Source organism: Rosa rugosa, chromosome 5, assembly GCF_958449725.1.
Source record: "Rosa rugosa chromosome 5, drRosRugo1.1, whole genome shotgun sequence".
Classification (NCBI taxonomy): Eukaryota; Viridiplantae; Streptophyta; class Magnoliopsida; order Rosales; family Rosaceae; genus Rosa; species Rosa rugosa.
The window spans coordinates 42,662,458-42,723,405 of record NC_084824.1 but is presented as its reverse complement, the minus strand read 5'-3'; the positions used below and the strand labels follow the sequence as shown (position 1 = coordinate 42,723,405).

Sequence of the window (60,948 nt, the reverse complement as noted above, 5' to 3'; positions counted from 1 at the left end):
GTTACATACATATACATGTACAGTATTTTTATTCAGACTATAAGAGCAACTGCAACAGCTTCCCTATATTTTGATTTTTCTCTACTTTAGGAAAAAATGAATCTCTTTTGCTCAAACAGATTCCCTATAACTATCCTTATTTTAGGGAAAATGAAGAAAGAGAAAACCAAATTCCCTATATTCACAGCAATCTCTAAAATTTAAGGAAGAATATGGAGATTTTAGAGATTGCTGTAAAATAGAGAATCTGTTGGGGTTGGAGAAGAAAAAGATGCTAAAGCTTTGACTTTTGCTTCCTTATTATACAGAAATTATAGGGAAGCTGTTGGAGTTGCTCTAAGAGGGAAATTGACTCCAATCAATTCTTATTTTTTATTTCCTTTCCCAGCTCTAATGACATCCAAAGATCGCAAATAATGATTTTAGGTAGACCTTTTACCAACAATTTCTCACATGTGATTGGATCTACTACACTTTTTTGTTCATTTGTTGCGGTTTCCTTGTATTCACTGTTTCACATAATGATGCCAGATAATTTGTACTAAAAAAAGACCAGAGGTTTGTCACTTAATTCATCAAAGCCAACTTATTCAGGTGGTGCCCCAAGAATCATGTCTTTCTGATTGTTGCCTGAATACCCCAAGATACAATTCCAAGAGAATTGTGCACAACAAGCATATTGTGTAAAGGTGGCAAACGGACCGCTAGGCATGAGCATGACACGGGCTCGACACGTTTAAAAGTGATCAGGCCCAAACCCGTTAATGGCCTGGCACGACCTGAGCACGTTAGAATAACGGGTCGGGATGGGCCTAGGAATATTGGCTCATTGGCCCAGCACGCCCTGAGCACGACTTATTGTGGGTGCCGTTAAAAACACAAAATTTCATTTTGTTTTTATAAATATTAAAAAATTACAATGATGAGATTTGAAAAATAGACCTCCTTATTCAAAATCTCATGACAATTCCATCAATGCTATTTAATTAATGTTGTCAAAGTAGTGAAACAAAACATTATATCTTTATTTTGATATAAATATGTTTTTTAACTATTAAATATATGTTAATTTTTTAATAGGCCCAACGGGCGAGATAATATATTCATCACAAGCCACAATAGGCCGTTACATACATTTCCGCTGTCATTTAAGGGAATAGACAGACAAGAAGATAGTGCTAGTACCCACAGTGGTACATAGAAGCAGATATAGACTGACTCTATAAGTAGACTAACTTAACTAAATTTCAAATTAGTATACTGTTCTATCGAACTAGTTTACCCGATATATTAATACATTAATTGAGTTGAGAATTTGTTGGCCTGGAAATAGGAAAAGACGGCCAACGAAGAAAGGGGTGGGTGACTACTCTTTAACATTACTAAGGTCTCTACAAGCTCTTAGGTCTTATTGGATCAATATAATGAAACATAACATTCAAATGATCAGCCATCTGTTCATTGTTAAGTATAGATCGGCCATATTTTTGGTTGGAAGTAGGTGTTTGTCAAATTATGACATACGCCGAGTACTGATTAGTCTAGTGTCATTACTGTTTATTTTGTTGTAAATTCTCAGTTATTGATTGATATTTCTACAAAAAATATGAAATCACGTAATAATATTGCAACCATGTATAGTAACTTTCTTCTCTCCAATCAAACTACAAACCAAAGTACTCATTTAATCAAGTTGCTGGCGTCTAAGAAGAAAAGAAAAATACTATTCTTTATGAAAAAATAAAAGATCGAGGTACAGCATGTACTCGTATTATTTTTATATTAACATGTCAATCAAGACATGCATGATCATGATACCAATAACCTTATTTATTCCAAGCAAAGCAATCATCTTTCTTTGTGCCCCAGTTATACCAGCATATGAAGGATTCCCGGCCAAGGAACCTTACCGAATATATACACTCACTACAATCGATTCCCTCAGTATACACGTCGTAGTAGTGAAAATTACCTTCCCACTGAAAACTACAGAAGTACTGTGTATTTTTTGGTAAGAATCTGGGTATAAAACTGAATTCATAGACTCCAGAAATGGGGAGGGTTTTCGCACCAATATCATCATCCCCGGATTTGCAGTGAACAGTAAGATCCTTGTCCAAACCATTTGAGATGGTGATATGTCTTTTATTGCGTCCGATCTGAAGTCCATCACTAGACATTGTCATTGACAACAGAAAAAGCAGCGTTAGCAGAACCACCTTTTTCATGAATGAAGCCATCCTAGCTTAGCGTACGTTTGAGACTTCTGTACAATAACAGTTTGTGGGAAGATGAATCTTTTATAGTGCAATTTGACACTGTTTACTATAGTGTACTTTTAATGTAAATCTAAATTAATTGTAGCATAATCTCTATAATTCTGGGATGATCTTAATAATACAAACATCTTGCCTCTTGTTAATAATTTGCTGAGGTCAATTTTCTAATTACGGGCATTCTTAGTTAATACATAATGCCTTTTGTTAATTATTTGCATGTCTAATTTCCCTGTCAATTCAATTATGTCTTTTCTTAGTAACCTATATGGCCCTATTTGGATGGCAGGAAATCATGGTATTAAATGTGATTTAATTTCATTTTTCATTTAGAGGTGCCGTTTGATTTTAATTAGAGATTGGAAATGAAATAAAAATGAGATCTGACTGAAAATTGGCTTTCTCATAAAGCCAGAATAGAATTACCTAGCATGAGTGGTATTCTAATTTCATTTCCCACTGTCAAAGGCAAAATTACATAAATTAACTCTCTAAAAAATTTATATTCTCCTGCCAACATTCCTTATAAGTTTTTTTTTTGAAACAGAAAGAGAAAAATTAAACTTAAATATTCCTTATAAGTTGGTGTCATATTTGTACATTAGTTTTGAAAATTATAATTTTATATTTCATTTTTATGACTTATCAATCTTTACAATAGTAATGAAAAATTAATTCCATAATTTAATTTCCATTCATGTTCCAAACACCCATATGGAAATATCAAAACCTATTCCATATCAGTCTAGAAAGAAAAATAAATCATTTTTCTATTTTGATATTCCCATCAACCAAACGGGCCTATGTATTCTAATTAAGTTACGTACATGTAATTTGGTAATTGAAATACATACCCACACCCCCCCCCCCCCCCCCCCCCCCCCCCCGCGGGCGGAAGTCGGAACCCTTTTTCTAAGAAACCTCTATAGCCCCATTTGAATGGCAGAAAATCATGGTATGAATTGTGAATTAATTTTATTTTCCATTTAGAGGTGTCGTTTGGTTGTAATTAGAGATTGAAAAGGAAATAAAAATGAGATCTAACTGGAAATTAACTTCCTCATAAAGTCATAATAGAATTACCTAGTCAGGGGCGGTATTCTAATTTCATTTCCCACTGTCAAAGGAAAAATTACATAAATTATCTCTCTAAAAAAATTTATATTTTTCTGCCAATATTTCTTAGAAGTTGATGTCATATTTGTACTTTAATTAGTAAAAAGATGCTATTGAAAATTATAATTTTATATTTCATTCTTATGACTTACAATCTCAACAATAGGAATTAATGGAAAATTAATTCCAGAATTTAATTTGCATTAGTGTTCCAAACACCCACATAGAAAATATCAAAACCTATTTCATTCCATATCGGTCTAGAAAGAAAAATAAATCATTTTCCTATTTTGACATTCCTACCAACCAAACGGGCCTATGTATTCTAATTAAGTTACATACATGTACATGTACAATATTTTTATGGGTTAATTACATATAATTGCATATTTGAATGTTTTTTTAGCCATAAGGGCACAAACTAGTTTTTTCCCTCATAAGGCCACTATATTAAAAATGGTGTTATATTTTGGATATTAAAAACTAACATATTTACATAAATACCACTAGAGTAAAAAGTCAACAATCATTCTCTCTCCTCTCCGGCGAGGCATCCGGTCAACTCCGACGGGTCTCCGGGCAACTTCCGGCGAACTCCGACAAGTTTCCGGCGACCAAAAAAGCTACTCTGATGAAATTTCCGGCAACCTCCGGCGATATCACAAAAGCTACTGTTACCAACAACAAAAGCTACTGTCTCCAACAAAAGCTACGCTCCCGAAAACCATAAGCTACTATCCCCACCAACAAAAGCTATTATCACCAACACCAAAAGCTACTCTCTCCAGTAACAAACACTACTGTCAACAACACCAGAAAGCTACTCTCACCAGTTTCACAAGCTACTCTCACCATCATCAAAAGTTACTATCAACAACGTCAACTGTAATAACCAAGCAAAACAAAAGCTACTCTAAGAGACTGAAAAAGCTATTCTCAAAGACTAACAAAGATATGAAAATGTAAAGAATACAACCAAAATAAAAATGCTACTGCAATTGAAAAATGAAAACATATTCAATGCTACAAAAAGTATGCAGAATTCAACAATGATATAATCATGTAAAAGCTACTTCCATAGTTGTGGAAGTCTATTACAATAGTTGTATAAAACTGCTGTCAATGTTGTAATATTGTCATTTTTCAAATGACCACCGTTGATGTTTCTTGTTGTCAAGCTCTACCACATTAGCTAACCATAGACATTATTTTGCCACCTTCAGCATCAGACTTCATTTCAACATTTCTTGGTTGGCTGGATGATCTCTTGGTCAATGGAGGCTTCAGTACTCAAATTCACATGATTTTCGGAATCTACTACTGCAAACGCAAAGGGAAAGAATTTTGCAAGAAGATACAACAAAATATTAGTATTTGAAATGCAAACTAAAAACAGCAGTGTGCCACCGCACTACAAAGTGGCACTCTTTATCAACCATATAATCAAAAACAAGCAATCTAAAATTCTACTAACATAGATACAGAAAGCTACTATGACACATGTACAAAGTTACTGAACCAGTAATAAAAAGCTACTGACATAGATATTGATTGCACAAAACCAACTGATTATCCATGTTGATAGTGTAACACAAATCCCAAACAAGAAATGCCAGAGATATGAAATCATAACAAAAAAAAATTAAATTTCATTTAGAATCATGTTTTTTTAATTTGATAAGCTACTAACAAAAGAGCACTTGAAATCAATCAAAATGAAAACAAAAAAGTTACTGACACCAGATTGAAAAGATACTAACATAGAGAGAGAAAGCTACTATCACTGTGTTAAAAAGCCACTAAAACAGTTATAGAAAGCTAATGACTTGAAATCAATAAAAATGAAAACAAAAAAGTTATGGACATCAGATTGAAAAGATACTAACATAGAAATAGAAAGCTACTATCACTGTGTTGAAAAGTCACTAGTTATAGAAAACTATTGACTTGAAATCAATTAAAATGAAAACAGAAGCGACTGACAATATCTTAAAAAGAGACTAACATAGACATAGAAACACTGCAGAATATAGTCTAGAAGAATCGCCTTCAAAGACAATAATCAAGCAGATGAATGGATTGGAGCAGAGTGTCACACCCATTTGTTGCAACATTTTTGAACCATATATTATCTAGATTTCAATAACAAAAATTAAAGGAAAGCCGTCCTTAGAGAAAAGAAATGAAAAGGAAAACGTAATAAGAAGAAGACATGTTTAGATCACCTTCACGCTGCTTCCGCTCTAATCTCGCCTTTTCTTGTTGCATCTTCAGTAGATCACTTCTATTACACTGCATATGAGGAAACAATATTCAGCGAATCAATGTTATAAGAGCAAAACAATATCCTAAGCAGTTAATCTAAAATGCTGCAAACCAATGCATCCAACAGAACTTGCATGATCTTTTATAAAAAGAGAAGCTTACTTGATCAAGTAGACTTTTCTGTTGAGCTTTCAGAATAGTATCCGCAAAGTACTTTTCAGCATTGCAGCACGGAGAGCCTTTTTTGGTGATAGTGGAACATTAAAAATAGAAGTGCTCCATTCTAGACAAAATTGACGACAATGAATTAATAATATTTAAAATGCCAAGTTGAAGGGTTAAAGGAAACAAGACTCAATCCAGGCATTGCTAAGGAAACTGACCTTCTCCAAAAGCAACATCTGTGACTGCGATTGTAAGCTCAGATCTGGGACATATGGTTTCCTCATCCAACGCCAACCAAACCAAAACCCAATCATATCAGACATTTAGAGTTACTCCAACTCAACAAAATAATGCAAATATATAATGTGATCTTCGAGACCAGCTTGAAATACCTCAACCACATAACCTAATCTACTCTAAGTTCAATTGTCCAAAATACAATGAAACCTTTCCATCACTAATTGCTATAATTGAAACTCCAAAGCTTACCGGAGGAGTGATCCGATACTCTGCCTCAATAGAAACTTGAATGCCCAATCCCGCTGCAATTTTGGCAACACAAATTTTACAAATTTTACAAATTAGAAACCCTAAATCAACACTAATTTCAATCAATTCAGAATAAACAAAAGAAGATTCAACTTACAGGAAAGGGACGGTGACGTCCACCGCCGTGAGACGGAGGAGTGACCAACATTTGATCGTGTTGACTTGGAGTACAACGACGACAACGGCTGCAGAGGTCCGTACATCAGCTGTGATGACGAGGACAGATGGTAGGGTGGGATCTTTGTGCCATAGGATGAGGTTTTCCGGTAGTCGTAATCCATTACTCGGAAATCGAAGATGAAATCACTAAGACGAAGGAGAGGGTTTTCGATTTCGCCGCGAACAGGCTCTGCTTGCCGTCGCCGGGGCCTCGCCACGGCCACTGGAGGATAAGAGGAGAGGTCGGGCTGAGGCTCCGGTTCCGGTTCCGGCGAGAGTCACCAAGGCATCGGCTCCTGAATCGCAGATGAGAGAGAGAGAGAGAGAGAGAGAGAGAGAGAGAGAGAGAGAAGACAGAGAGAGATCTGTAATGATGCAATTGGTTTTGTCAGTTGAAAGGGTAAAATTGTTTTGAACATCTAATTAAAGGTTAGGTAGCCTCTAATTAAAATTTTAAAATGACACTTATCAGTAATTTTCTATATTTTTATTTAGGCTATAAGAGGGAAATTGACTCCAGTCAATTTTTTTTTTTTTTTTCTCGGGTAGTTTGCTGTTAGTAACTCACACACCCATACAGTGGTATCCCAGCGCCAGGACACCTGCATCGACATTGCGGCGAAAGCCAGGCAAAGCCAGACTAATCCACTGCACCGCAAACGCACGAACCCAAAGGGTCCCTCAAATCTGCTGCCCTTATTTTTTATTTTAAGTAGACCTTTTACCAACAATTTCTCACATGTGATTGGATCTACTACACTTTTTTGTTCATTTATTGCGGTTTCCTTGCATTCACTGTCTCCCAGAGTGATGCAAGATAATTTGTACTCATAAAAGACCAGAGGTTTGTCACTTAATTCATCAAAGCCAACTTATTTAGGTGGTGCCCCAAGAATCATGACTTTCTCATTGTCGCCTGAATACCCCAAGATACAATTCCAAGAGAATTGTGCACAACAAGCATATCGTGTAAAGGTGGCAAACGGGCCGCTAGGCATGAGCATGACACGGGCTCAACACGTTTAAAAGTGATCCGGCCCAAACCCGTTAATGGCCTGGCACGACCTGAGCACGTTAGAATAACGAGTCAGGCTAGGCCTAGGAATATTGGCTCATTGGCCCAGCACGCCCCGAGCACGACTTATTGTGGGTCGGCCCGTTAAAAACACAAAATTTCTTTTGTTTTTATAAATATTAAAAAATTACAATGATGAGATTTGAAAAATAGACCTCCTTATTCAAAATTCAAAATCTCTTGACAATTCCATCAATGATATTTCATAAATGTTGTCAAAGTACTATTTTTTTTTTTTTGAAATAATATCATGTCGATATATCATTAACTCAGGCCAGAAAGGACCATTACATATCCTCCCTCTACCATCTATGGGTAGATAAAGAGTTTGTGGTAAACCACAACGATACATAGATTAGGTCCGATTATTTGACGGTACCCATGCTCACTTATTTAAGCAAGCCTACCCACTATGAAATAACATAGTAACTAAGCAAGCCCAAAGATAAAACTCATAGTTGCACAATAGAGTGCCTAGCTACCTAAAACAATAGGAAATAGTAAGAAAGTAAAAAAAAACTAAACAAATAGGAGCCCTAAGGGAACAACCCAAAGAAAGCCAACCCAAACCCAGCTAGGAAAGCTTGGCCCAAGCCCAGTTGTCATCTCCATCACGCCAAGGATGCGCGTACAGCCCCTTCACCCAACTAGGTCGCCATGACAACGCCACCGCATCCCGCGCTGCAACAACCTGTGGCTCCTTGACCTGCACCGCCAAGATCCAGCATCCCTGCAACCCATTCACCCACGAGACCTGCATCATTGACGGAGTGCCGCCGCTGCCCAACGCCCCATCGCGCCATGGAGACATCGCCCCAGACTGCCCTGCCAAAACCACCGCACCAGAGTCTCGATCAACAAATCCCGGGCATCCCTTCCAAGCAATAGCAACAAAACTCCCCGCCCGGCAGGACTACGCACCGCGGCGAGGCCGATGGCCTACCTCAGGCGGGAGCCGCCGGACGAGAACTGGTTCTAGGGTTTTCAAATATGAATATGGAATCTGTACTTTTTTAATGTTGTTGTCAAAGTAGTGAAACAAAACATTATATCTTTATTTTGATATAAGTATTTTTTTTTTTTAACTCTTAAATATATGTTAATTAATAAAGATTAATCTCACAATAATACAACTATAGAATGAAGAAGAAAAAAAATATGATATTAAATCTTCATTTTTTTTTAATCAAACCCAAATTTGGTGTCAATATATTCATCACAAATCAGAATATAGGCCGTTACATATTCTTCCGCTCTCATCTATAGACAGACAAGAAGATAGTGGTAGTACCCGCAGTGGTACATATAAATAGACCCACTCATTAGACATTCAAATACGTAGATATAGCAGGAATCCTCCTTTTGTACTATTCCAGAGGCGCTAGAGGTACATAGAGTGCGCGCAAGTGGTTAGCTTTCTAATAAAAGGAAATTATTGTAATTAGACAAACTAAAAAACATAGAGTTGGGCCAAAAGGCCAAAAAACCCAGCCCAAAATAATCAGTTCAAAGCATCTCCAAGAGAAGGCATGCTCAAAGCCTATCAGGCCCAGCTTCTATTTCTAACACCCCAAACCAGTGCAACAGCACCAGCACCGCTCCGCAAACCCACTCCTCCATGATCCTCGCCGCCATGACCCAAATCACCACGAACCATGCCGCTGCAACCCGCGTCGCCACGAACCTGTCCCGATCCTTGTCGTCGCAGCCCGCAGGTGTCGACCTTCAAAATCAGCAATGTTATTGATCCCCAGGAAGCTGCAAACGACTCTCGATACTGCACCGCATAGCCACCGCATCGAAGATTTCACACTCAAAACATGAAGCCCAAATCCAGCTTGCAACTCCAAGCAACACCCCTCAAGAGCCCCCTGAACGATAGCATCAATTCCCGTTCGACAGCAGACCACGCGACGTAGGCGAGGCCTATGCCAGGGCCGAGCTTGCAACTCCGAGCAACACCACTCCTGAGCTCCCTAAAAGATAACATCAATCCCCCGTCTAGCAGCAAACCACGTGGCGTAGGCAAGGCCTATGCCAAGGCCGCCGCCCGACGAGAGCGATCTCTTAGTTTGAAAACCGCCACCGACCTAGGGTTTCAGAGAGGACAAGAGCGATCTCCCGAAAATTCCTAATATTATCGGTACTATAGGAGCTTGGTTGTTAAGCCAATAGATATAAATCTCCATTTTATTAATAAAGATTAATCTCACAATAATATACTAAAAAATAATATATTTTTAAGTTATTTTTTTTCTTTCTTTCTTATAGTGGAACATAAAAAATTATTAGAAAACTAATCTAAAAAAACTAAGATTAAGAAAAATGTTGTAGAACTTCATTTATTTTAATTTCCTAAATAGTTAAATAAAATCAATTTTTATTTATTCAAATTAAAATTTTTAAATCATGCTTTATAATATGATGGCACGAGCGTGACCCATTTATATATTGATCTGGCACAAACACAGCCTAATACAATATGGGCTTCTGCCATGAGCCAGACCGAACTTAATGTTTAAGAAAATTAGCCGGCACGAGCCCACCACAATAATAAGGAAGAATTTCAAGAACAGTACATGAAGTATCGATCATTCTAACCTTTCGTGAATCAACTTTCGGAACTATCAAAACGGTACATGAATTTCAAATCTTGACCTAATTTTGGTGTATGTTGTTACATGCTTCGTTAATTAATATTTTTTCTGTCAAATTTTTTAAGGTAAATCCGTCTTTTCAAGGATGATGAAGAAAAAAAAAAACCAAGTAAACTGAGTACCCATCTCTCTCTCCCTCGTACTCATCGCATCCACCACACCACTTCAGTCGGACCGCCACCATCAACTTTCTGCCAGCCACATTACGCCTCGAGGAGGCAACAACCCTATAAATCATATCCATACCCAGATCGTAGGCAAACGAGCCAACCCAGATCGAAGCAATCTGATCCAAGCCACACCATGCCGCCCCGACCTCGTCCCTGCCTCCGAATCTACAACAGCACACCACCCCGCCAGCCGAGCCTGCAATTAGCGAACCAATACCAGCGAACCTCTGCAATCTCCCTCTCCCTCACCTCACCGACAGCCACCGCGATCTCCCCAATCCGATCTATCAAGGAGCTTGGTCTCACACCAGACCCCACACTGGGTCGACAAAGGCCCGTCCGACGACGGCAGAAAGGCTCGCTGCTAAACAGGGAACAAAACTCACTCTCTGTTCTCTAGGGGCGTGCACGCACGTTCAACTACAATAGGTATTTTGTGTTTTCCTTTCTGGTACTGTAAAAATACTATATTACCTTTTAACAAATAAATAATTACATAAACTTAACAGAATCTGTAACGACATGTAATCAAATTGAGTAGAAATTTAAATTTGATGTACCGTTTTGATTTTAACAAAACTTAATTCACGAAAGATTAGAATGACCAATACTTTATGTACTCTTCTTGAAATTTTCCTCAATAATAAATGAGCCGGCCAAAACACAGCACAAAACAAAAATAGACCTGCTTAAAATAGCCCGACCCGTTTGCCACCTCTATTATTGTGCAATAATAACATCATGAAGACTAATGTTAAACGGACCACCTTTATCAGCATCTAACAATTGATGTAATTGATATACGCTTACCCTTGATATACTTCATAAGGGGTTATAAAAAATTCCAACCCTGCCTACATAATCCCACAATATGGCCATATCCATACGGGTCCTGTATAATTTTCAATCAATACAGTAGTGTGATCTAGATTCAAAATGAATGCAAACTAGATTCAGAATCAAGATCTCACTCATGGCTCGAGTTAGCAAATCAAAGAGGCAGCAACATAATGTCACCTCAGACACCAAACGACACTGCCATTCCATTAGCTAGTCAGACCTCAAAATAGGAAGACTATGAGCAGGACAATGGAAACATCCAGTGAAATACATTTTGCATAAACCCTTCAAAAATAGGAAAACAGTGCATAGGATTAAAGTCCACCACACTAATTTAGGAGGCAGCACAATAGTTGAATGGAACAACAAAATCAGAAACAAAACAAATTAAATGACAAAAGGTTGCTTATTCCTGGTAACCGCCCATTTAATAGTCAAATTACAGAAGTCATTGGCATGATAACCAATGTCCAAGTGAATTTATTGTATCACAATGATACGATGAACTGCACCCAAACCGCCTCATTAACCTGCAAAATTTATAAGGGAACATTATTTTCAAGCATACAAGGGACAAACTAAACAAAGAGATAAAGAAAACAGAAGAATGCTTTTGAGTAGCACACTACAAAGGTATTACAGTCAACGAAAACCATAAATGTAGAGGGGTTTCAATCATAAAAAAGACATAATTTCTAGCATAATAAAACATTGTCATCAAATAGTAGGCCCAATATTTTTGGTGCAGCCATGTCTGTTCCACCTAACAAATTCAGTTCACTGATTGCAGTGTTCATGAAAACATGAGTAAAAGAGAAACCTTGCAAGCCACACACGCACTTGCATATATATTACACATTAGTGGAAAAAATAAATTTTTAGGAAACAGTGGATAGCATAATACTATAGGCTCAAAACACAATGTAATTCAAGGATCTGAAAGTGACTCTTTGGTACGCATTCAAATATTGCCTTTGCACAAAATCAGGTGAAAGAAACCATTCAGCCATCTAATTGTGATCAAATAAGCAGTCAATGACAAAAACAAAACTAATTTATGATGAAAAATGGCTAAACACTTTTTCCATTTTACTGAATTTTGCAAGGTGATTCATAAGAAAAGGTGTGGGGAAAAAAACTAAAAAATGACACATAGGTCGGCAGTTTCAGACTTTCGGGTCATTGTCCACTCATCTTAGAAAGTGGTCTCTCCACTTTTGATCTGCTCTCCCCCATAAACATCATTCTTGGGCATTAACAATGTCCATGCCATCAATTCTGTTGAGTTCTTCTTAATTTCAATCTTGTACTTACTAAGTAATATGTGAAAGGACTACTCTTTCTTCAAATTGGCATCAGAAGCAATGGAAAGGTTACAAAACTTAACACAAGAAAAGCTTCGCCTGCAGAATGGACTCCCATCACCTGACCATCCCTTAGATCTTAGGGATAGGATCATGCTAAATACTAAACCAAATGCAAGTTCAAAATCTTAGTGATTAAAGCTTGCTGTTCAAATAGCAGGCCAAACTTTGTCACCTGATGATCCCTTAGATCATAGCAGATGGACCATGCTAAAGGCTAACCCAAATGCAATTTTAAACAACAATGCAACCTACATTATATACAAAACGGATGGCTGCTGAACCAGGCAGTAAGCCTATGAAGGCTTACCCAATTAGGATATCAAGTAACCTAATACCTCTGATTCAACTCAAGGTAAACCTCAGTTAGATGCAAAACTAAAGCAACATCTTTACGAATTATAACATCAAATTATCAATCTTCTCCACAATGGGATTACATAACCTATTGTCAACACTTTTACGAGGCCAAAACAAAAAGCCTGATTCTGTTTCTACTTCCACTACTACCACCATCCATGATACACAAAATCATGTCCGCTGCATTATCTCCTACTTAACCAATACACAGAAGATCAAATGCAATGAAATCATAAACAAGTGATCCCGGGAATCAACGAAAACGCAAAATTTAACCAACTACAAAGAATTAGCACTCAATCACAGCAGAAACACACATCGAATTGTCCACAAACAAAAACCCCCAATTATAAATCTCATCCAATAGCCCTCTTCTACAAATACACTACCATAAATTTGCCAAAAAAAAAAGTATGAACATAGAAAGAAACAAGAATGGAAGAGTGAAATATACCAGTTTGAACGGATTAATGGCCGCCGTGTTCCTTGGCGTGCTGGGCGTGCTCGAGGTGGCGACGCTCCTCGGGAAGAGCGACGAGGTAAGAGAAGATCATGCCGCCGAAGCAGACATGGAGAAGAGGATCGATGGAGCTGGTCTGGATGTACTTGGCGTTGTAGTTGTCCAAGCCCTTCTGCAATGTCTTCTTCACGTAATCGAGGGACAGCATCGGCTTCACGTGGTTAGGCACCTCCGTCACCTTCAGCCCCTTGATCTCGTTGTAGAACCTCTTTGCCATTTTTTGCCCAGAGAAATCGGAAACCCTAACCCTAGAAAATGATGACCAGATTTGAGAGGAGGTGAGGGATTTGGGGGTGTGTGAGACGGAGCCGGTGAACCAGAGAGTTTTGTATGACCTTTTGTTTGGGTTCGGCTGCATTAGGATTTGGGCCTCCTCACCAAAACAAATTGGGCCACATCGATGCGGATCAGTGTTATGATTTCTACACCAAAGTTTAAAAAAACTATATCTTTCAGTTTCTCCGAAAATTCTTCTATGCACCAACAGTGTAAGTGACCTAACACCTAATATGTGATCTGAGCCCTTGACTTAACACCAAAATAACTAAAAACTACACTTGATATTATCTAGTCGTTTATTTCTATTAGTGCAAGTGCACGTCGGTGTTCTGAATCCCTTCTGGTTTCTGCGAAAATTCTTCTATGCACTGATAGTACAAATGAACCAACACCTCATATGTGATCTCAAGTTCTCAACTCTTGAACTAAAAACTTCACTTGATATTATACAGTCTTCCTTTCATGTTGGTGCAAGTGCATGTCGATGCTCTGAATTATTTCCGTAATTTTTGCCAATTTCAAAAGCAACCCAAAACAGAGTCATTGATTACAAGCATCTACAAAGTTTTAGAATGGCTGAATCATCTCTTTATGACTCATTATTCTTCCTTCAAGCCACTCTCTAGAATTACAAGCATCTTTCTGATCTCCTTCACTCTTACTGTTCTGCTTCAGGTCAACTGATTAATGTTGATAAATCTTCTCTCTCTCTCTGTTTTCCATCCCAAAAACGCTCCTTAGCAAATCATTCACCTTCTTAATTCAATTCTCCAAATGCAAGTTGTCTCTAGCCCTGGTAAATATCTTGGCCTCTCTTCTAGCTAAGCAAGTCAGGAGATTGCATTGTAACCCCTCCTTATTGTATGTATGTTCAAGTCCTTAAGCATAGATACTTTCCTCACACCACCATTCTTCAAACTAAGATGGGTGTCTCCTCAATCGCATCTTCCATCTCTTAAGCTTTGCTCTGTCATTGATTGGAACACAAACTCCTGAAATTTATCAAGCATAGCATCTCAGCTCACTCCTAATCAAGCTCGTACCATTGCTACCATCCATTTGATCAGTCTGCGGATCCTTTACAACCTCATCTTGCCTCACACAAAAAATGGTATGTTTTCGAAAAAGTCTTGTTACCATTTCAAAAATTCTCTCTATCTTCATCTCCCAGTCATAAACCTCCATTCCTGTCAATGCATTTCTCTTCCTCTTTGGAAATAGATCCTCAAGCTTAACACATTATCAAATATCAAAATCTTTTTGTGGAAGGCTTGTCATAACTTCCTTCCAACCAAAGAAAATCTCTTCCCAAGAGACATCACCCCTGTGCCCAATCTGTAATATCCATCCAAGGTCGATGGAACATGCTTTTTTCACATGTTCATGGTCAATTGCTTCTTGGTTTGCTTATGTCTCAAAGAGCCATTTACAACAAATTACATCTTTCCTTCCCCTTTTCTATTCATTCCCCCCTCCTGCCCCAACTCTCATTTTTCTTCCATGATTTTTTTTTTTTTTTTTGTCTTTGGCCTCTCTTGAGGTACTACAGAGTTTGTTTGTTTGTTGTTCTCTTTTTCTCTTAATGAAAGTTCACTTGCCAAAAAAGAATGTGGAAGCTCAACATTTCTCATAAAGGTCAAGATCTTCAACTGACTTTTCTAATATCATAGACTGCCATATAGCTTTCTAAACAGCCTAGCAATGAAATGCAAAGGACCTAAGGCCATCTCCAATAGGAGAAGGCTATATTGAGGTCAGGGCTATAAATTAGCGCTAAAAATATTATTCTTTATTAATGAACTAGTGAACTATCTCCAGTATGGCAGGGTTAAATTTTAGCCCTTTAAAATATTTTATGATTTTACATTATGTTTTTCAAATTTATGATTTTATTTGATTATTTTTTGAGGAGTTTTAAATACACACCCCTATTTTCTTAATACACACCCCACACTCAATACACCACCTATTTAATTTTTCATTCTAATATTAGACTAGATACACCACCCAAATGACCTAAAATACCCTTAATCTCTAAAACCATGAAATATCATATTATTTGACTTTATTAAGATTATTATTTAATATGATTATTATATATTAGTATATTGAGATTTCATAATTTTCTTTTACATATTTTCTTCTATTTTTTGCTGGAAATTTTGGCCTATCCCAACTCCATTACGACATCAATCAATTGGAATTTGAAAATATAAAATTTCGAACATTTGCAAGTCCTTCAAAATTTAAACTTTCAATATAGTCTGCAAAATTTACACTTTCATGCACTACATGTTCAATATGTTACACAAGATGAAAACTAAAAACTGATAGGAAAAAAAAAACCCAAATGCTTTGCTTTCTTACTCTACTCACTCTCACAACTTACTGGCTACTACCTCCAAAACGACGGTGGATCTCAATGAAATAGCTCTCGAGATTACGTTGAATTGTATTCAATACAAGATGAAGAATACATATCTCAATTGAAGATTGTTGAACGAGGTCTTCAAATTCATGTCCATAGTCGAAATTCAGGTGATGAAGTGCGGAGAAGAAAGATGTATTGCAACGTATAAGGTTTAGAAAAAGAGACATAGAAATGCGCGATTCAATTTTTTTTTCTTCTAATACATAGATGTCTATTTTGGTCATTTAACCTACTTATAAAATCTAATTTGAAATATAAAATAAAAGGGATGTGTATTAAGTAGTTAGGGGTGTGTATTTAAAATTTCTCTTATTTTTTTTAGAAAAAAATATATTTTAAGATGTACGTTTGGATGAGGTATTTATGTGTTACTGATACAAAATCATAGAATGAAATATAAAATAATATATTTTGGTCATTTAACCTATTTTAAGATGTACGTTTGGATGAGGTATATATGGCACTTCTTAGAGCAAATGCACCCCAAGAGTCAATAGGCAGAGGCAAAAGGCAAGGTTTTGCCTCCCATTTGTGCACTATTCACTAATATTGCCTCTGCCTCCCAATTTTTTCATGCACCCCAAATAGGCAAGGTCAATGCTTCTCAATCATTCACTATTTAATCCAATGGTTCTTTTTTTTTTAGATGTAATCCAATGGTTGGAACAAGAGCGCAACTGATTTAAATATATATGATCTCACCATGTTTAACTACAAGACAAAAATTATCAACAGCCATTATCTTACGTCAACTTCCATGTAAAGCCCATGTGCCCATATTGGTCGACCAAGTCAAAATCCAAGACTTGCCATGGGGCTTGGTCGGGAAGGCCTCTGGTCGTCCAACAAGTTTGGGGTGCATGCAGCTTTTTATATTATTTGCCATTTTGGCTGGTCTTGGACATTTGCCATTTTGGCTGGTCTTGGACGTCCAAGACCATTGGGATGCATTTGCTCTTATTGAAAGACGGCAAAATTCGATTTACACATGCAACTTAGAGGTCAATGTCCCTTAAATAAAAAAGAAGCATTCGTGCTAAAAGCAATACTATTCTGAGGATAATTGTTCGTCGTCACCTTAGCAAATTGATGTCATTCTACCTTCTAAGTGGACTTGGCTTTCCATTCCAGTTTGTTGGATCAGGTGATGATTCTAAACTTCCCTTAGAATTAGTTGCATGAATTGCATTTGTGGTTGGGCTCTCTTCTCTGAGCGAAGGTATAAAACGTGTGGATCGAAGTTGTTTCAATTGGGGGGAGGAGTTTTGTTCTCGTTCATATTTTTTGTGTTTTTCGAGGCTTATGCATCACGGGTAGTAGAGCATCTCCAGCAGATATGTTAAAAATTTTGGGTCAAATTTGAATTTGACAGATGATGTGGCATTTGACAATTTTACTATATTTACACTCCAACCCATTAGTTAAAATAAATGTATTTTTTATTAACTTTATGAATATTTTATTAATCACAAAATGCACCATCTCCATCTCCTTCTATTTCTCTTCTTCTCATCCACCTTTTTCTGCTTTGTCATCGAAAAAAAAAAATTCCTCCTTTTTCTGCTCCTGATCTCTATCTTTCTCATCCTTCATCATCTCTATCCAAAGCCCATGACTCATTATTCTACTCAAATCTAGCTGCTTAAGCTCAATACAATCACATAAACATCCAAATCTATGAAATCTGGCCCTTGAATTCTAAGATAGAGCAACAACCCCTTTCATCTTCTTCATCAGATAGATCACAGAGAGACTATTACAGAAAACCCAGAAGCCAAAAACGAAGAATTATAGGGAGAGGAGTGAAAAACAATTTTAAAAGAAGATCTGGGATTTTGATGTTGTAGAGGTTGTTCCTTTCTCTCTTTACCTGTTTTGATTAATTTGGGTTTTTGATGTTTTGTGAGATGTGGGAATTAGGAAGAGAGAGACCAAAAGGAAAGAGGGAGAAGAAGAGAGAGTTTTGCTTTGGTCGATCTAGGTAGGAAGAACAGAAGAGAGAGATGTGAAAGAAAGAGAGAGAAGGATAGAGAAACAATAAAAAAAGAAAAGACCGATGACCACAGGACTGTCAAATTTGACAGTTTGGTTTCAATATGTCATCCACCGTAGCAATGACATATGGGTTGGAGAGTATTTTCATAGGTCATTTATAGCTGTTGGGCTGCCATGTGGATTTTGACATATCCACTGGAGATGGTATAAGCAATCAAGTTAGCCTTACTTCAGCTAAGTGCAGTGGTGAAGTTCCCACTGATCATCTAATTTAGGACATGACAATTTTTCGGTTAGGAGATCTACTAGTGCTTAACGATGACGACTATGGATGGAAGTTTATTGCAAGTATTTTGGAATATTATATCTAGTGGTGCCTCCAAGCATGATATGGTGTTGTCAGTGGAAGGGATTGTCTCATTCCCCTTTCTTGTGTATGGATTGGCAGGTGGTAAAGTGGCGGCCTTCTCTAGGTGTTGCGATCAATGAAGTTTGGTCTCTCCATCCATGCTAGTTTGGTAAGTGGCGTCACGTTATCCAAGTCACTTGCTGGTTGTGGTGTCTTTGTGTATGCGTATAGGCTGATAATGAATCAGGTGTTAGATCTCATCCCTCTCACGGGCCTTGGTTGTTCCTACTAGGCTTCTTAGATTGGGTCCTTGGTTGGGCTAGCCCAACAATTAATATACGAGCTTTTCTCTGGTGGCTTCCTCACCATATGGGTTGCTTTGGCATCATCCGTTGACTATAAGAGCAAGTCCACCCATGGGTCACCAGGTCACCTACTCATCACTGTTTTTTATGTGTATTTTTATTCTTTGGGTCACAGGCACAGTGTATTTCATGCCCTGGGTCACTTTCCGGGTCACCCTGGTGACCTGCAAGTTGACCGGGTGACCCAGGTCTTATTGAAAACTGTGCCCATGACCCAGAGAGTGAAAATAAACACTAAAATGCAATGAATAGTAGGTGACCTGATGACCTAACGGGTGAACTTGCTCTAATAGATTACATCATTTCATTATGAGTTTCCAACTAGTATTTGAGATTCTTTGCCAAAAAAAAAAAAAAAACTAGTATTTGAGATTTCATGAAATTGGGCCAAGAATTCGGGTCATTACTAACAGAGCCTATGTTCCCCTTAAGATTGTATGATTATATTTTCAGTAAATCTTAGGCCTCTTAGGAATAGTTTTTTTTGTAATGGTCTGGCAATAGTGGTGAGGGAGGTAAACTATTATAGCTTATCTTCTACATTTAACTGAAACACTAAAAAAATTCCTGGGCCTTGAGTTTATGATTTCTAATCGATTCCTATATCTATATTTTTTAATAGGTTGCATTAGAATTTAGGTGATGTTTCTGATTATGGTGTTCCAAAAAATATTGGACACCATGTATAATCTTTGCTATTAGTATAATCTTTTCTATGAAAATAAATAAATAAATAATTGGAGTAATTAAAGAAAACCAAAATCTAAAAGTGGGGGGATCTATCACACCAAAAGCAAAGAATTGTTGGGAGTATATAAAAATTATAGAATATATATGAATCAAATGTAGCATATATATGTTCTCACCAGACCATGCCTTCCCCCCAACAGCTCCGAGTTTTTTATTTCTTTTTTGCCAATCTCAACCTATGAGTTTCACAAGTTGGGAATTAAGAACTGGTAGCTCACATTGACAGGTGTGGTTTACCATTACCTTATGAATCCACTCTGTCTTTCATGCACTCCACAATCTACACCAGCCTGTGTCTAAACATAACCAACCAAAATGTTTGATTCCAATTTCTTGAATGACCAAAACAACCATCCCTTCCCTCCAAAATGTCACTAGAAACAATGTATTTCAGTAATTTGGCAAGAAGAAATAGAACCAGACCCGCCATTTTCTATTCCCAAATCAAACCGTTACCAACTGCCTACGGCCTATAAGAAAATAGTATAATTTTGGTGAACTATCATACCATTAAAATACTAACAACGCTTCTACAAATTGACATATGTCAAACGATATCAAAAGATATCATGAAAATGAGATTATGAGATCGTACCAAAGAGATGAAGATCATATAGAGATGATAAAGATTACGAGATTTCTAGTGTATCCTTTATGACAAAACCTATATATAACTACAAATTCTAGTGTTTAAATTAATCTAATTCAAATAAACTAAAGTTTAAAGCAATATTCTCCAAATAAAAAAATAAGAAGAACATTGTCTTTCAATGAGGAAAAGCTCTACCTTTGTGACTTTGTCGAATGAAAAAAAAGAAAATATATATTTGACTGTACGAAAGTACCCTCATAATAATAGTCCTTCCTGTTGCGCACATTTTGGAGCCTTGGAGGGGAGAGAGAGTCCTTGGTTGTTTTTGTTGTTGTTGTTGTTGAAACGACTCGGTTTTACAGAAAACAAGAACATGCATCATCTTATTCATACATCAACACCATGATCTCCTTCTTCTCTCTGATCTCTACCGAGGAGAGACTATGACTTGAAATCAATAGCCAACACTAGCTAGCTAGATAGGGTGTTGGTGTTAGTGTTCTTGGAAACCAATTAATAACAAAACCATTTTTATTAATGGGTACATTCTCTGGCTTTAGAAAGGCCTATGGAGCTTTGAAGGACTCTACCAAGGTTGGCCTTATCAAGGTCAACAGCGAATTCAAGGTAACCTAGCTAAGAGGAAAAGGAAATATGGTTTCATTTCATTAGCTTTCAATATCTCACATTTTGTTTTTTTGATTTACGAATCTGTTTCAAGGATTTGGATATTGCCACTGTGAAGGCCACAAGTCACGTTGAGTGCCCTCCGAAAGAGCGACATGTCCGAAGTGAGTTAATGCATCTCATTTCCAACATTTATACATTTCTTTCTTTTTTTGTGTATTTGAAAGGGTTCTATATGTTTCTATGAATGATGAGGTTTTGAATCTGTATAACAAATTGTCAGATTTGTTACGGGGTTGATTTTCCTTGTATATGCTTCTTTCCTTTTAATTCATTTTTTCTATTCTGAGTTTACCATTGTCTATATGCCTTTATTGCATTAATGTCTTTCATAGTTTCAATCATATGATTTTTGTCTTTTTGGTTCTTCTGCATAGAGATTTTCTCTGCAACATCGGTGGTACGCCCGCGAGCAGATGTGGCATATTGCATTCATGCGCTGGGCAAGAGATTGTCCAAGACACGGAGTTGGATTGTAATGCTCTTATTTTCTCCTCTTCTTGTTGTTGTTCTTTCTTTCATTGTTCATTATTGACTAGGTAAATGGATTATTCCATAACCTTGAAAGTAGGAAAGATGAAATATTGTTTTTAGTAGTAGTACTACTAAAGCATAGCATGAATACGAGTCAATTGCAAAGATGCTATAATCATTGATGTATTTACTAAATGAAGCCAGAGATTAGTTCTTTATAAGTCTAGAAAATCACTTACCTAGTTTATAATGAATTGACAATGTACAGGTTGCGATAAAGACATTGATAGTTATTCATAGGACATTGCGAGAGGGTGATCCTACCTTTAGAGAGGAGCTTCTGAACTATTCTCAGAGAGGACATATGCTCCAAATTTCCAATTTTAAAGACGACTCTAGTCCCCTTGGTAAAATGCCTATACTTTCATGGCTGCATTTATATAACATGTCATGAACATTCCTTTCTTAGACCGAAATCTACCTTGCAGCTTGGGATTGTTCTTCTTGGGTTAGGACATATGCACTCTTTTTAGAAGAACGTCTAGAATGTTTCCGAGTTTTGAAATATGACATTGAGTCAGAGCGTTTGACTAAAACATCGCCAGGATCAACCAAGGTGCGGTGTTTGTTTATGCTTTCAATGCTGTAAAATCATATTAGTGTCTCATATTGAACTTCGTAAATTATATTTAGCATAAGAAAGATGCTATCTACTCTACCAGGTGCATAGTAGAACACGAATGTTGGGAGCTGATGAACTGTTGGAGCAGCTACCTGCACTGCAGCAACTTCTTTACCGTCTAGTTGGTTGCCAGGTAATAGCTGAAACAGAATAACTAATCCGGTTTTGTTCTTATAGCCAAATACTTTATTTTGCTTCACTATTTGTTGTATCGAGTCATTGCCATTTCATTTATTAGGAGATTTCTAATTTTGCTCTCGTTTTTCAGCCTGAAGGAACGGCTTATAACAATTACCTCATACAATATGCTTTGGCTCTGGTATGCATGATACCGATCTCCATCTTTCTTTGTATCAGTGTTTATGTGTCGGCAGCCTTTTCACCAGTTAATTCTTGGTTTTAACAATGTTCTTTTCATGTAGGTATTAAAAGAGAGCTTTAAAATATATTGTGCCATCAATGATGGAATCATAAATCTCGTAGATATGGTAAGAGCTTACTAGATTCTTATGCTTCATTTGTACTAAACCATTTGTCATATGATACTTAAACTTTTGGTTATTTCTATTTTGAATCTAAGTTACATGTTCCTGCAGTTCTTTGATATGCCAAGACACGATGCAGTTAAAGCTCTCAATATTTACAAAAGAGCCGGTCAACAGGTATGCAGTAATGCTTTGCTTATGAAGCAAATTGTATGAGTCATGACAGTATGTTGCACATTAATACGTATTTACGTAAATTACTGGATTAGTTGGTCATGGAATTATGGATTTCCTTCAATTCTGTTTATTTCTTTGATTGAACTAATTCCTTTATGTTTTGTTGTTTTGCAGGCTGAGCATCTTGCTGAGTTTTATGAGTATTGCAAGGGTTTGGATCTTGCTAGAACTTTTCAGTTTCCAACACTGAGACAGGTTTCATGTTGCCTCATACTGGAATGTTTAAGTTGATACCACTCACTACATGGTCTCTGACAATCTTCTTCTCTACGTTAAACAGCCACCGCCGTCATTTCTTGCAACAATGGAAGAGTACATAAAAGAAGCGCCTCAGTCCGGTGCTGTTCAGAAGAGACTGGTGAGACAATGTCCCTAGGACTATGAATATTTGAGTGTTAGATATATGTGTACATGACTGTCTAGACTCTAAGATGATTTTATGTGAACTAAAGACAATCCGATGGGATCATTTTCTAGTTTCAATTTTGTGATAATTTTGTTCTGACAATAGGAGTACCATGAGACAGAAGAGCGGCCTCAACAACCAGCGCCTCCGCCTCCAGAGCCTGAAAAAAAAGAAGAAGAAGAAGAAGAAAAAGTCGAGGAACCACCGGAAAAAGTTGAGGAAGAACCCCAACCAAAGGAGGAAGAGGTAGTTGAACCTCCTCCCTTGATCGAAACTGATCTCCTGGTAAGTTATCATATGCCAAAGCCATTCATGTTTTCTTTGATGTGGGGGTGTTTGAGTTCTGCATTTATGTTCTCTTGTTCTTTTTTCTTTGTCCAGGGCCTAAATGAAATAAATCCAAGAGCTGCAGAAATTGAAGAAAGCAATGCTCTAGCTCTTGCTATAATTCCAAATGGTAGGCTCCAATGCTTGGTATTTAATTGAGGAAATTTGCCAAATGTGCACTGTGGAATTTGATGACTATTTTGCTTTGCAGGGACTGAACCACAATCTGGATCAAATTTGAATGATATCGGTGGGACTTCAGGTTGGGAGCTGGCCCTGGTAACCACACCAAGCACCAATACTGGCCCCGTGGTAGATAAAAAATTGGTTAGTCTTCTTTGCTTTCATATAGCTTATAATGCATGATTCGCTTTTGCTTTCAATGCAAGAATAACCAAGACATAGATACTGATGAGATAGAATCTAGTTTGTCCCAAGTCCTAACTATTAACCGAATCAATCTCACCCTTAGTAACATGGGATTGAACGTCTTTGATTAACTTGAATACCAAACACACTTCCTTAAGAATCACAGATATATGGAATCGAAAATCTATCTTGGCATTATATTCAGTAAACACAAGATTACCTTCGGTAGTTGGAATGAATACGGTCTAGTCATGACTCATGAGTAATTATTATTAACTATATATATATTGCATTTAGATACTAGTTGTATGCATGGCTGAATCAGCTCAAGTGAAATTTCGAGCCTGATTCACCGCACTTTTTTATCGGTTAACATCATTTTATTTCTGCTTATGTGCATGGTTTGGACTTTGGGTCAGGCTGGTGGGTTTGACAAGCTATTACTCGATAGCTTGTATGAAGATGATGGTGCAAGGAGACAGCTACAACTCCAGAATGCAGGATATGGTTATGGCGCGACAAGCCTGCAAAATCCATTTGAACAAGCACAGCAGCAGCCTGTACATGATCCATTTGCAATGTCTAACAGCATTGCGCCTCCTACGAATGTGCAAATGGCACTAATGGCTCAACAACAACACCAAGTACACCAACAGCAACACCAAATGCAGCAACAGTATCAACAACAACAGAACATGATGATGGTACCTCACCCATATTATTCTCAATATCAACAGGCGCAACAACCCGCAGGCCCTTCGAATCCATTTGGAGACCCTTTCAGCTTCCCTCCTCCTTCTTCTAGTGCAATGCCTAACCAGGGAAACCAACACCTACTGTAGAGGTCATTTAATTCATAATTTAATTCCAGTTCATTCTTTAATTCTTTGGAGTAGTGAGAGTTTGTTGATAAGCTCATTCTTTGTGTACTCCTGTATATTGTTTTGGAGGGTCATTGGCAATGGAATGTATACCAATGGATGTGCTATTTTGATCGACATCTAGCTTTGCTTGTTGTTCAGAGCTCAAGGCTAGGGTATCAGAAATCATACATGTAAGAATAATAGAGAGAATGGTGGTTCCTTTTATTGGATCTAAGGGCGAACCTTTTTTATTTTGTTTTGTTTTAGTTTTTAAAAATTTTTAATTAAATTTTTCTGTAATTTTGTGGAAATAAAGTCAGTAGTTCCGCTTGTTACGTGATCGATCAAAAATATTTATTGTTCTAAAAATTTTATTTATTTATCAGGGAAGTGTTCAAGTAAATCTCTATTTTGTGTCTGGCCCAAACTCTAGGTACTTGACCTAGTGATAATAGGGTTTAATTAGAAGAATCTAGAGATACATATTCAATGTATGATTACATTTCCTTGTATGATTCAGATTCTATGCATTGTAATCCCATAAAGAAGCCCCTATTATCAATGAGAATACACAGCGATTTTCTCTCAATTCTCGTTTCTCTAAAACACGTTATCAGCACGAAGCCCTAACCCTGAAACCCTAATTTCGTAGCCTTCAAATCCCAGCATCCACCGCCCCACATATAAAAGCCCTAGCCTCAAGGAGCCCAGAACCGGCTGGAATCCACCTAAACCGGTCGTCGGAAAATCTAAACCGGCCCCTGCCCTGTGCCTGCCCTGAGCCTGCCCCTGCGCATCTGCCGAGACCTGCGCACCCCTGTGCCTGCATCTGCCGACAGCCCCTGCGCGCCTCCTGCCAAGATTTGCCGAGACACTTGCCGAGCCCCTGCGCACCTGCTTCCGAGACCTGTGCCTGCCCCTGCTGACCCCCGCGCACACCTGCCGAGCGTCTGTCGACACCTGCCGACAGATCCCCAGCACGCCCTCGACAGCTGCCAACAGCCTGTTGACAGCCCGGCCTAGCACCTGTAAGAGCCGTGAAGCTGCAGCAGCTCCGCACAAGCCCTGCAAGGTCCTGCCATCTCCGCTTGCAGCCACTGCCATCTCAGCTCCGACCACCGGCAACCACCGTCCGACCACCACTTTTCCGGCGACTTCCGGCAAAGTTTTCCGACCGTCTACAGTAACTTTTCCTGTCAAGATTTCCGGCAACTTTTCAAGGTAAATTTTTCTAAAAGTTCCCGTTTTTGAAGTTTTTCATTCTTTTCTTCTTTTTCTCAGGGACTTGCAACCTCCCTTCTTCTACCCCCCTTTCTTCTTCATAGGGGAGACCAAAAGCCAAACTGTGGGAGTTCGTGCTCACTCCAAGCTTGGAGCTTGTAGAGTCCTCCAAACTTAGAGTTTGTTGAGAAGAAAAAACGATCGACCACAAACATCGTTGTTTCGATCTAATCCAAACCCCTCTTGGAATCGGATTTTCTTGGAAGCGACTACGCTCAGAAATTTTATAGTTTTTCGTGGTAGCCTTTTTCGCTCTGACACTAACCCTAATCTTGTGTTGTTTTTCAAGATGAACAACCTGAACAAGTTAAACTTTGTTCCACTAGAGACAACAGGCGCAGGATACCATAGGTGGGTCCGAGATGTGCGCCAACATCTTAAGGCTGATGGACTTCTGGAAACCATCCAAGAGCCAAGTCAGAACGTGCTCACTGTTGAGCAAGCTATCACTTTTGAAGCGAATCAAGCTAAAGCCATAATTCTCATGAAAAGGCACATGAATGACGCGCTCCAAAGTGAATACCTCCATAAGGAAGACCCCAGAAAACTATGGGTGGAACTTGAGCAGCGATTTGGCAACATTTATGACTCCTTGCTTCCTGATTTAGAAGTGAGATGGCATAGCCTTCGCTTTTGTGATTTCAAGTCTGTACTTGATTATAACTCGGAAGGCCTTCGTATCAAGTCTTTGATGGAGTTTTGTGGCAAAACCATAACTGATACGATGTTGATCGAGAAGACTCTCTCTACCTTCCATGTCTCTGCCCTGATGATTTCAAAGAATTATCGGATTGATGTGAATGCAGGACGTATCACAAGGTTTCATGAGCTCATTGGTGCCATGAACGTAGCTGAGAAGCACGACAATATCCTTGTGAAGAACTATAATGCTAGACCCGTGGGAACCAAGTCTATTCCGGAGTCTAACTATAGTCGCGCCCCTAAGGGATGACGCAAGGAGTGAAACCCTAAGAGTAGGGACAATTCTGGACGTTCTGGTCCATATACTCGCCCTAAAGAGGAAAGACATAGCCAAAAGAGGCGTGCACGGAACCGTGGAGGTCAACGTGTGATGAGAGAGAGATGCTGAGCCTCCGGCCATAGTGGTGACGCCACCAAGAGTAGTGGTCGTCCAAATTGCGCCCCAAAGGCGCCTCGATCAAGGGAGCCTGACCATAATGATGTTTGTCTTCGATGTGGATCAACCGGACATTGGGCCAAAGCATGTAGAGTATCCCAGAATGTTGCAGACGCATACAAGGCGTATCGTGAAGCAAGGGAGGCGCACTACATGGAGCAAGAGGATCAAGAGGACGATCTCGCTCTTAGGGTGGACGACTTCAAGGGCCAAGAAACTGGCGATTTTGATTAAGTCCTTTTATTTTCCAAGAGATGTAGGCAATTGCCATATTATTTTTTTGTAGTAGATGCCAATGGTTTAATCTTTCTTCAAAGTAGGCGTACTCAATATAAATGTGATGTCTAGGAAGGTTTTGAGATTAGTGGTACTTAAGTGAGCCTCGCTCCACCGACATCTCTCTACTTACCTGGTCACATTTGCGTTGGAATTACCGAAAGAAGTTAGACGACTGTCATTGTTTTGCATTAGCTAGTTTATTGGATTAGATATTTCTTGGTTAATAAGAAACAATGATGTAATTCCGTTTGGCTTATTAATAAAAGTTGAGTTCTTTTCTTTATGACTCCTTTTTTTTAATTACAAGCCTTTCTTTTAGGAATGGATTCTGGAGAACTACAATGTCTTGCGGATAGTGCAACTACGCACACCATTCTACGCCATAGGCAATTATTCTTAGAGATGTTGCCTACATATTCCTCTGTGACTACGATGGCTGGGCCATCAGGTTTAGTTCAAGGACATGGAATGTCCCAATTCCAATTACCTAATGGCACCTTGATTAAAGTCGCAGAAGCTCTCTACGCTCCTAAGGCAAATCGAACCTTATTGAGCTTTAAAGATATTAGAGCCAACATATTCCATGCGGAAACGCATACTGAGAACGGAAAAGAGTTCATTTGCATTACCTCTAATGATTGCGGACGGAAGCGCATCTTAGAGAAGCTTATGTGTCAATCTAGTGGACTTTATGTCACTACAATTCGACCAATTGAATCCAATAATGTAATAAGAGAAGATCTCTTGGATTCTGACACATACTGGCTTTGGCATGACCGACTTGGACATCCTGGTTGTGATATGATGATCCGTATACTAAAGACTTCGCACAGACATCCATTCTTTAGAGCGAGTGAGACGAAGCAAGAATCGAAAATTGATTCCCGGACTTAGTACGACCGCTGCCACCTCCGCTTCTGGTGCTGCCGTCGTCCTGGGCTTCCATAGGGCTGCCCCAGTCCCTTGCGATGACGCCATAAATGGCGCCAACCATGACCAAGACGCCATGGATGCCACTTTCCATGGTTCCAACCCCATGATGGGTGATGTAGTCACACATTTTTCTTCTAATAGCGCTACAAACGCTCAGGCCCAACCACAATCCTCATTGGTTGCTTCTAAGGCCCCTCACTCATTTTGCAAAGCTTGTTCCTTCGGGAAATTAGGATCGAGACCGTCCTACGCAAAGGATCCTAAAATACTCATTCCGTTTTTACAGAGAATCCAAGAGGATATCTGTGGACCAATTCAACCATCATGCGAACCTTTTAAATACCTTTATGGTATTGGTTGACGCGTCAACAAGCTGGTCGTCCACTCGCAATGCTGCTTATGCTAAACTCCTCGCCCAAATTATCCGTCTACGGGTTCACTACCCTGACCATCTTATTAAGTTAATTCAACTTAACAATGCTGGGGAGTTTACATCGAAAACGTTCTTGCATGTCATTGGGGATTGATGTAGAGCATCCAGTTCCCCATGTTCATACCCAAAATGGTCTCGCAGAAGCCACTATTAAACGACTACAGATGATAGCACGGACATTGGTTATGCGCCAGTATAATATATGTATGTCAGTACCACATGTATTAGTATCAAAAACTGAGAAGGATCAGTTGACCCTTCTCACCCTACTGTAGCTACGCCATTGGCTGGGGACAGGTTTCAAGGCCTGTGTTTCTGGAATCTTCCTCCCGGCAGGAGCGATGGCGGGTACCTGGTGGTGGTTTGTTGTGATGGCATACCTAGGCCAGGGTGCCGACGGCCAGCTGCGGAGAAGATTTTCCTCTCCTCTAGGGTTTGTTCTGGTTGGTTTGGTTGGGGCTGATATTGGGCTGCTTATCCAATATGGGCTTTGGAATGAGTTAGAATAGGATTGGGCTGCATGGGCCTTCTTTTGGGCTAAGGCTGATTGGAGCTTTTCTTTTTGGGAGGTTCTTATGAATGGAAAGGGAGTGGATGGTGACAAGTCACCCTCTACTCCAATTGTTGATTGATTGTTGTTCTAGGTCGCAAAAACCGGTTGTTGGTGACGAAAAATTCCTTAGAGGAGTTTGACTCACCAATGAATGCGGACTGGAGCGAGAGCTGATCGGGAAAGATCCCGAAGCTTCCTTTGAGCGTTGACTTGAAGTTTGACCGTCGGCTCGAGGAGGAGGTGGTACCTGCAGAAAACCCTCCGATGCCTAAGTCAATACGTTTCTTAGTAGTGGAGTAGAGAGAATTGGAATTCGATGGTTTACCTTGACGTCGAGCCACCTTTATATAGGCGATAATTTACTTGGGGGACAAGCCGTCATTATTCCCGCCTTTATGGTCACATTCATTTGCTCACTTATGATGATAATCATTGCTGTATTAACGACGGTTAATCATGACTCATTTACGACGGTCATTCATCGCCCATTTATAACCGTAATCATTGCGCGTAGTTATTATCGTAATAATTGATGCATTCATGACTGAAATTTAACGCCATACTAACTACGGAGTTAATGGTCTTAGTTGCGGGCCCAGTAGAATTTGACCACTCCCACACCGGTACTCGGTTGGTCCCTTTTATTTTATTGCTTCTAAGTATTTAAGTTTTTGTTAGAATAATAGTACATGGACTTCCTAAAAGGTGGGTATACTCTGTTCTATTTCTTTAAAATAGGATGATTGTATGTTCTAAAAAACGGCTCTTTCTGTCGACCCCATAAGAGTGTTTAGCAAGCAATACTAAATTATAAAGGTTGACCTTTTTTATTCAAGCTTTTCATTGCCTTTAGTCTTAGGGCAAGGAGTCTTGCCGGGATAAGTGAGACGTAATATAGCAAGCAGCTGCACCCGAACTAGGGCAATAAGGAGTCTTTTGCAGGACGACCCCGTTTCTTCGCTGGCGTCATCTGAACTACGCTGCCTTCAGCTGAGTCCGTAAAAAAGACCGGTCCGACCCGAGTTATCATCCAGATCATACTTGAGTCGAACCTTCTTTTCTTTTTTTTTGAAGGCACACGATTCGTACACGGTATCACCTGCTCCTGACCACGTGCCAGGCCAACACAATTGCCCATAAACTCTATCCTTCTCTCTTCGAGTCTTTTCCACCCGCCCCAAAAACAATGGCCCGATTCTTCTTCACTCAGAGTCTCCAACTCCGCCACTCCCTCCTCCGGTGCCGGCCCCGGCCAGCCCATGCCCACCGGGCCTACTCTACCCGATCCGGGCAGCTCTTCGAGATCGAGATAAACCCCTCCACCTCCAGCTCATCGGAAGGCGAATCGGAGGCCCTCATGCTCAAGAAGCTAGACGACATCGTTCAGAGGATCCTCGTCCAGAAGGCCACCCCCGATTGGCTCCCCTTCGTTCCCGGCTCCTCCTTCTGGGTCCCGCCCCGACGGTCCCCCCTCGGTGTCAACGACTTCGTCGGAACATTGGCTGACAAGCTCTCCGATGAGGAGTCCCTCTCCGTCGCCACCGACCGAGGCTGGCCCTGCTCTGGTTTTTTCATCAATGGTATGCTTAGTTATCCCTAAACCCTAGTTTCAATGGAACCCTCAACTTAGTATCGAAAGTTTGCATTCCCAAAATTTACAGACTTGTTCAGAAAGATTGGAAGAAACTTTGGTTGCATATTGCCATGTAGTCATGTTATCGAAAAACTCCGAAATTTTGGGCTGAGTTGTACTGTTAAAGAGTGTATAAGATAAGTCCTCTCATGTTAATCTCTCTTTCGTAACATCATTTCAGTATGTTGGGCGTGTACCCCTTTTGATCACATTTACAGCTCAGACCTCCTCTTAATCTTTGTCGTTATTTGTACGAAAGAAGGAAAATGAATTTGAATGTGATTTCTTGGCTGCAGGCAGTGAATCTGCGGAAACAAAGGAGGTTGGTGATGAGGCAGAAGGATCAGGAGAACTAGAGGTGGTGGAGGTGGATGTAAAGGTTTTGACAGCCAACTTGGAGGATGAGTAAAGATTGTTTGGGTGAGTTCCCTTACTTCTGTTTGACAAGCACCACCAATGTTCGTTGTCACGCTTCTTATGGCCAAAGTCAGTTTTTGGCTTTTAGGACATGGATTGAACTTATTTAGTTAGGTTTAAGGGGTTGAACTTGGTGGTGGTAAAAATCCAGGTTCTCTGCTTTGATGGATGTATTGTAATTATTAGATTCTACATTTATGTTATTGTGCTCTCTTGCTGTATAGTTGGAAATAGAAATACTCAACAACAAAAGGGAACAATATTTCAATGATAACTATGTTGTATGCATCCACAAAGTCATGCTTGATTCCTCTGAGAAAATTATCTTGTGTATAGAATTGAGTAAAGAGTGGATTTATTCTCATGTGTGTGATCTTGACCCTTATTTCTCTCTTTTATCTTTATTGCTACAATCTTCTAAGATCGAATGGTCAGCTTACACGAACAGGCTCTTTCCAACATTTTCAAGGTTGGGATTTGGAAGCGCCTTTGTCAAGTTATCTACAAAGGTTGAGAAATGGGAAGTTTGAGCTGTAAACAGCCAATATATGCACATTGACTGGACGTCATTCTTCTTTTTATTATTCTTGAGTTGATAGTCATGGGTATCCATTCTTTATTAGTTTCAGCACATGAATATTTGGTGTTCAAATTGGAATTGTGATTATCTGTGATTCCATAGAATGAAATTGGATTATCAGGTTAGGAAATAGTCCACAATCCACAATCTCGTGGTTCTTACCGTTTCTATCAACATTTTATTTTGAATTTTCTCAACTCTGGAAAGAAGAATCAATAAATCATACCTGGGCAGGTACAGTTGTCTCATAATATGCGTTTTCGTATGGCGGCGTCCAATATTTTTTTTCCCTGTTTATCAAGTCTAATATTTTGGCTGAGACTTTACCGTATAAGTTCGGACTCTTTGAAGTTGTCATCATAGGTTCAAGAACAATGTTTTATACTATCGTATGGTTAATGATGAATTGCTCAAACATGAAGATTTAGTGATGTTTACCAGTGTTGTAGTCGTCTATGTATTGCGGTGATTGTAAATGGGTGGGCAAGTGACATCCAACCAGTTAACCTTCTATTACGCAAAACACAGTAAGTCCACAGTTTATAGTCTTGGTATCATCATAGATGAGACTTGACCCTAAGTTCTTAATTTGGGTTGACACAGTAAGTCCACAGTTTATAGTCTTAAATTGTATCATCATAGATGAGACTTACCCTAAGTTCTTAATTTGGGTTGACACAGTAAGTCCACAGTTTATAGTCTTAAATTGTATCATCATAGATGAGAGTCATGAGACTTGACCTCAGTTCTTAATTTGGGTTGACACAAAAGGTAAAGCGTCTTCAATGGTGAAGTGATACTAGTGTGTGTGTGTGTGAAAGAGAGAGACCCACCCCCCCCCCCCCCCTTCCCGGCAGCCAAATAACTCCACACGGCATTGTGGGTTCAAAATTACCATTGCAGCAAGGTGGTTTGAGGCCAAAACAATCGAGGTAAGGAGAAGAGGGCCAGAACCCACAAAGTCGCTGAGAGCTTGTGCGGGATATGATGATGAAGTCACTCCAATGTTGGGGTAGCTTTTGTTTTTTGTCATACCGGGCGGTGCTTGGCTTGGTTTCGCTTGATTGTCTGCATTGCTAGCTAGCATTTGTGCAAGCTAGGGGTGTGGTTTGTTTAGTGTTGCTGGGTTTTGCTAACGTAACGGTGTGCTCCACGTCGTGGCCTGGTTCCGTCCGGCAACAGAAACGCCGCCGTCGCTGCCCGATCGAGGTCGGAGGAGCAACGTCCGCACTTTTTCTGGGTTGCGGACGTCCGCTCTCGAACGGCTCCGTATATATATATATATATATTACGCTTGGAATCTTAATCAAGATTTTGCTCGAGAATATATATCCACAAAAGTAATTTATGATTGATTCCATCATTAAGAAGCCTATTTGAATATCAATTTTCAATATTCAAATTATTCTTCTTAATGTGAAGATGTTTCTTTATTTTCGAGATATTTTAGGATTAAACATAAAATAGAACCCAAAACTTTTTTCAATTGTTATTTAAAGTGAGAGTGAAAGCTATAACGGTGTATCTACCTCTCTATTAGAGGTAATGTGTATACCATGGTGAGGCTCATGCCCTCATCCACCTCATGACACCCCCCCCCCCCCCCAAGATGACCAACTCTACCAGAAACACTCACGACTCTAACTCTCTCTAATTGAGTTTGTGTGACCCTTGAAATGACACATTAATACCGTAATTAAGAATATATGGTCCTAGAGGGGGTTGGTTATAATAAACATGATGGGAGGGCATGTTAACATCAAATGTTTATGCATTTGGAATCACATCGCATCTACATAAAGGCCAAAATTACAATCCAAACCAAGTGCAAAAGCATAGAATACTTAAAAGGGTGCGGCTAATACCACCCTACTAACTACTTTCTTTATCCTATAAGTTTTTTATTTATTGAAAGACTAATATACCCTAATAATATCATATATAGTTGAGACTGATTTTTTTTATCTTTAATTCATCCCGGTTAATCAGATTTCGGAGTTGGGAGAGTAAGGCTCTCATACATTATCTATGTGGCATGATAGTTAGGCCATAATGGAATTTTGAAAATAAAAATAAATAAATAGCTGTTGAGAAATTTTATTCACACATTGCTAAATACTAGATACACATTCCCTATTTTTTATGCCGCTCCCAAAACCTAGCCGCCTGTGCTCGGTGATCCAAACATGGCGACCGTTGCCGGTCTCCATCCTAAGTGGAGAAACTCGCTCCACCTCCCACAATCCAATCTCAGCCCTCCAACGCTGGTTTTTCCTGGCGACCACCCAACAACACAAAGGTTCTGCAACTTTCAGGGTTTCTGCTCCTTGCCGGATTGAGTTTGGTCCAGACGACGGCGGATCTCCAGAGGCGAGCCCCGTGCGCTTTTCTCCAAGCGACAGTGGTGGCTTGCTCTTAGGAGCGAGTGGATCTCTTGATTCGGGTCTCCGATCTGTCAAACTTTGGGACCTGATGAAGGTGGTGAAATCGGTAATTCATCGCCGAAGCAAGCATATCGGGGATGATGAGTTTGTTGAGATTGGACGGACACGATCACGTCGGGGACGTCTCAAATTCAAAATTCTTGGTGATTCTCGGTGTTGGATACCTATGCTAATGGGGAGAGACTTGTCTCAAGATTCGGGGTGGAGGCGAGATCGTCTGTATCTTGCATGTGCGGCGGCAATGGTGGCCGTGACGGAGATGGTGGCCACAAGAGTGGGTGCGCCCAATCTGGGTTGGATGCCCCGAGCATTATTGAGGCCCAACTCGAATTGGGGGCCCAGATCTGTTGAATGGCGCAAGATTTGGGTGTCCAGACCTATTGAGGTGCCCAAATCACTTTGGAGGCCCAATTGTGGTAGGGAGTCCAAGTTCTTTTGGGTGCCCAAACAAAGTTGGGTGCAACAATTAAATCCTGATTTGAAGCTCATAGTTTTGGGTTCTGGTTCTATGGGGTTTCAAATTTGGGATCCAGGAGGCTGGACCCAGCCACACCTCCTAGGCCCAACTTGGATGGCAAGGTGAGATTTTAGTTTTTTGTTGAACTATGCCTATGTAATGGGTTCTAGTTGTTTCATAATTATAGGCTTGCTCTCATTCGTGAGCACTAATTGTCTAATGAGTGGTGTTAGCATGCCACGTCCTAGACTTGTCCATAGTTGGCAAGGGAAGGTATGTATCCGTGCTATTCTGGCTTGAGTTGAATGAAAATGGTCTTGCTTGATTCAAAAAAAAAAAGATACACATTCCCTACTTAATACACCATCTAATTACTTTTTTATTTTAACATTTTACTAAAAACACAACCCCAAACTTCCTAAACTATCCTCATTCACATACACCCACCAATTCACTAAATACACATCCCAATTTTTTTATACCATCTTGGAGCTTAATCCTACGGCTGAAACAAGATCAAAACATTCTAATTCCTATCTTTTTCTTCTGCGTCCTCTCTCTCTCTCTCTCTCTCTCTCTCTCTCTCTCAATCTGATTATTTTTCCGGATCTGGTTCTTTGGTTTTCACACCACCAAGACCATTATGTTCAGAAATAATTATCTTCTGCTTGTTAGCTTGAATGGATTCCCTAGTTTGAAAAACTCTGTTGGTTTCTATTAATGAATAAAGATTGAAACTTGTATTTGATTGCAATCTCAAATAACCCATTATTTATGATTGTCATCCTTTTATATTTTGTAAATTTGTTACCGCACAGAAGAATTTGTTACCGCATAGTAGTGTAATTCATCATCACTTTTCTTGTTGATCGGACCGATTCACACAGATCCTATAAGGTCCTCAAGCAGGAGTTGAATTTGCAGTTGAACGGACAAAAGACAAAGACAAAGACAGGTGAAATCTTAGACCGTTAGATGTGTTATTGGATATGTGGTGATTTATGATGATGAAAAGGTTAGGAAGCTCAGGTGAAAAATTAGGTCAAGAGAGGATCCTCTCTCATTTTTAATGTCTCATTTAGTAATTTGATGTACTCATAAAATCTGATGTTAGGTGTGTAAAAAAAGGGATGTGTATTTAGTATTTAGAAATGTGTGAATAAAATTTCTCATAGCTGTTATATGAAAAGATAATTATAGAAAAAAAAACTCAATAATCTCCATTAATCAAAAATTAAAAAATTAAATTCAAACAAAAATAAATGTTATCTGACACACTCGTAAGCGTGTATTAATAAGCTAGTGAAACAAAATGTTAACATTGATTACATCAAATCAATCTTGATATTGCTGCAGCCACAGACGAAACATCTTTTACGACATTGTTCAAGCTAATCAAAGGAGAGCCGCTCTTTTTACCCTTTTCGCATGAATCAGCCTTACACACAACGTCATTCATGAGTTGCTCCGCCTTGCCACTATCACTTTTATCAATTGCTTCAGTGGCTTGGGGTACATTATTTCGAACAACTGCAACGTAATATTCCTGACAATCGCTTAAGGGTTTGTTATTAGGGCTTTGGTTACGTAGCTGATTGATTTTGGCAATGGCATCAAACGCCTTAGGCTCAACCTCACCAACCATTATGGTGGCTAACTCATCCACATCTTAATCTTCAGTCCGGGGGTCTGCTCTGAGAATGGAGACACAGAGGTCGGGTTGTGGTGTCTGTTACTATTAGACATATTGATTTCTTAATTATTCTATTGATGCTAACGATGGGGATGATGTTATGGGGAAACTAGATACTATGGAGACTTATCAAGATGTGACTTTATATAGGGATTAGTGTGCAAGTAAACTTGGTAAGAAATCTCCTCGGATCTTTAATGATTTTTTTTTACCGATTTTCGTGTATCGGCCTACAGGATCTTGGTCTATAGTTATGGAGATATCGCACTAAATATCAGTAAATATACTTCAATAAATTTGATTTTTTTTTAAGAGATTGTGTAAGATAGCTAAGAAGAAATTAGTTATCCTTTTAGGAATGAACTGAAATTAATTATTGGTATTGGAAATATGCATCTCAAAATTACTTTTACCTTATTTTTCCTTTTCCATAATTTATTTAGAGAATTAGATTTTAAGGGAAATGATGGAAAATGTCACATTAGAGAGTGAAATGATAAAAATGTCACCTAGTTTCCCACTTGATAAAAAGGTTCAGAATGAATTGTTAATAGTATTAGTTTAGTCCTTATGAATAATGAGGTGATGTTAAAAAATGTCAGTTTTTAATTTTTTTTTATTCATATTCTGCCCTTAAAGATAATAAACGTTTATAACTATTCATTCAAAATCTTCGAGCTCAAATTTTCTCTCTCTTTTGATCAGAAAGCTTGATTCGATTTGATCGGAGGTTCTCTCTCCGATTTTCTCTCTCCACCGCCCACTCTGCCGCCAGCTTCCGATTTCACTTGGTCTCTCTACAACGATCTGAAATCTCATTTTTGAGTGGTTTTGGAGTTTCAATCCACAGCTCTCTTCTCTTTTTCTTGATCTATGGTTTCATCGTTCTTCGTCTTGATCACGTCACTTCTTCTTCTTCTTCGTCGATTCAGTCCTCAGTTACATTCTCTCTCTCGCTCGCTCGCTCTGGTTCACTCTAATTGATAGGTAAGCCTTCTCTCTCTATTTTTTTGTTCTCTGTATCGGTTTAGTTTTCCGGTCATAAATTATGTATCGATTACTCGTAGTGCTAGTAGATTTAGATTTATCAGTGTTTTAGTAGATTTTTACGTTTTGATTGAATAGTGACACCGCCAGTGACATCAATCTAATCTGAATCAATTTTCTGTGAATTTGTTCATTTTGGATTTTGCAGTATATTGTTGCTGTTTGTGTGAACTTCGATGTTGATGATGTTTGTGCTATTGCGGTATTATAGTACTCTATACTGTGATTCTTTTATCAGTGACATAGCTAGTTACATTTTTAATAGTCTTCTTTTGTTCAAGCATTATCAATGACTTGGCTAGTAACATGTTTAATATTGTTCTTGTGTTCAGGCATTAACATTGACTTTGGCAGTGACCTGTTTGTGTTCATTCTGTTGATTTCCTTAACAGTGACATGGCTAGTGACTTGTTTTATTTTTGTGCAGGTGTTATGGATAATAGCTATGTTGTCAAGTTTATTTATTCTGGTGAAGCAGCAACAGTTCCATTGTTGCAGAATTGGTCATTTCTCAACCTATGCAATTCCACGCGCTCTCGTTTTCCAAATTTGATTCAAGGCAAGTTCATGTTGAGGTACATTATCCCTCCGGATTCTATTTCATGCTTTCTAGAGAGTGAAGTTGATATGAGAATGATTTTTAGGAATTTGGCTCATTACAATTCTGATTTTGTTGAAGTGTTTGTGACTGATTTGCCTTCAAGTAGTGAAAGTGTTGTGAGCAACACAGTGTGTGAGGATTCTAATACCATGCTTGAGGAGAATGATTATTTAGGGTGTTATAGGGCAGAGGAACCAAAGACTTATTTGACGAAAGGTTGGGAGAGTTATATTCATTCCGAAGACCAAAAATTTAAGGGTGGGGTTGTTACAAAAGAAATGCAAAATCGTCATTTAAGTGCTGGCTCGGCACTGTTACTAAGCTGATGAACAATGAACTCAGAATTAGAAGATAGTAAATAATATTTCTCTTTCAAGTTGTGTTTCTTTCTACAAGCCATTGCATGGTATTTTTGCCAATGGATGCCAATCTCATTACCAAAACATGTAAGGAAACGCCAAGTTACGATCTTTGTGATTCTTCTCCTCAATTAGACCCTTGGAGCTTCGATGCAGATGTCAAAGGGTTAGCCCTATTAATGGTCGATGTTGTTAAGGCTAAGGCAACTAATACTGTAAACCATATCAATGATCTTCTTAAACAGACGTCGGGAGCTCAACCCTTAAGTTCTTGCCTCGATGTATATAATGTAGTTATACAGGCTAAAGTCCCAAAAGCCAGTGAAGCTCTGTCTAAAGGTGACCCTAAGTTTGCAGAGCAAGGCATGAATGATGTTGGCCTGGGGGCAGATTTATGTGAAAATAGTTTTTCGGGCAGCTCATCTCCTCTCACATATTTGAACAAAACTGTTAGGGATGTTGCGGATGTGGCTTCAGCAATTGTTCAGCATTTTGATATGCATATGTAGTTCCTCTTGTTTCTCTTTTCAACTATGTTAATTAACTTGATATAATAACCAAATAAAAAGAGGAACCTTTCTATTTTCAGTAGCTCCTTGAGATTTTCTATATATAGTTTTAGAAATTTGTTATGATTAAGTCTCTTCTCATCAGTTAGGTTGATAAGAAAGGAAACAAAAAACAAAACAAACAAAGATAAAAACACAATTACTTCCTTTCAAAAAAAAAAAAACACAATTACTTACCCACAATAAGCATACATAGTATCAACAAAAGTTAAACGAAACGCGTTCTCTCTCTAGAGGAAAACCCTAGAAGACGCCGTCATCTGCGCCAGTGCCTGTCCGGCTGAGCCTTGGCACTGGTGATGGCCTCTGGCCTCGTCGGCGCATGGGGGGTGAGGCCGGACGGGTGAGTTGTTTCAGGGTTGAGTCTCGAGCTCGAAGGTTTGGATCAGAGGGTGTTCTGTTTCACTCTGTGTCGAAAGGAATGGTTGAGTCGGGGAAGCGGGCTGGGATCGGAGATGGAATAGGCTTCTGCTGGGTCGGAGCAACGTTTGTTGGTGGTCCAAGGTCGGCTGGCCGAATTCGAGCAGATCGGAGTTTGGTTGGGATCGATGGCTTGTTGATACGATCGATCCGGTTCCAATTGCAGAAGTTCCAGGCATCGGCTGGTGTTGGGTGGTCTGCGATGCTTGCAGTCGTCCGCCTGTGGTTGGATGGCGACGGAGGTGTGAGGGCGGCCCAACGCCGGCGGTGGGATGGCGGTCTTGGTGGAGGGGCGACGCAGCTATTGTTTTGGGCTGAGGAGGCTGGGCACCCGGCTGGTGTGGCCTTTTGGGTTTGGATTCTGCTAGTGGGCCAGTTTTGGGCTAGAGATAGGGTTTGGGTTCCCCTTGTGGGCCCCGCCCAAGCTGTTAGTTACTTTACTGTTTTATTTTATTTAGTTGTTTTGCGAGCAATAAGTCCCTACGTTTATTGTGTAGGGCTAGTTGGGCTTTTTGCCTGTGGGTGCACTCAAAGTGCCTTGTCTGCTCTAGGTAGGAGCCGAGTTCCTTGCTTCGTCAAATGGTCGCTGCCTCCTAGTGGCAGGGTGAAACTTGATGTCACTGGATGTATTTTCCAGTGGCAACATGGTGGGAAAGCTGTGAGAATGGATATTATGCTATGTTGTCTTCGAGTTGTAGACCGAGTTATCTTTCCGTTGTGTCACCGCTGGGAAGCAAATAGAACCGTCTGGAGCGCGTTCTTTGCTAGTTGGTGCGTATTTGAATACAATTGTTTAGTAGAGACTCATGATTTTATTTCAGGATGTACTCTAGGTGCCTATTGTAATAAGGGGTTTAGGCTCAATGTCCCCCCCCTTGTATTCAACGGTTTCATTAATCAAGGCTTGAGGGCAGCCGCACCAGCCCTTTATTCAAAAAAAAAAAAAACATACATAGTATCAAAAGAAAACAAAATACAACTATATACAGTTAAACTTCTATAAATTAATAGCCTTTTTTTTTTTTTTTTGAGTAATGCCACGAGGGCTAAATAATGTATTCATCACAAGTCAGAATAGGCCGTTACATACCCTTCCACTGTCATTTATAGACAGACAAGAAGTTAGTGGTAGTACCCACAAATGGTACGTATATATAGTCCTACTCATTGTACATTTAAATATGTAGAGGTAGCGGATACCCTCTTTCAGTACTACTCCAGAGGCGCTAGAAGTACATAGAGTGTTCCTAATACAAGGAACTTTATTGTAATTAGACAAACTAAAAATAGGGATGGGCTGAGAGCAAAACCCTAGCCCATCAAATTTTTGTCACAAGGAGCTCCAAAAGCAGGCCCACCCAAAGCCCAACAGGCCGAGATTGGCCCAGACCAAATTTCCATCTCCAAACCCGTCCTCAGCCGCCACAGTGCCCACGCCCGCTCCGAAAGGATTCCCTCCGTCACAACGCAAACACCGCCAACGAACCCCACCACGACCCAATGCTCCATGGTCCAAACGCCGCCGCCGAAGTCGAAACCGCCACGCCCAGCGCCCTCAATATCTGCAACGCCGTCGATCTGCACCGAGACCCACCATAACTGCACCCATCCCAGAGATTTTTGTCGACCTGGAACCAAAAACCACCTGCAAAAAATTTCAAGCAACACCCACACCCAAGCCTCCGGAATGCTAGCATCAGGTCCCGTCCGGCAGCAGACCAAGCATCATTGGTGAGGCCAAAAGGCCCGCCCGAACACCATAGCTGCCGCCAGACGAGAGCAGGCTCTTGGTTGAAGCCGCCGCCTCCGACCCTTAGGGTTTCTTCGAGGAAAAATGCTTGAGATCCCAAATTTATTTACAAAATTTGGATCCCAAATGATGTGGCAGCTGCCATGTCAGCGTTTGGCCTTGAAAAGATATTAATGAAGTGGAATTTATCTATTTTTATTTTATAATTAAATTACATTAGTCTAAATTAAAGATTAAAATCTAATTCCTTCACCGTTTTCTGAGAATCTCCTCTCTCTCTCTCTCTCTCTCTCTCTCTCTCTCTCTCTCTCTCTCTCTCTCTCTCTCTCTCTCTCTCTCTCTCTCTCTCTCTCTCTCTCTCTCTCTCTCGCTCCCTCCCTCCCTCCCTCCCTCCCTCCCTCTTTCTCCCCACTCCCCATTTGAAATTTTCTGTTGCAAATCTAGGCCATTAAACGCAACATCTTTAACTTCTTCCTCTTTCTCTTTCGCAATCCCCTAATCATGAACTCATTTTTATGAATTTGGTTTTCAATGTCCTTGAACTCAATCCCCTCGATAGCAAGAACACCATGAAAGAACAAGACCCATATATACTTTCCTTGAGTTTCATTTACAAAGCAACTGACGTCAAGAACTAATGACTTTGATTCAGAATCCAAAACCCCCAAAAGAAGGGGGGAAAATATGTATAGTATAAAACTTCCTCAAGAAAAGAGTTAAGAGCTGAACCCATTTCCTGAGCAAAAACCAGAAACCAAAAATGTATTATAGAACTAAAGCAAGGATCTTGAGAGAGAGAGAGAGAGAGAGGAAATTGAGATTTCTCTCTCTGTAATTGGATCCTAATCTCTTTCATAAATCATTGTAATCATACAAGTAGATGAGCATGGTAACGCAATGCCTCATGATATAAGACCATGCTCTTCTTGATCATTTCGAAGCACGAGTCATGAGTTCGAGGCAATGGATTGTAATATGGGGAAGCAACATGAGATTTGCAGCATCGAAGCAGAGGATGTCAATGGAAAAAATCTAAAGAACATAATTAACAAAATATAAAAATCCACCTCACCAATTTTCAAAACAAATGTCGATGACATGGCATACGCCACCTCATTTGGTATTGAAATTTTGTAATATTTTTTGGGGTTTTTAGCACTACTCTTTGTTTGTTTAATTGTGATTTTATTTAATATAAGTTTTCTTAATTTTTAAAAAACATGAAATTTATTTTATATCCAACAAGGAAATCCATGTCAACAGAAATTCCAAAAAACTGATGATATGGCATGTGCCATGTCATTTGGTAAGTAATTTTGGTACAAAGTTTTGGGATCCCTAGCTAGCACTACTCTTCTTCGAGAGAGAGATGATAATTCTCTCAATCTTTTAAAGAAAACATAAATTAATAGCCATAGGACCAAGGAAATCCTATTAATTTAGTGAATATTAAATCATCGATTAATTAATAACTTATTAATTTATCAAAGTATTCTTTTTTTTTTATATATTGTTGTATTATGTTCAATGTATTATGTATACATGAAAATGAGACTTTGGCTCTCTCCAAAACCTAGCAGCTCAGTCTATGGTTCTCCATTCCGGCGACCGCCTCTGGTCCCCGCCCTAAGTGGCGACTGGTTCTCCACGCTCTGCGGTCTAGTAATCGCACTCCAGCGCCGCTTTTTTCCAGCGACCACTCAACCATGCCTAACTCCTCGACCATGGGAACTCGATGAGATTGAGGGTGATTGCCGGGCAGATTTGATCGAGATCGGGAATAGGTAGACTTGGGATCCTGGTGTGCGAATCAGACCAAGGAGAGGGTGACTCAAACCTCCGGTCAATCACAAAGGAGTTTTAAAGTCTCAGTGGTCCGAGCATGAAGATCTGGTTGGATTTGAATGGGCTGGGGTTGATGGCAGAGGCGGCGCGTCATCATGCGTCGACTGAGAGCAAGGCAGTGGGAAATGTCGTGTAGGGGAAGTGATGAAATTGATGACATTGGCAATGTAATAGCAGGCCGGTCTTGCTATAAATCTGCTGCTTGAGGTTGTGAGGCGGATCACGAGGTAGAGAGATGAGGCGGCCCACGAGTCTGACCATGCAACGATGGGGGCAACAACGGCGCGATGCGCAGGCGTGATAGGCACCGACAGTGATGCTGTAGATTGGGTGCCCCTCCGTGGTTGGGTGCCCAAATCAGTATTGGGGCCCAAGTCCATGTTCAAGCCCAAACCAATCTGGGTGCCCAAACATAACTCAGTTTTAGGGCTTAATTGGAGTAGGGCTTAGAAGTGAACTCAACTATGGGCTCTATGCTGGACTCGGGCTCTTTCATGGGCTAAATTGATGGGCTCTAACTCTCTAGGGTATCGTATTTGGGATCCTCGAGGTTTACTCAAACAGAATCCGAGTATGTTTGACATAAGTGATACTATTGAATCTCTGGAGTAGTATTGAAGGAGGGGTTCAAGCTATTCTATAATGGCGGATCATGAAATGTCAAATGAGTGGACCTATCTCTATGTACCACCGTGAGTACTACCACATCTTCTTATTCTGTTTGTAGATGGTAGCGAAAGGATATGTAATGGCCACTCTGGACTTAGGCTAATACAAATTTCTAATAATTTGATAACACTCCACTAATGCTATCTAGATGTGTTACAATATGATTGTAAACCAACTCTATTGAGTTTCTATCTATGAAGTTATTTCCTTAATTCAAAAAAATGTATTACGTATACATTATTCAATGTGTTATTTGTTCAATGTACTGCACTGTTCAAAGTAGTGATGACATTGAATAATTTTTTGTTGTAGCATGAGAAAACCACACCAGAACTTCTTACCATGTTAAGAAAAGTCAAAGATGAGATCCAAGGTGAATCAATTTTAAGAAGAAACAAACAACGATTGAGTCATTCTTTATGAAGGCCCTATAGTTGAATCATAAACACTATGTATCAAATAATTATTAATTTATATATTACATGGGGTCTATAAAAAATTTTTAATATATTATCTTATAAATTTAGTGAATATTAATTTAGCACGTTATCCCCAAGTCGGGACCATCCAAAAATATATTTAATCAACGTTATTAATTTATAGAGTATTAAATTATCAAGGCTCTGCTGTACAATATATGATTTCAAAGCTCAAAAACTAACAAAACCTAAAAAGATGAAGATGAATAATTACTATGAAAATAAATTAAGCAACAATTGATTTATACAATGTCAATAAAATATGGCAGCGTGCTACTGCACCACAAACGGAAACATATCGCTTCATTAAAACAGGGAAGATAAACCATCTTCATTCCTATATCACAATCCTTTGCAACTACAGGAAGAATCTAACCCTTGTAAATGCTCTTACCAAAAGTCTCATCAACAAATAGAACAGGAACACATGACTCTCTCTCTCTCTCTCTCTCTCTCTCAATTGAGTAGAATGGTAAAACGGTTATGAAAAAATTGAAACAAAATTGGGCCAAGAGTTTTATCTTTATAGGGAAACAATTAGGCTTACATCAGACTTATCAGCTACTACTGTACCAACAGTGAAAAACTTTATAGGAAAAATTAAGGGGAAATTTACACTTTTAGGGAATTTCCCTTACTACTAAGTATCAACAGTCTGGCACACAAACAGACTCAAATTGTAAAAATCAGTACTCTGAAAAGACAACTTATGTAATCTCATATTCATATGTCAATGAAATTGGAATCCATTGTATTAATTTTCATTTTATAAATGACTAACAAACGTAGGAGTGAGATTACAATATTACAATATCCAAACTAATGTGATTAGTCTACATCAAAAATATTTGCTTTTGATTGGTACATTTAATAAATTTTTTTGTTTTTTTGTCCCTGCATTAGACTCCGTTTTAATGCTCTAATTTTATTAGCATTGTCGACTCCAATAAAATGCTCTAATTTTATTAGCATTATTCTGCGATTATAGAATAATTAATTATAATTGGGAGTTCCTTCCCATCCTGACTTGGCGGTGGGCGATTGGTGGATTTAGAACCCTCCCACGTCATAAACTTGCTTAAATAAAAACAAAAAAATAGGATGAAACACGAAAGTAATGAACTGAAAAAACATAACCTCCTCCTCATCGAAATCTAGTTGTGTACTTGTCGACTCTCGAGAGGAGAGGCTGATCCGACTTTGAAAATGGCCGAAGAGCCCGTAGTAGTGTTGCCCTCCACCTCAAACCCTTCTTCATCCCCTAATTTGCCTTCAGAAACTCTCCCCAAATCACAGGTTTGCCATTCCCCAATTTTCAATTACAATTTCCAGTCCTAGGTTTTTTTTTTTTTTTTTTTTTTTGTTAATTGAAGAAAATATTGGGTTTTAATGCTTGATTCCAGAGAGGTATTTCATTGCGTATCATGTTCTTCAATTTACATTAGGGTTGTATGGGTTTTTGTATCTATAGGATTCAGAATTAAAGGAATGAGCTTTGGGATTTTTCCTCTACAAATCTATTGCATATGATTTTTTTTTTTTTTTTTTTTTTTTTTTTATCAAGAGGGGTTAAAAGAATTTAAGTAGTAATTGATTCTGTGAATAAGAACAGAACATTGTTCATGTGTTCTACAATTTACTGGTTATGCCTAGATTAAGTCACTGTTGTTTTATTAAGTTCTCTGGTATGTGAAAATTTCTCTTGCATATTTCATGGAAAAGAAAACCAATGCAGTCGTATTTGTTTTGGAATGCCGCTGGTTTGGTGGTTTCGATATTCCTTTTGGTTGCCTGAAAATCATTTTGTGACTGTTCTTTAGGTTCCCGCAGTCTCTGGGGGGCTTCCGTCTTTCCCAAATGGTGATCTTCAGATTTTACCAATCATGTATCCAATGCTTGTTCCTGGATTGCAGGATCAGGAACAGAGGAACCGTGGATCGGGCCTTTATGCTGTTCCCGTTCACCCATTTACGGGGCCAGTTACTGGATTTTCGTCTAATACTCTGATTCCTCTTACCTACAATGTACCCACGTAAGTTATCAATGTTGCGCAGAAGTTCGTTTCGTTCTGATATTATGTTCCTGTCTAAACTTTGTAGTGCTAAACATTAAACGCAAATATTAGAACCACAATTTCTTAATGTTATTGGTAAAAAAACTCTTCTACCGATTATACTTATTCTCTTACCATGACTGATTGACTGCATTAATGCTTTCAGAAGTAGAGCAAGCCCAGATGTCGGCACTGGCGGAGAGCAGCATGGCCAAGAAGGACAGCAACAACCACAACAACAGCGTCAACAGCAACACCCTGGACCTCAGAGACGAGTTGTTGTAAGGAGGTTTCAAATTCAGTTTCGGCTGGATCCGGTTCTTATTCTGAAGCTGATAGCTTTATTACTTTTGTTCAATCAAGATGGATCTAGACAAAAGATGGTCATCCTTGTGATTTGCGCTTCAATTGTCTATTTGTAAGTCACTAACTTATGACCATTAATAGGGAACCATTCTGTTATGTCATTTTTAATATAGTATATAGTTATGAATTCTAAATATGTTATTGAAAAAACTAAAATTTGATTATTCTGTTCCGACATTTACTTGACCAAGATGAACATGATAAGTTGTGTGGACGGAAGCTAAACTTTGGTGATGTTGGATGTTGCAGATATAAAACTGGCTCACTCACACCATTGATAGAATGGCTCTCTCGAGCCATGGATAGGGCAGCTGTGCCTCCCCAACCACCAAGACCTGCAGCCAGGGCTGAAAATGTTCCTCCTGCTGCAAGGCAAGGGAATGATAATGCTGCTTTGCCAGGTAATCTGTTGCTTGTATTTGCTAAATGTAACATAATTTTGGATTACATGCTTCACTATGAGCTACATAACATTGATGTTCAAAATCAAGGGATTGCTCCTTGGAAGTAGAAAATAAGATAATAATGATCTCTTTTCTTTTAATTGGGTGCTTCCAAGTTCCAACACATCTGATAATATTGGTTTTGATGTCTGCACTACTCAAATAGAGTCCTTTGGTGAGTCTTTCGTTGTGCCACACAAGTAAATTTGTGATTAGTTCATCCTCAACCCATTCCTGACTGCCTGATGAAATCAATATTGGGTTTGATATGTTTAGATCATATAAAGCTCATACAAATTATGTATTTATTTCACTGGCATCCACTTCCAATCATTGAGAATGCACTGGGTTTTATTACGTTCTAGGTGAGTTTGGTCATGTTAAGTAGGTTTTCCTTATCTTGAAGGCTTCTGCTTAAGAACCATCATAGTGGCTATGGGAAACACCTCATAGAATTTTACCATGGGCAATGGCTAGTTTATCTACTCGTACAACTGCATAGTTGTGGATTCATTCAAGCCATAACAGAAGATATCATACAGATGGTGTCATGTTTCTGTGTAATCCACAATATTTTTCTCCCTTCTTTTGAGCACTCAAATGTTGAATTTTGTATTAGTGGAGTGGATCTTTCTATTTCAATGCCATGGGTTGGGTATTTGTGGGGCTTAGGTCAAATGTACCAATATAAAAAATGATGATCTTTTGCTTGCAAGATAAACTGAACTTGGGATCTACCCTGCACCCCACTCAATACCACTTCATGCCTCTTGAACTAAGGCTGAGGGATCAAAAATGCAGTATATGGTTTAAACTTATGTTTTGCAATTTCAGTCTGCATTATCTCATACTGGAACAGCAATATTGGACACTGTAAGAATAAAAGGTGTGGGGGACATTGTCTATTCTTTTTCTTGAATACCAACAGACCAAGTCCCCATCCTTTTTCTTTTTCTCTTCTTCTCAGTAATAGATGTTCTTTATGGACAAACAAAACTACTCATTTTAAGTCCTGGTTCACTATTTATCTGTGACACATTATTCTGCTTTATGCTAACTGTAAATAAATAATGCAGATGGACAACCAGGAGTCGAGAATGAAAATCGACCTGCAGACGCGAATGAGAACGCACCGGAACCGGGAGCCAATGGTGGTAACCGCTGGTGGGGAATTGTCAAAGAGATTCAGATGATTGTTTTTGGCTTCATCACTTCTCTCCTCCCAGGTTTTCATGATATAGAATAGATCATACCCAGGGAAAGTAGCAGGGCTTTTTACCAAACAGACCGTAAAACCAAAGAGATGTAAGTTATAGCCCCAATTTAGCTTATCATTTACCTTTGGAGGAAGCAATGTATGTATGAGTACTGCAACGCCATTAACATAAAACATGTTATGTATGTTTTGAAATGATTGTGCAGAAGCTTTCTAGAGTTTTTACTGCTCTAGTTGTTTAATCTTTCATTAGACTTCTGATACTCTGTTATTATGTTGTACCTCCATTCATGCTTTGGATTTGGTGCTTAGTGAAGTAACTGAAAGGTTGGAAAAATATAAATCCCCACTGCATGCCAGAAAATAAGATCAGAGTTTAGTTGTAGCCATATTTTCCAAGGGAAACATAAACATGTCCTGTTTCTTTCAGTTTATAAACTTTAGATGGTTTTAATACAAATGTGATGTTCGGTCCCTTTAAGGAAGAACATTCGACAAGAGCGACTTCCACTGCTTATGATCTAGGAACACCTATGTAAACTCTTCTTGTTTGCTGTCTTCCATCTATCACTGTGCTAATACATTGTCTTTGTGCAAGCTGAGAAGCAAATTTATCTAGAGCTACTTGGAATTCTATTCCACTCGAACAAACTTTGGCGTTATCATACATTTACTTTCATAAGGTTATTACAAAAAACTCATATTTACACACCTGTCTGTCAATGCCAAAACTTGGATAGCAGAAGAGGAAAAAGGCGGATACAACTCAATTTATTTGGCACTAAAAAGAATTAATTACAAAATGTATATACAGTCGACTATGAATAACGGACCTCACATTTCTGACAAAAGATTGCTGATCTTCCGAAGCTCCTTGAGAGCTGCAATGGCCGTTACTTGTCCTTTGCCAACTAAAGTATTTTTTGAACAGTTCTCGACTGATCCCACTTGAACACCTCGATCTTGCTGGAAAGCAGACTCGATTACCTAAAAAGTACATGAGTAAGTGAATCAGAGCAATGCAGAATAAAATCTAATATGCTAATAAGTGTTGTTGGAAGCAATCTGTTTTTGCCCCAAACAGTGCAGTCAGAACTTTCTACTTTCTTTTTGCCAACTTGGACACTCAAGAGAAACTCTATCGTTACAGGGAATCTTGAAATGTTATCATTATCAGTAATAATCCCATTCTGATATCTAGTTATGCCCCAACTAATAAATGTTATTGCCATCTTTCGTTGGCATCCTTCCTCTTTAAAAATTATTTCCCATGTCATTGAGCGGATATAATGAACAGTTCCATAATTCCTAATGGAAGCTGAGATTTGATGACGAAGACTAGAAAGTTACCTGTATATGATCAAGCATAGAATGCCCAAGATTCCTCAAAGTACCCGTCCTATTCTGGTCCACAGTTTCCCCTTTGCAGCTAACTACAGAATTGAACCCTTCAGCCATAGAAGAGCTTGCTGCATTCTGACCAACATCACTCCTGATAGATTTTGTAGCGTCAAGGGCGTTGCCCCCTTTCTCGGACGTGCCTTCACCAGCTGCACTCCATCCCAACTTCCAAAACCTCTGGAATTTACCAGAAAGAAGCTTTCGTTCCTTTCCTGTCACTGAATTCCCCGTTGAATGATTGCTGCACTCGGATGCTTGAGAGACACCCTCAGCTGGATCAGAAACCGGACGAGGTGGGCCTTCTGATACACACTGTGGATTATCATCATTTGGATTATCATTATTTTCATCAATGGATAAGTTTGATCCAACACTACTTTTCTCTGATTCAGGTTCATCATTTGCCCCACTCAGAGGACTTGCTGGATATGAGCCAACAAATGAGTTCTCTTCACTAGCTGGACTTCCATTCAAACATCTGTCTTCATTTGCAGAAGTAAGATCCTTACTGACACCATCTTCTTTGTTAACCACAACTTCTGAAGAGCCTTTGTCTTTGTGAGTGCCTAATTTCTCAATATCTTCCTCTGAGCTGAGCACTCTCGAGAGGTCTTCCAGCAACTTTCGTCTAACAGCAAACCTAGGGGTCTTTTTGCCACTCTCACATTTTGCTGGAGATGGGGCAGATTCTGATCTAGATAGGCTCAATTTTACTTTTTCAGTCCATCGCTTCTTCTGGCTGGGAACCTGTTGTTTCAAAATATCTTGCCTAAGTTCTTCTTCCCTGTGCAGAACTCTCCACTTCTCTTCCCAGTAGCTTTCATTTACCAAACTTAATGGAGTTTTTGGAGAAACGGAGTCGATTGAAAGACTATGACTTCTCACAGCCTTTGATTTACTGTGCTCATATGGCCCCATATATGAAGGAAATGAGGATGAGCTATTGTTCTCCAAAGCAAGAGCCTGCAATGATGTTGCCTTCTGTATCAGTTTCTTTAAATCAATATTCTCAGGAAAGTTTAGTAACCGTTGAAGACATGCAGTTGCATTCTCTGTGGCAAGAAGGGAAGATCTCAAATGAAGTAACATGGAAACTGCCAGGGCTGAAATAAATGCTCCTCGAGGTGAACTAAGGATGCTAAAGCTGGATCCTGCATCATCTTCACCACCTTTGTCTAATTTACGATTATCAGACAGAAATATCTCATCCCAAATTATCAATAGATTTGCAAGTGAAAATTCACGTCCAAATAAAACCCTTAACCAGCGGAGTGCAAAATACTGGGGTTCAACACCAAGCTCAACAAGGTGGCTGTGTAGAGATGAATCAACAAGAGACAGCAAATGATACAATGCAGCAGATGCTTCAATGACAGGAGGTAAGCTAGTCTGAGAGCCAACAGCAGGGGAGGGAGAGAAGAATTCTGCCATAGAAACTGAACCGTTGACCCCACTCATTAACGCATCAAACATGCAGTATGCATCGTGTTCCATAAATTTCTCGGATAAGACAATACCCAATTCACCTTCAGCACCATAAGCATCACTGAGCATTACAATGGTCTGTATCTTGGGATCAAGCTCATCCAGACTCTTAACTTTTGATGCATCTCCCTGCAAGCTATCCTCATCTTCCATGGAATCAGGAAGGTTTTTTAAATCAAAATTGTAAGTCGAATCATTTTCATGATAAGATAGATCATCAAATTTATCAGTGAAGTGATCTTCATATAGCTTTCGCACTTGAGATAGACCCTCCACGTCAACATGAAGAACATATAGAAGAGGAGCCAAGAGTTCATGCATTCCTGTGATGGAAAAAAAAAAAAACTGTTTAATTCTATGAGGAGAAGAGAAGCTTCCATAGACTGAATGAAAATTTAGACTAAAATATAATGAGTCTAATGACTAAAACAAATTCCTCTTCGCCACCTCCATCTACTTTCATAGTCTTCATTGAAACAAAATAACAATATCAAAAGAAAATCATTATCAAACAGACCACAAGATAACAACTTGTTGATAACATTGGACAAGAAAGTTCAATATCCCAGCACATAAATGTTACAGCAATTTAAGAACAAAACCAATAAGCTCTACTTGTGCCACTGAAGACAAAACCCAGAAAAGTTAATTATCCACCAATCAAATATCCATTTCTCAGAAGAAAAAGAAAGTACTCCATCAGTATATCTGTATAAGCCATTTTGTGGAGACCAATTTGTTATTGATTTTCACAGCAGGACAAAAAAAAAAAAAAAAGGTTTACAGTGTATCATGGATTACGTTAGTATGCAATTGCAGGATCAGCGCGACCACCGCATGTTTGACCCTGTCCTAGGCCATGTACTGTGTCTGAGACACTTAGAAATTAAAATGGCATGCCGCAAGCCTGCAATAATGGTCAAGTATCCCCTCCCATTCCCAACACACACAAAAACAGAGAAAGAGTGGAGTATAATCTACATGCTAAGCTCATAACAAATTAGCCACTGTGACAAATTACAAACGAGAAAAAAGAAAAGAAAAACAATATCAATTATAATAATGTGAATAGTGTAATATACCTTGTCTGTAACCACACTCTGGATGTCTGAGACACCACAATAACAAGATTCTTCTCAGCATGCCTTGACATCCTGGTGTTTGGAAGTAGCTTCCATGTTCTGGGTACAAACGTGATAAATCCTGGTCAACCATTTTCTCCAGCTCAGCATTCCGAAAGAAGCGACCCCAGGTGCTTTCTGCATGTAAGATACACATATCAGTAAATTGTATCACACTGAGTAGCTAGCTCAATTAGGCACATATTGCGATAGAGAAACTCCTTCAATTATCCATTCTTATAGTGTTTTTTTTTTTTTACCTAACTCATTCTTATAGTTACAGGTCATCTTGCATTTATTACAAATGAGCTACCATGCCATCCACTGAATTGGTCAGTTGTTGTTTAACGATAGTCTGAGACTGCTAAACAAAGTTGCAATCTAATCTAAAACATCATCTGGCAGCATCCCAAAACAAAATCATCTTTTCCCAGGAAAATTTGTAAATGCATTGGTGCATTGCCAGGGGAAAGCTACTTCTCTTAGGAATGACAGTTCACATTCGTTGATAAACATGTTCAAATTGTGCAGGCTTTCAAATACAGTTACATTTAGAAAGCTAATATAAAACAGTAAAACAACTACAGATAAAATAAGTGAAACAAGCTAATGAGTTCACATGCATACTTTGAAGGAGCCATAGACTTTACCTGGGTTCTGGGACAGAGGATTGTCCATGGCAAGATCAGGAGAACTACTCCCATCCTTAGGTGGATCAACTAGAAGGCGTCTTCTCATTCTAGCATATCTAACACACAGACACAAGGTTTACTAAGCACAGGAATAAACAAGTATAAAAACTACCACGCAAAGGATCATAAATTCAGTCAAATGTTGAACATGGTCAAGATCTTAACTTTATAACTCATATCAATTCTTTGGATCAATGAACACAACTTATCAACCCCCCATGTACTCATTTAACACCTTTACAGAGATCTGAGTAACACAGTTTCCTGTTTCACAGATAGTTTACAGCTCATAAAACCACAAACTATAACAATCCGTTAACTCAAGTATGGAAACAGTATCTATGAAAAATATCCAGGAATTGGAATTAATATTAATATGCATTACAAAACTCATAAAGGATCAAAAAAAGAGATAAGCTCGAAATGGCAATCATCAAACAAATAGGATTATCTAGCAAAACCACGCCATAAAATCATTAACTCACATCAAAACTTCCACGCAAAAATGAGATGAATTACCTAATTGAGATTGTAGAAAAAAAAGAAAAAAATCTTAATGCTACCTTCTATGCATAGAGATTGTAGAAATGATAAAGGTGTTAAGAGGTACCTTCGTCGACAATCCGCTGTGACGCGGCGAAGATCATCAATGGAAGAAGAAAGAGGCAAAATCCCAAGATTTAAGCGCCATTGCACACCTCTCAGCTCCTTGAAACGAAGATCCTCAACCACAGATCTCTCAACAACAGAGTTAGCGCCGGAAGACGACGACGACGACGACGATGATTCCGGCAATGCCGACTCAATAGGACCTGGCGCCATAGCTATCACCCAATTCCCCGTAAACCCAATTCCAAATTACGCTGAAATTCAACAAAGCAACAAGCTTTATTGAACAAAGCAACAAGCTTTGTAGAGCAGATTGTTCAGAAATTCCGAGAGAACGAGAACAAGAACATATACAAAATTGGGTCTTTCTTTTACTGGGCTTTGAAATCAAGAAGAGAATGTGGTGGAAAAAAAAAAAAAAAAAACTGGACAAGTTTGTGGAGGAGAGACTTACGTCTGGGTTTAGGAGATGAAAAGATCAGACTCTTCTAAGAAGAAAGGAAAAAGAAACAATTTTTAAGCATTATTTTTCTTGCACCCAATATTCTCTTTATATCCACCAACCCGGTTTGGAGAGAGGGAGAGAGAATAGCAACTTTGTTTGTTCACAGAGAAAAAAGCAATACAGAATGTGAGAGAGAGAGAAGAGAGGCGTCTTTGACCTCCAACCTTTTTTTCTGAAATATGCTAGGAAGGTGCGGTGGGTTGTCGTCTACTTGGGTTCTCTATTATTGCTCTATGAAAATACAGATGATGCATTATCTTCTTCAAGGTTTTTACTCTCATTTTAACCCGACACCAACCATTCTAAATTTGGAAATCACAATTCACTATTTCTTCCTTCATTGGTCATGTGTATGATGACATTACCTTCCATCTTGAGCAGATGCCAGGTTCTTATTTCACTTGCTGATGCTATATAAGAGAAAGAAAATTTTTATTGAAAATTTGAGCAAGGAAAGATAATATATAAGATATTGGGCTTTTCCACTTGTTATCAATGGACTTTTAATGCAAACTTGACTATTGTTTACCCATCCAATCATGTACCACATGCCTTGTGTAATGTATGTCTAGCACCATTTTCACACCCGGGCGAGAGTGGAACTCGATATGTGACCTTACATGAACAGGCAGGACATGTTGGAGAAAAGAATCTCACATTGACATATGAGACTTGCAAATTAGTGGTGCTAAGTGCTAACATCTCTCCACCCATTGTCAACTAATTTTGGGTTGGATAATGAACTCTAGAATAGCACTGCTTATAACTAACCTCCAAATTGTGCATCTTGGTTTCAAAAATCGAAACCATATCTGACACAAACGGTTGATAAACTTACCCACTGCTAATTGGTGCTTGTTAGAATACATAGATTTTGTAGAGAGTCTTGGTATTATTTTATTAATCAAGGCTTGAGGGCAACCGCACCAGCCCCCTTTCAAAAAAAAAACTTACCCACTGCTCCATTTCTTTTCATCCACAATCTCATCCACATCACCAACTCATTAATCTGCATATTCGAGTCATGAGCAGATACTAATGAGAAGAAAAAAAAAATTAAGAAGAGAAGAAGAGAGAAAGATGTCTATGATTTTCTTTATCACTTATGGTGTTTTTAGAGGCCAAATCGACCATCAAACTGAAATGAATATTGACGGTATTAAGTGAGGCAATAGAGAGTTGATATGTAAACTTTACCCTTTTTTTTTCCTTGAAAGGCTTGGAATATATAAACTTTACCTAACACCCCAAAATTTTTCCTTGTAATCTTATGAATTTATAGTTATTATTGAAACATACAAAATTTTGTTGTCCAAAAGATGTAGTACAACTCAATTATCTATGATAGGGATCCAACAACAATACATGTTTTGCTCAATCTTCTTCGGCAGTATCATATAAATGCATGTGACTTTTCTGTCTTTACATATCATCATTTAAAAAAAAAAATAGTTTGATTTACATGAAACTGTAAAGAAAAAATAACACTCCCAAAAATACAAAACATGATGTTTGTGTCCTATTGCTTTAATAACTCATTTTGTTTTCGATTCTATCCCAACACTTTATCTATTGTTAGAAATTAAGTTCAAAATGTCATTTTTCTTGGTTAATCAAATCATTCTTGTCGATGGGGCATTCCACATTGAAAGTGGTAGTGGCGGGGTAGGGGTTGTTGCACGAGATGACAAGGGGTGCATTCAAAGGGGCTTGGTCCAAGTTCATACCACATATGTGCTCTGCGCTACATAGTGAGGCTGAAGCATGTAGAGCTGGGTTGCTCTTGGCCATTCATCAAGGTTGGAAGGAAATTGAGCTGGAGAATGACTCCTCTATCTTGGTAGCTGCATTGAATCAACCGAGTGAGAACAAGTTTGATGTTAGTCGGATTCTTGATGATTATAAGGAGTATTTGCAAACTTTTGACTTTGTTAGAATTTGATATATTTTTTGTGAAGCAAATAGTGTGGTTCATAGGTTAGCTAGCTCGCTTTGCTAGTTTAGATCATTGTATTGATCTGTCTTTAGATGAGACTCCTGGCTGCTTTATATAGGATGTCCTCCCCCCGGCCTCGCGCGCGATGCAACAAGAAATAATGAATAATAATATGGGCGTAAGGATAAGCTTCCCAACTTAATTGGATTTCAAATCTCATTATTTCAAAAAAAAAAAAAATCACTTTTGTAACTGCATAATAGAAAATTTTAAGATCGTCTAATTTCTTAGAATTTAATGTGGCGTTTTTAGCAATAACATAACATAAAAAAAATTAGTTTGATTTACATGAAACTATAAAGAAAAAATAACACTCCCAAAAATACAAAACATGATGTTTGTGTCCTGTTACTTTTAATAACTCATTTTGTTTTCGATTCTATCCCAACACTTTATCGATTGTTAGAAATTAAGTTCAAAATGTCATTTTTCTTGGTTAATCAAATCATTCTTGTCGATGGGGCATTCCACATTGAAAATGGTGTTGGAGTTTGAATAGAGATTTGTCTCAAAGGGATCCGTCTAAGATTTTCTTCCTCACTCGGATCCGTCTCAAGGGGAAGTACCTCTCCAAGATCTGTCTAGAAGAGATTTCTCCGTCTCAAAGGGATATTACCTCTCCAAGATCTGACTGGAGGAGATTTCACCTCACTTGAATCTTTCTCAAAGAGATTTCTTCTCACTCGGATTTAGCTCAAGGAGATTTCCAAACGCTGCTGGATATCTAAGTCAGTTATATTAGAGTTTGAATAGAATTCAGTTTTTGTAATTTGAAATCAAAAGGACAAGTCTGATCAACTTACCTTTTGAGTTTGAACTAAAGAGGTTATTGAAAGGATAAGTCTAAACAACTTACCTCTTCAATTTAAACTGAAGTGGTGTCTCAAACTTTATATAAACCCAACAGGCCTTCCTCTCCAAACAACACAACAACGTATTTCCTTCCTTTCCTTCAGAGAGAAAAAACACTGAGTACGTTTGCTAGAATCCAAGGTCTGGGCTCTTGGATTATCGATAGTTGTATCCTGGTGGACAGAAGCCTGACGAACTACAAGCACTGAGTAGGGGTGAAATTCTGTCTAAAGGACATTGCCAATCTGCAAGCCTCTATCGAATCACAAGTTAGTTCTCTTGCAATTACAATTCCTTTATCTCAAATACATGTTGTGTATTATCCATATACTATTGTATAAATTATTGATGTAATTATTTATATATTGTAGACGCATATTTTCAATTCATTGATACAAATCCAACAATTGGTAGTGGCGGGGTAGGGGTTGTTGCACGAGATGACAAGGGTGCATTCAAAGGGACTTGGACTGCTTGGTCCAAGTTCATACCACATATGTGCTTTGCGCTACATAGTGATCGAGGTTGAAGCATGTAGAGCTGGGTTGCTCTTGGCCATTCATCAAGGTTGGAAGGAGATTGAGCTGGAGAGTGACTCATCTATCTTGATAGCTGCGTTAAATCAACCGGGTGAGAACAACTTTGATGTTAATCGAATTCTTGATGATTATAAGGAATATTTGCAAACTTTTGACTTTGTTAGAATTTGATATATTTTTTGTGAAGTAAATAGTGTAGTCCATAGGTTAGCTAGCTCGCTTTGGTAGTTTAGATCATTGTATTGATATGTCTTTAGATGAGACTCCTGGCTACTTTATATAGGATGTCCTTGACTGGATTTCAAATCTCATTATTCCAAAAAAATATATATATCACTTTTGTAACTGCATAATAGAAAAGTTTAAGATTGTCTAATTTCTTAGAATTTAATGTGACGTTTTTAGCATTAACATAACAATTAAATCTTAAAATAGTTTAGGGATATTCATTGTCTTTTTTAATCCCGGAGGTGCAATGATTTTAGCTGCTTGAGCAACAAATAGGTGAGGTAGCACGCTAGGTTCAATGTAGGACAATCACATGCTTCCATGTCTACAATGGCGAATGATGATGGAGAGTAAGATCGTTGGTGTTTCTTTGCCATTGAGCTTGGTTATCCGATTGAAGTGTACACTTGTGTCGCCTTATGGATTTGTGCAGTTTCACCAACTTACAGTACTTACTTCTCAAATTAGGGTTTTCCTTCACATCTTGGGTTGGTTGGGCTTGGTACATCTTATTTTGGCTAGACCATTGAGTTTGAGGCCTAGGTCTCTTCCTCCAAAAATTGTCAAGATACGCCTATTACGTTATTTCCAATTAATTTTACTTTTTCATGATTCAAGTTTTTTATTTTTTTATTTTTTATTTGTAATGCATAGTGAGGTTACTTAAGTACTGACTCGATTCAATCACCCCATATCGTAAGTCATTATGTGTAATTTTATTTATATTGTTAATACAATTGAACGTCTTTTGATCAAACCGGAAAAATGAAAAAAATATATATAGACTACTATTTATCCTCATAAGTTGGTGTTTCATTTTCTTTGACTAATGTCATAGACTTATTCATGGGTATCGAGTATATCGTGCAAGATACTTTACATCTCGTGTAAAACTTCCACACATAAATCATTTGACAAATTGGCATCCGTACGATGAAAAAGATAAATCAAATGTAAATAATTGGATCAGATTAAACAAGTAGCTCGTAGGTCCTCATCACCTTTAACAAAATCATATAGAAGACATACAATAACTTGAGAGATTATTCTGCTACCCAATAAGTTCAGAACATTATTAAAGAAACAAAAGCATGCTGCCTATTAACTTGGAACGAGTGAGGGTTGCATTGATAAACAATTTAGGCGGTGTAAGATCTTATTGGACTGACAGAAAAAATCTGACTTTTTCCGCCGTCGGCTGTTTTATATTTCCCAAGTTTACATAACTAATCCAACATCTCCATCCAACATGCCAAGTTGTTTTTATTTTGCATCGATCCTGATCACCTGGTCAGCAACTGACCAGGGATCATTTGCTCACTTACCGTCCGATTTGACAGATCTCCTCCCCCAAAATCTAAATATCTGTCAACCGTCTGATTGAAATCGGACGATAAGTGTGCAAATGATCCCTGGTCAGTTGCTGACCAGGTGATCGGGACTGTATTTTGCATACCTGATGGGGTAGCAAATTGATCATTATTATAATCCAAAGTTCACAGAGTAATATGAAACTAATCAATAATCTAGACTGTTGGTCTATTAGGGCATTGAATTGAGTATACTCAAAAGAGAGACATGAAACATGAACAAATTTCTGTAAAACTTGATTATTGGACTTGGCTCAACTCGAGAATAAAAGTGTGAAAGTGAGTTAGAATTGACATAGATTTCGAGATTTGATGTCATTCAAATCCCTCAAACTCAACTTATGTAAATGCACACAGCAACCCCGTTCCCAAATACACAAGACTTTGAAAATATTTATACTACTGAATATCAAGTCATCATGGAATTCACCAAAAAAAAAAAAAAGTCATCATGGTACATATATGCCATGTTAATCATATATCTCAAACCCAACGTTTTTTTTTTGAGAATGCAAACCCAACGTTCAACTTGCAATTGCAAACTTGGATATTGTGTTCTGTTATAATTACTCACCCCTAATTAATCACAGTAAGACATCTCAAACCCAAATCCATGATCTTGTCTTTGTTTTTTCTTTTTTGTTTGTTTTGGTTTTTTTGATTTTTTTTTTTTTTTTTAACGAAATATCATTATGTTGATGATCAGACTCCATATAATCATCCCAAAACTCTTAACTAATCTAATCACAGTCACCCACCCTAAAATCGGATTCGATCCCAAACCCAAATGTTCCACTAAGGATCCCTAATTAATCATCCCCAATCCCTAAAACCTAATTAATCAGCCAAAACCCTAACTAATCACAATTAATTACCCACCCCCCCCCCCCCCCCCTTCTTAATCACAGTAGACATTTCCAAACCCAAACCCAATCCCTAATCCCCAAAACCCTCCACTCTTCCGTCGAGTCGATTAATAAGTAGATCAATAAACAGATCCCACAATTCATCATCACCATCGTCAGATCCAATGTCCATGTTCCAATCATCCTCGTTTTCAATCCAAACAAACTCAAATCGCTCATCAACATCATCGTCGTCCAAATGCCCATTCTGTAAAAGATCGACCACACTGAGTTGGATGTCCATCGGAGCAGCACCATCGTCGACAACCACATCGGTGTCCCCAACGGAGGGCGCCATGTCGGTCGGTTTGATTGACATAGCGATTGATTGAAAAGAAAAGGAGAGAAATCGATATCAACGGAAAATAGAAAGCTGGATCGGAGAATTGCAAACCCTAATTCCGGAATGATTCGATCGGTTTGTGTTGAGAATTGAGAGCACTGTGGTCGTGGTGGGTCTCTGCCAGCTCTATTTATAGACTTTCCGTTTTGTGAAAGGACTGACTTGTCCTTATAATATAATGTTAAGAATTAATATTTGCTGTGGAGCTTACTCCAGCTAATAATGTCTTATTGATATCAGCTGTCCAGTATTTATTTTTAGAATATTTTTTTTTTTTAAAGTTCAAAACTTAGTTCTTGAGAAAGTTTGCCACCGGTCAAATTAGCTAGCATATAGATATATTAGATTTGATCCAATAGAGGTTGACAAGGATTAATTATAATTAATTTCTAACAAATAGGCCTTTATGCCTAAAATAGTACTTGTATTATTACGAA

General features: G+C 38.7%; 7 protein-coding genes and 1 long non-coding RNA gene across 9 annotated transcripts; 4 read left to right on the top strand and 4 right to left on the bottom strand.

Annotated features, from left to right (window-relative positions):
• Positions 1–4,362: 4,362 nt before the first annotated feature.
• Positions 4,363–6,914, bottom strand: LOC133709849 (uncharacterized). Its single transcript, XR_009846391.1, has 5 exons — positions 6,469–6,914; positions 6,041–6,364; positions 5,820–5,940; positions 5,618–5,684; positions 4,363–4,712 (listed from the first exon to the last, which is right to left on the bottom strand). It is a non-coding gene; the product is annotated as an uncharacterized LOC133709849 (long non-coding RNA).
• A 4,616-nt stretch (positions 6,915–11,530) lies between these two features.
• On the bottom strand, positions 11,531–13,837 carry LOC133712502 (uncharacterized). Its single transcript, XM_062138612.1, has 2 exons — positions 13,451–13,837; positions 11,531–11,802 (listed from the first exon to the last, which is right to left on the bottom strand). The coding sequence occupies exon 1, from the start codon at positions 13,731–13,733 to the stop codon at positions 13,464–13,466; it is 270 nt and encodes an 89-aa protein (XP_061994596.1). The 5' UTR covers positions 13,734–13,837; the 3' UTR covers positions 11,531–11,802; positions 13,451–13,463.
• Positions 13,838–20,568: 6,731 nt separating this feature from the next.
• LOC133710526 (putative clathrin assembly protein At5g57200) lies at positions 20,569–25,037 on the top strand. The gene is made up of 15 exons (XM_062136617.1): positions 20,569–20,904; positions 20,999–21,068; positions 21,342–21,439; positions 21,707–21,845; positions 21,927–22,054; positions 22,161–22,253; positions 22,389–22,439; positions 22,543–22,608; positions 22,717–22,782; positions 22,957–23,037; positions 23,123–23,200; positions 23,354–23,533; positions 23,630–23,705; positions 23,787–23,902; positions 24,364–25,037. The coding sequence occupies exons 1-15, from the start codon at positions 20,815–20,817 to the stop codon at positions 24,784–24,786; spliced, it is 1,755 nt and encodes a 584-aa protein (XP_061992601.1). The 5' UTR covers positions 20,569–20,814; the 3' UTR covers positions 24,787–25,037.
• Positions 25,038–30,558: 5,521 nt separating this feature from the next.
• Positions 30,559–31,835, top strand: LOC133708389 (uncharacterized). Its single transcript, XM_062133850.1, has 2 exons — positions 30,559–31,004; positions 31,354–31,835. Exons 1-2 carry the CDS (start codon positions 30,611–30,613, stop codon positions 31,464–31,466), a joined length of 507 nt encoding a protein of 168 aa, XP_061989834.1. The 5' UTR covers positions 30,559–30,610; the 3' UTR covers positions 31,467–31,835.
• Positions 31,836–36,285: 4,450 nt separating this feature from the next.
• On the bottom strand, positions 36,286–36,600 carry LOC133711694 (uncharacterized). Its single transcript, XM_062137796.1, has one exon. It carries the CDS (start codon positions 36,598–36,600, stop codon positions 36,286–36,288), a length of 315 nt encoding a protein of 104 aa, XP_061993780.1.
• Positions 36,601–38,714: 2,114 nt separating this feature from the next.
• Positions 38,715–39,164, top strand: LOC133711693 (cell wall / vacuolar inhibitor of fructosidase 1-like). The gene has a single exon (XM_062137795.1). It carries the CDS (start codon positions 38,715–38,717, stop codon positions 39,162–39,164), a length of 450 nt encoding a protein of 149 aa, XP_061993779.1.
• Positions 39,165–45,500: 6,336 nt separating this feature from the next.
• On the top strand, positions 45,501–48,752 carry LOC133712780 (uncharacterized). Of its 2 annotated transcripts, none has more exons than XM_062138888.1 (5): positions 45,501–45,683; positions 46,301–46,419; positions 46,607–46,858; positions 47,056–47,207; positions 48,326–48,752. In XM_062138888.1, the coding sequence occupies exons 1-5, from the start codon at positions 45,594–45,596 to the stop codon at positions 48,493–48,495; spliced, it is 783 nt and encodes a 260-aa protein (XP_061994872.1). In that variant the 5' UTR covers positions 45,501–45,593; the 3' UTR covers positions 48,496–48,752. The 2 variants fall into 2 exon arrangements, with proteins under 2 accessions (XP_061994872.1, XP_061994871.1); XM_062138887.1 differs by having other exon boundaries at positions 45,502–45,683; positions 46,208–46,419.
• A 344-nt stretch (positions 48,753–49,096) lies between these two features.
• LOC133712779 (uncharacterized) lies at positions 49,097–54,420 on the bottom strand. Its single transcript, XM_062138886.1, has 6 exons — positions 54,228–54,420; positions 53,775–54,027; positions 53,123–53,220; positions 52,434–52,610; positions 49,816–51,674; positions 49,097–49,452 (listed from the first exon to the last, which is right to left on the bottom strand). The coding sequence occupies exons 2-6, from the start codon at positions 53,984–53,986 to the stop codon at positions 49,300–49,302; spliced, it is 2,499 nt and encodes an 832-aa protein (XP_061994870.1). The 5' UTR covers positions 53,987–54,027; positions 54,228–54,420; the 3' UTR covers positions 49,097–49,299.
• Positions 54,421–60,948: the final 6,528 nt, after the last annotated feature.

Coding starts and splice junctions, on each gene's coding strand:
- LOC133712502 (XM_062138612.1), bottom strand. CDS start 13,733: ATGGCAAAGAGGTTCTACAACGAGATCAAGGGGCTGAAGGTGACGGAG.
- LOC133710526 (XM_062136617.1), top strand. CDS start 20,815: ATGGGTACATTCTCTGGCTTTAGAAAGGCCTATGGAGCTTTGAAGGAC. Junction 21,069..21,341: donor GAAAGAGCGACATGTCCGAA/GTGAGTTAATGC, acceptor TCTTCTGCATAG/AGATTTTCTCTGCAACATCG. Junction 23,706..23,786: donor TCTTGCTATAATTCCAAATG/GTAGGCTCCAAT, acceptor TTTGCTTTGCAG/GGACTGAACCACAATCTGGA.
- LOC133708389 (XM_062133850.1), top strand. CDS start 30,611: ATGGCCCGATTCTTCTTCACTCAGAGTCTCCAACTCCGCCACTCCCTC. Junction 31,005..31,353: donor CTCTGGTTTTTTCATCAATG/GTATGCTTAGTT, acceptor TCTTGGCTGCAG/GCAGTGAATCTGCGGAAACA.
- LOC133711694 (XM_062137796.1), bottom strand. CDS start 36,600: ATGGTTGGTGAGGTTGAGCCTAAGGCGTTTGATGCCATTGCCAAAATC.
- LOC133711693 (XM_062137795.1), top strand. CDS start 38,715: ATGGATGCCAATCTCATTACCAAAACATGTAAGGAAACGCCAAGTTAC.
- LOC133712780 (XM_062138887.1), top strand. CDS start 45,594: ATGGCCGAAGAGCCCGTAGTAGTGTTGCCCTCCACCTCAAACCCTTCT. Junction 46,420..46,606: donor CTTACCTACAATGTACCCAC/GTAAGTTATCAA, acceptor TAATGCTTTCAG/AAGTAGAGCAAGCCCAGATG. Junction 47,208..48,325: donor TGATAATGCTGCTTTGCCAG/GTAATCTGTTGC, acceptor TAAATAATGCAG/ATGGACAACCAGGAGTCGAG.
- LOC133712779 (XM_062138886.1), bottom strand. CDS start 53,986: ATGGCGCCAGGTCCTATTGAGTCGGCATTGCCGGAATCATCGTCGTCG. Junction 53,221..53,774: donor ACAGCGGATTGTCGACGAAG/GTACCTCTTAAC, acceptor TCTGTGTGTTAG/ATATGCTAGAATGAGAAGAC. Junction 49,453..49,815: donor CTATGCTTGATCATATACAG/GTAACTTTCTAG, acceptor TGTACTTTTTAG/GTAATCGAGTCTGCTTTCCA.